General features: G+C 34.1%; 1 pseudogene; it reads right to left on the bottom strand.

Annotated features, from left to right (window-relative positions):
* Positions 1–26,646: 26,646 nt before the first annotated feature.
* On the bottom strand, positions 26,647–66,713 carry LOC149238058 (glutathione S-transferase U9-like; annotated as a pseudogene).
* Positions 66,714–72,089: the final 5,376 nt, after the last annotated feature.

Raw genomic sequence — 72,089 nt, 5'->3', positions numbered from 1 at the left:
TGTTAAATAAAATCCTAGTTACTTCTAGACCTAGTGTTGATGTACAAACTGAATGGTATATTTCATCTCTTCCTTCTAACATAGCAATTTTTGTAGATAGAGCTAATAAAAATACCTTGGTATAGAACATGAAAGAGTTTGTGTCTGTAGAGAAGGGGATAAAGCACTAGAAAAGAAAAAGGATCTGGAAAATATAAAATTAAGAAAAGTTACATCTAAGGATGTATCTAAAAAGAAAGCACTTAAATATCCCTTTGATCTTGAAGGCTTGCAACCATGGAAAAATTTAGGGGCTAATGTTCGCCCAATGGGCTAATTTTCCATGATTTTTCCACAAAAATGATTCGTCAATTTCCAATTTTTATAAAAGACGATTCACCCAAATTTTAGAATATAAAATTATTTTACCTTAAAAATTGCCAACACTATATAGAGATTATATATAAAATCATTATAAGTTTGAATAATTTGACAAACATATCAATAAACATTTTATTGTTTGCATATTATGCAATTAGTGAGATTCACCAATGCTTTTAAACTTCAAGAAAATTTTCAATCCTCAAAATTTTCCTTGCTTACAACAAGTCCTTAAAATTTTGTCTAATGAGATGGTAGAGATCAAAAAAATAGTTGAATATTCTTCCAAAAAACCTTTTAAAACGTTCAGAATAAACCAGCCACCTAATCCACAACCTCCAAACATGATCTCTAATGCATAAATTGATGATGAAGATGAGGAGGAAGCAACATTTTCTGCTAATGAATCCCAAGATGAACAAATAGTTGAGTTAAATGGAATGTGGGATTTTATTCTTCCTATTTCTGATAGTGAAAATGAATATGAAGAATTACCTATTATCACAAGAAGTAAAGGTCTAGTTGATCCTATACAATCAATTCAAAAATAGAAACCTTCAACTTCCACTGCTAAAGATAAAGTTGTTGTTAAAAAATCCACTTCCACTTCCCCCCAAGTAATTATGTCTTCATCCAATTCTCCATCTTCACCCAGAACCTTAGTAGTTTCAAATACTATTGAGTACAATATAGTTGAGAATATGAAGAAAATAAAAGCAAACATTTCCCTTCATGAACTCACTAAACTCAAACAACAACATAAATTTTTACTGAAAGAATTGAATGCAGTACCTGCTTCTCCTCTTCCCGCTATTGTGGTATCCAAAGCTTCTAGTAGAATGGGTAAACCTCCTGATCATTCATTATTCCATTCCTCTGATGCTAATCTGATAGGTCACAAGTCTAATTCACATAACCCTACTTTTCTTTTGACTTTTGAAATATTTAATAAAAATGTACATAACTGCTAGGTAGATTTAGGGGCTTCTTCGAATATCATGATGTATTCAGTTTGTTTGAAATTAAAAATGTCACCCAAGAAATTTGCAGTTCACATTGTTCAACTCAATAATAAAAAATTCAAAGTCATAGGAGAAATGAATTCAATTCTTATTAGAATATATTCGAATCCTAAAGTTTGTCAAATAATTGATATACTAGTTGTTGATATCCTGGATTTCTATGATTTAATTCCTAGCAAAGATTGGTCAGAAAAACTACATGGTTATTTTTCCATTGATTGGTCTCACTTATGGCTCCCATTTAATGGAAAGACAAATCAAATTAGAATCAACCAAGAAAAAAACATGAAACATTCGGTAACAAATTTCGAAGGTGAAAATGAGGTAGTAGCATTTAATAACAACATTCTTGGAAACTACTCTAATGAATCATTTTTTGAGAATTTTAAAGCAAAAACATCACCCTTTCTAAGTAATTTTGTAAATTCTCAAATTGAGATTTTTTCACTTCTCAAATTGAAATTTTTTCACAGACAGACTTTTCCAAATGTGTAAATATGCTAAAAAAACCATTAGTTAATTCTTTATTCTAGACATTGTATTTTGATGGGTCGAAATCAAGTGAAGGTGCAAGAGCAGGTTGCATATTGATTAATCCCGAAGGTGTTAAGACAATGCTAACTTGAATATATGAATTCAAATGCACAAATAATATTGCATAATATGAGGCATTGGTCCAAGCTATGTATAAATCAATTAGCCTTAACATTAAATACTTTCAAGTTTTTTGAGATTCAAAAATTGTAGTTAAACAGGTAAAAAACATGATGCATTATATCTCTACACACTTGAAGCATTATCCGTCTTTGGTTTAGTCTCTCACATCACATTCTTTAGCATTTAAAATTTGTCCTATTCCAAGGATTCAGAATGCCAACGTTGACCTTATTGCTAACGTTGCATCAAAACTGATCCCATCCGAAGATTACAATCCTGATAGATTTTCTCTAGATTTAATCATTAGACCATCCATTCCTGATAATATCACCAATTGGAAGGTATTAATGATGATGAATACATTTTAAGCTTCTTAACTTTTGAAAAATCATACGATGACCAAATAATTGATGAAGATGAACATGAAAATCAATTAAAATAGAAAATCGATGATAATCCCATACCCAAATCTGTAGTAAAACTTGAGGATCTCTATGATTTAAAAGACAGAGTTAAAAGAGTTACTAATTCAAATTTACTATAGAGTTTAACTTTTAGATTTGAATTAATAAACCTTGGGACATATCTTAAACTTCAGAACATCAATTTAGGAATTGGTCTCTCATTTGAAGAAATATTATCCTTCATTTGTTAAAAACTATAATGATATCTTTGCTTGGAGTTACGAAGATCTCAAAACATTTGACACTTCCATCATTCAACATACAATTCTGATGACATATAGTGATAAGCACGTCCAACAAAAATTAAGGAAAATTCACCTAAACTTAGAAAATCAAATCACAATAGAATTGAATAAAATCCTTAAGGCTAAAATAATTTTTCATGTTAGGCATTCAAGATGGGTTTCCAACTTGGTATCTATTAGGAAGAAAAAATGTGATATTCGCATTTGTATATATTTTAGGAATCTCAATAAGGCCAGTCAAAAGGATAATTTCTTGCTACCCACTATGGAACATAGTTTACGATCAGTTGTTGGTTTCGAACTTATGTCCTTCCTTGATGGTTTCTTAGGATATAATCAAATCATGGTCACCCAGATGATAGGCTAAAGAATAATTTCAGAACCAAATGGGGAATTTATACCTACCAAAAAATGCCATTCGGTTTAATAAATGCAGGGGCTACTTTCCAACGAGCCATGGGTATAACTTTCAAAGGCCCGTTAAACAAAACAATTGTTTTTTTATTTGGATGAAATTACTTTTTATTCAAAGAACATAAATAATCATTTGCAAGACTTAAGACCAAATTTTGAATGCTTCAGAAAATATGTATTTCATTAAATCTGAAAAAAATCTTTTTCCGCTCTTAGTGAAGGGAAACCTTTAGGATTCATTGTGTCAAAAAATGGAATTTACATTGACCCTTATAGAATAGAGGAAACTTCTCCAACATATAAAAAAAAAAGCATGCAATCATTTTTTGGACATATCAATTTTGTCAAAAGGTTTGTCCCTGATTTCTCACAACTTATTTTTCCATTACAACAAATGATTAAGAAAGACATAGATTTTAAATGGGGTCATCATGAAAATCAAGCATTCAATTTAATCAAACAAACAATTACCAATGCTCCTTCTTTAAATACTCTAAATTTCTCTCGTATTTCATCTTATATACCTTTGCTTCCTCAATGTCTTATGCCAATGCTTTGACACAGGTAACAATGAAGACATTTTTGAGGTAAGTGTAATTGATGCTGAGTCCCAATATGCTGATTTAACTTTTTATTTAAAAAATGGATATGCTCCTTCCGAACTCAATCATAAAAGAAAAAGAGCTTTATGATTAAAATAAATTCATTATGAGATTATTGATAACGTGTTATTTAGGAGAAACTATGATTCCATATTATTAAGATTCCATGAAAATTTTGAAGCACAAACAATTTTGCATGAACTTCATGATGGACTAGCAAGTGGACACTTTTAAGGAGATACTAATGCACACAAAATATTACATGCTAGATATTATTGGCCCACTCTCTTGAAAGATACTCACGCATATGTAAGGAAATGCAAAACATGCCAAACTACTTCTGGAAGACAACGAAAACTAGCCTTGCCTCTGCAGTCATTCAACATCGAACAACCTTTCGAACAATGGGGACTGGATATCATAGGTGAGATCGTTCCTCATTATTCTAAAAAGCATAGATATATTCTAACTCCTACAAATTACTTGACTAAGTGGGTGGATGCAATTCCGCTAAAGGTAGTCAATTTTGAATTTGTTATTGAATTTATTGATCAATTTATCATTATAAGATTTGGTTTGCCTTCTGCACTTATATTTGATAATGCATGTTATTTTTCGGGTACCAGTATGATTGAATTTTCAATTAGGAGAGGTTTTAAACTCAAATATTCTGCTAATTACTATCTGTAGGGAAACGGTTTGGCCGAATCCACTAATAAAAATCTCCTTAGAATAATCAAAAGAACTTTTGATCAAAATCAAAGAAACTAGCACAAAGCTTTAATATTTGTTTTATGGGCTGATAGGATAACTCAGAATGCCTCTATAGGAAATTCTCCTTTCGACATAGTATATGGGAAGGAATCCATCATTTCATCACATTTATCTCTTCTTTCATTAGCCCTAGTTCAATTTATTGAACAAACACCTTCTTCTTCCTTGGAATTAAGAAATTCACAAATCCTAAAATTAGAAGAAGAAAGGGAAAAGGCCAAACTCACACACACCAAACATCAACAAATGATGAAAGATTATTTTGATGCAAGTTCAGTCACAAAAAGGTCCTTCCAAGTTGGAGATCTAGTACTTAAATGGGATAAAGCACACAGAGAAAAATTGAAACATACCAAATTTAAAAAATTATGGCTTGGTCCACTTCAAATTGTTGAATAGATAAGCCCATCTACATTTATACTTCAAGATTTATTAGGAAATAGAGATTCTCTTCCTATAAATGGGCTCATTTTAAAGAAATTATTTTGTTATCTATATATATATATATATATATATATAGATAGATATATATAATCACTTCCATTGTACATCCCACTGCAATTTATTTTTCCTTTACAGATTTAGTTAATAAAATTTTAAATAGTACTCTATTGACTTTTCAAACATCTCTCGAAGTTATTTTTCATTTTTTCATTTTGAAGGTAGGAATTTTTAAGAGGTGGTTACCAAAATTGAAAAGCTAGATAAAAATTATATAACTCTGAAATTTTTCTTTTCCATTAAGTTGTAAAATATTAAAAAAAAACCTTAAAAAATTATATACTTTTATTCTAGTTTCAGTCAAAAAAGGTTATCAATTGCAATTTATAAAATCTCGCATCTGCAGGCCATCGCAAATTTCATTAGGCCAAGCACTTCGTCCCTTCCCGATTGTGATATGCGATATAATCAGACCCACTGTGTTTATAAAATGCATTTAAATTAATATCACATCTGCCAATCGAAAAGTTCCAAGAGTCATGCCTCATTTGAATTTTGATTGCGATATCCTCCCTCATGCCGATTGCGATATGATTTCATTAGTGACATCATCCTCCACATCATCTCCCACATCATCTGCCATGTCACCATTCCACATAGATCTTCCACGTCATAGCGTTGTCACCATCACGTCATCCCGTATATCACAAATCGCAAGTCTTTCGGCCACCTATTAAAGTTTTCCACTCCTTAACTCCAATTGTGATATTCCTAAGTATTGTGATCTGCGATTAAGCTCCGAACACCGATTGTGATATAAAAGCCTGACTTGCCTATTAGCATTATGGTACATATGTTGTCCTTGATGGAAACTCACATATATGATGTATGATGGAATTTCACAGTGCAACAGGTCAACAACAAAGGATTACAGATCAGACTCTAGAGATTGAGGAAAATGAATGTTTTCAAGTATGTTAAGTTGTATACATGGGTTCATTGTAGAAAAAGAGAATATACAAGGAGGTTCACTATACAAAAAGAGCGTATATGTATGAACGCAATTTCACAAGAGGAAAAGTGCGTATGGGATGGAAAATTAAGGAAATTAAGGTGAAAGAATACCAAGGGTCCATACCATGGTATTAGCCCACAATATTGAGTGGAGTAACAATTATTTGATCCCGTCCAAGAATACCACAGGTTCTAAGTGTTGTTTTGGTCTGATATATTGAGAAAGACTAAAACTATATAAGGAGGAGAAGATCAAAGGGCCATGTGTGCAAGTGAACTAGTTTTTCATGAATAGTTCTATCTGAAGTATATTTTATGTTGTAAGGGCTATGGTAATGATATGATCTGAAATATCATGTGCACCTTTGGATACAATGTTGGATCAGGATCATGAGACCTGAAATGACTTTTCATTGTATGATCTGACAATGGATGGTCTAGATCTGAATTCTAACATATGTTTTATTCTGTAAAGGTTATGATCTAGGTATGACTAAAGTCTGGAATAACTATGAAGTTTTAAGTTAGTATTTGCAGATCTATATACTGGTTCACCTTGGAGAACGCACGTAAACACGCTAGTTCGGCACTTCGAAGTAGCATATACATTATGAACTATGATGTTTGAAGTTGCAGTTGGTTCTGGTTGTTGATATAGAGTTCTGGGTTCTTCTATGTGTTCTGGTGACAATGATCTGATTGTTCAGATTGATTGATTGTGATTTGCTTCAGTGTTGATGGGTTTTCAGTGATTGGTTGTATTGTAGTGGTGATTTATTTTGACCTTCAATGTTACTGATGGGCCCAATATGAAAATTGGATGAAACATGGCCTTCATATTGTTTTTTTGTGTACCAAGAGTATCTAGTCTAAAAATTTATGAAACGTGGTCCCTTGAGGAAGAGAGAAGGTCGTAGCCTTCTATAGGTAGGAGCCTACGTACTAGTAAACATATTGGCCAGTACAAGATCTAGGGTTTTGGAGCTCCCTTCCAGTAGTAGCTGGAGAACGAGTGAATTTTGAAGCCTCCTGTAGGTAGGTGCCTACATACTAGTAAACATATCGGCTAGTACAAGAGCCAGGGGGTTGTACCTTCCTTCCAGTAGAAGTTGGAGAACGAGAGAAGGTTGTAGCTTTCTGCAGGTGGGTTCCTATGTATTGGTATGAGTCTTCACTAGTAAAGATTGTAAACAAGTTTTTCTTATATTAAAAGAAGACAAAGACAACAATAGTAGGTGGTATTTCTCCCGCATTAGGTTTCCAACTTAAATATTGGTGTTCGTGTGTGTTGCTTATGTGTGATTTCTTATTATGTTATTACTGCACATGGTTACTATTTAATTTTTAATTAAGTAATGATGGACTGATTAAAGATCAACATATTATGAATTAATTGAATCATAAGTTCACTGGATATACGATGGTTGTCTTAAGAAGAGTTGCGTGCACACGCAAGTTCCCTTCACTGAAGTAGTGTATATAAATATGCTTATGAAAAGAAAAAGTTATTAATTTAGTAATACTGATTCATCCCCCCCACCCTCAGTATTATTCCTAACATTGCTTTGATTTAATAAATGGCTTAGATCCACCTGGATCAACGAAAAAGAAGACTTCGGACCCCCCTGCGCTCATTTTAAGCTTCTCAAGGGGGGAGGAGGGTCCGAAAAGTCGTTTTTCATCCAAGCCATATATCCACGCGTCACTCCTTTCTTCTTTTGGGCTCTCCCTCTTCACAAACCACTTAACACTTCCAACCCCCTCCGAAAAAACCATTAGCCATCTACCTTTTCGTGATTGTGATTGCAATTTTATTTGATGTACTCCCAGCTTCCAAGCGATTGCAATTATTCTGAGTTCTACCCCTAGTCTAAAAGAGATATGTGATAGGACCATAATGTCTACCTCTCTTACCAATAGAACTCACTCCTCATTCCTCTCCATGATGGTTGTGTTCTTGATTTATTACGCTCTACATTTTTCCTAATTTCCTGCAAAACATGATTTGTTTCAAATAAAACTCACTTATCAGTTTCATTTAATTTTTTCTTATTGTTTCATTTTTTTTGTGTTCAGGTTCATGATAGAAGAAGAAAGTTGTGTATAGAGAGAAGTCTAGTTCAAAAAGACAAGCAAACATCTAGATAATCTGATGAGACAAACAAAGTCAATTAAGACAAGAAATCACATTAAAAAATTTATACCAAGAAATTGTTTTTCTTCAAGCGTTATTGAAGGGATCTGTTTAAATTCCCTCAACACTCTACACAATAAATTCAGTTGTTTTTCTGCTATTTAATCTTACTTTCTATATGAAATTAAGGTCTGGAATTTTATGAAGAAAGGTTTACGAAAGCTTGCACTAATGTACTTTCACACCTTTTCCAATAGGATGACTAGAACATTGTTTTAGGAATTTTCATAAAGAATTTTGAGAAGTTTCATTTATGTACTCCCAAAGTCATATTTTTGAGAAGGACTAAACAATTTCTATTTCTTTTATGAGCTGAGCAACATGCATCTGGTATTTCTATCATTGTACCTATTTTTTGTTCATAAGTAAATAGTGAATTTATCTTTTCACATTTCTTATTACATGGTATTTAAATAACAATGTTACATGTATTCATTTATCATGTTGCCATTGATATTTTTTTTACATGTTAAACAATTTGCTTTGATATTCTAAAAGAGATATGAGTTATACACATTATTTTGATTAAATATTTAATCAAACTAATCATCTTGAAATATTTTCATTTCTGTTGGTGTTTAAGCAATCTATATTGTCATTTACTAAGGAAAATCATTATAAATTGCATCCATATAAATTTTAAACAATCACGAGTTATAGAGTAGATCAATGCATATTTTTTCCATTTAATTCATTACTGAAAATCCATCTATTTCACTTCACTATAAGCATTACACATTCAATTAATAACCTTTCATTGGGAAACTGATCCCGTTATCTCCAGTCAGAGCCACTACCTAAATGGAAAAGGAGTTGTCTTAAGGTCCAAACCGGGTGGTTTTCCCCCGTGTTGACGCAATGATTTTTGAGGCCTCAACAATTTTTGCTGCTAGAAGGAGGGCCTACAGACTATGAATGGAAATTCAGTCTAACCCAAAAACAAAAGTCCATTCCAAGGTTCGTTCTCCTTCCAAATCTCCTACAACTTCCATATCCCCTCCAAAATCTCCTACTTTTAGATCAGGAGTTGTACAATCTCCTCCCAAGTCTCCTAGGATACTTCGTGAGGTAATCCCTATGGATTATACTATAGAATCACTAGAAATTACAGCTTTCATAAAGAAATTGGAAGACGACTCCATTTCACGAGAAAAGCCTAAATAATTTGAAGTTTTTGAAGGAAGTATTACTTCTATTTTTCACAGAACTAGTGTTTTGACTCAGTCTCAAAGTGCAAAACTTGGCATCTCAACATTTGAATTTCCACTTCCATCCAGCTGAACTAAAATTGCTACATCAGATTCCCAAATATCTACTAGTGAGATTACCTCATTCTCTCATTCACAAACATCTCCATATATTCATTTTTCATTTCCTTTTTCTCTACCGATCACTTCATCTATTTCCATTTCCTCTACACAAACAACTAGTGTTGCCTCAAGTAGTACTATCATAGCTTCTAGATATTCTTTCATCACATCCACCTCCCCAACTGTTACAATGGAAACTAGACCGTGGTCCAATCTAGTAGTTGTTCAAATGCCAACACCAATTCATCCTCTCACAAAACATCCTGAAATATGGCTTCCCAAATTCAATCCTGATGATAGGTTACGTGTTGAAGAGCACCATCATAATTATATGTTATCCATAAATCTTAATCAGGTAGATGAAGAAGACGTTGTTGTTGGATTATTCCTATATCCTCTTACAGGATCAACAGGGCCTTGGTACTTTTCATTACCAACTAATTCTATTACTAGTTGGGATATTTTTGAAGAACAATTTTTGACTAAATTTGGTGATGATTGCTCAACTTCCTCTCTTATCAATAGGAGAAATGAATTTAGTTCTTATTAAATTATCTTCGAATCCTGAAGTTTGTCAAATAATTGATATACTAGTTGCTGATATCCGAGATTTCTATGGTTTAATTATTAGTAGAAATTGGTCAGAAAATCTACAGGGTTATTTTTCCACCGATTGCTCTCACTTATGGCTCCCATTTAATGGAAAGTTGAATCAAATTATAATCAACCAAGAAAAACACATGAAACATTTAGTAACAGATTTCGAATGTGAAAATGAGGTAGTAAGATTTAATAACGACATTCTTGTAAACTACTCTATGAATCATTTTTTGAGAATTTTATAGCACAAATGTCACCCTTTCTGAGTATTTTTGTAACTTATCAAATTGAAACTTTTTCACAGACATAATTTTCCAAATGTGTAAATATGCTAGAAAAACCATTAGTTAATTCTTTATTCTGGACATTGTATTTTGATGGGTCGAATTCAAGTGATGGTGCAGGAGCATGTTGCGTATTGATTAATCCTGAAGGTGTGAAGACAATGCTGACTTGTAGATTGGAATTTTAATGCGCAAATAATATTGGAGAATATGAGGCATTGGTCCAAGGCATGTATAAAGCAATTAGCCTTGACGTTAAATACCTTCAAGTTTTTGGAGATTCAGAAATTGTAGTTAAACTAGTAAGAAACATGATGCATTGTATCTCTACACACTTGAAGCATTATCAGTCTTTGTTTAGTCTCTCACTTCACATTTTTTACCGTTAAATATCTCTGCTATTCCTAGGATGAAAAATTCCAGTGCTGACCTTCTTGCTAACGTTGCATCAAAACTGGTCCCATCTGATGATTACAATCTTGATAGATTTTTTGTATAGTTAATTTGTAGACCATCTATTCCTGATAATATTACTAGTTGGCAGGCATTTAATGGTGATGAAAAAAATTTAAGCTTCTTAACTTTTGAAAAATCATATGGTGACCAAATAATTGATGAAGATGAACACAACAATCAATTAAAACTGAAAATTGATGATAATCCCATACCAAAATCTGTAGTAAAACTTGAGGATCGCTATGATTTAAAAGAAAAATTTAAAAGAATTACTAATTCAAAACTACAGAGTTCAACTTTGAGATTTGAATTACCATACCTTGGGACAAATCTTAAAACTCGGAACATCAATTTAGGACTTGGTCTCTCATCTGAAGAATCCTTCATTGATTTGTTAAAGAAATATAAGGATATCTTTGCTTGGAGTTACGGAGATCTCAAAGCATTTGACACTTCCATCATTCAACATACAATTCTGATGACATTTAATGATAAACCTGTCCAACAAAAATTAAGGAAAATTCAACCGAACTGAGAAAATCACATCAAAATAGAATTGGATAAAATCCTTAAGGCTAAATAATTTTTCCTGTTACGCATTCAAGATGGGTTTCCAACTTGGTGCCTGTTAGGAAGAAAAATGGTGATATCTGCATTTGTATAAATTTTAGGAATATTAATAAGGCTAGTCAAAAGGATAATTTTCCACTACCCACTATGGAACAGATTTTACGACCAGTTGTTGGTTCTGAACTTATGTCTTTCCTTGATGGTTTCTTAGGATATAATAAAATCATGGTCCACCTAGATGATAACCTAAAGACTACTTTCAGAACCAAATGGGGAACTTATGCCTACCAAAAAATTCCATTCGGTTTAATAAACACAGGGGCCACTTTCCAACGAGCCATGAATATAATTTTCAAAGGTTTGTTAAACAAAATGGTTGTCTTTTATCTGGATGACATTACTGTTTATTCAAAGAACAGAAATAATCATTTGCAGGACTTAAGACAAATTTTTGAATGCTTTAGAAGATATGGTATTTCAAAAAAAAAAAATTCACTCTTCGTGAAGGGAAAATTTTAGGATTTATTGTGTCAAAAAATGAATTTACATTGACCCTGATAGAATAAAAGAAATTTCTCCACCATATAGAAAAAAAAGAATGCAATCATTTTTTGGACAGATCAATTTTGTCAAAGGTTTGTCCCTGATTTCTCATAAATTATTTTGTCGTTACAACAAATGATTAAGAAAGACGCAGATTTTAAATGGGGTCATCATGAAAAGAAAGCATTCAATTTAATCAAACAAACAATTACCAGTGCTCCTTCTTTAAATACTCTGAATTTCTATGATCATTTCATCTTATATACCTTTGCTTCTTCAACATCTTATGCCATTGTTTTGACACAAATTGATAATCAGAAAATTGAAGCACGCATCTCTTTTTTCAGTTCAAATTTTGAGGGTGCTAAATTGAATTATTTAGTAGTGGAAAAATAGGAATTTGTTGTATATAAATCTATAAATCATTTTAGACCTTTTCTTTGAAAAGAACACACGAAAGTAATAGTTTCATTCTCAACAGTGAGGAAATTACTAATGCAAAAAGAATTAAGAGAAAATTAAACCATCCAAAATTGTCAGAGGGAAAGGTTTCTGCAAGCTGTTTATAAGAGGATCCAACATACCAAATGAAGGGGAGATTGGTAACAATGAGCACATTCCTAAGGTAAGTGTAATTGATGCTCAGTCCCAATACGCTGATTTAATTTATTATTTAAAAAAATGATATGCTCCTCCCAAACTCAATCATAAAAGAAAAAGAGATTTAAGATTAAAATCAAGTCATTATGAGATTGTCGATAACGTGTTATTTAGGAGAAACTATGATTCCATATTATTAAAATGCCTTGAAAAGTTTGAAGCACAAACAATTTTGCAAGAACTTCACAATGGACTACGAGGTGGACACTTTGGAGGAGGTACTACTACACACCAAATATTACATGATGGATATTACTAGCCCACTCTCTTCAAAGATACCCACGCATATGTAAGAAAATGCAAAATATGTCAAACTGTTTCTGGAAGACAACAGAAACCAACCTTTCCTCTATAGCCAATCAACATTGAACAACCTTTCAAATAACTGGGACTAGATATCATAGGTGAGATCATTCCTCGTTCTTCTAAATAGCATAGATATATTCTAACTGCTATAGATTACTTCACTAAGTGGGTGGAAGAAATTTCACTAAAGGTACTCAATTATGAGTTTGTTAATGAATTTATTGATTAATTTATCATTACAAGATTTGGTTTTCCTTCTGCACTTATATTTGATAATGCATATTATTTTTCGGGTACCAGTATGATTGAATTTTCAATTAGAAGAAGTTTTAAATTCAAATATTCTGCTAATTACTATCCCCAGGGAAATGATTTGGCACAATCCACTAATAAAAACCTCCTTAGAATAATCAAAAGAATTGTTGATCAAAATCAAAGAAACTGGCACAATCTTTAATATTTTCTCTATGGGCTGATAGGATAACTCAGAAGGCCTCTATAGGAACTTCTCCATTCAACTTAGTATATGGGAAGGAAGACATCATTCCATCACATTTAGCTCTTCCTTCATTAGCCCTAGTTCAATTTATTGAATAAACACCTTCTTCTTCCTTTCAATTAAGAAATTCACAAATCCTAAAATTAGAAGAAGAAATGGAAAAGTCACACAAAGATCCTTTCACGTTGGAGATCTAGTTCTCAAGTGGGACAAAGCACACGAAGAAAAAGGGAAACATACCAAATTTAAAAAATTATGGCTTGGTCCATCTCAAATTGTTGAACAGATAATCCCATCTACATTTATACTTCAAGATTTATCAGGAAAGGGATATTCTCTTCCTATAAATGGGCTCATCTTAAAGAAATTCTTTTCTTAAAAAAAGAAAAAAAATCTGTAAAAAATCACTTCCAATGTACCTCCCGCTGCAATTTATTTTTCCTTTACAAATTTAGTTAATAAAATTTTAAATAGTACTCTATTGATTTTTCAAACATCTCTCAAAGTTATTTTTCATTTTTTCATTTTGAAGGTAGGAATTTTTAAGAAGTGGTTATCAAAATTGAAAAAATAGATAAAAAATTATATAACTCTCAAATTTTTCTTTTCCATTAAGTTGTAAAAATATTTATAAAAAAAAAAACTTAAAAAATTATATCCTTTTACTCTAGTTTCAGTCAAAAAAGGTTATCCTTAAAAAGTAAAGATCGTCCTACGTCTAAAACACTTTCAACTTGAATTTGTCATCTAAAACTCTTAAGGAGTCAATGATCCTCCCCATTCATTAAAAAGAGAATTTTTAGAGTGTAATTCTAAAATATAATAAATCTAAAACGATAAGTGGTCTCATGACTATCCTGCTTAGTGTGTTCATAGGGAACCAATTAAATTGACATTACCACACTGAACACCAAATCAGGGTAATGGCTTATTATTTTTAATTGTAAGAGAAGGGGTCTCGTCACCAGCCATCTTATTTAGTTTTAATTATTACCAATGAATGTAATTGTTGTTATCTGGTCACCAAATTAGGACAATGGCCTTTTAGCATCAGTTAAAAAAAAATAAAAAAATTCTTAACTCTAATTATTGCACTATTAAATGGATGGGAAACTCGATTGTTGTCGATTAATAGGTAACCCTGTCGAGGCTATGAATTCTTGTTGGCAGCAATGGCTTTACCTGTGAGATGAATGAGTACATTATAAGCTAAGTTGTAAAGGCCCCCCTACTTTATTTTTACAACTGATTAACGACTGATACAAGTAAATAAGACTTTTGTTTCATTCACGAAAGGTTTTTAAAATAAATTTCAATTTAATGAGTTTTATAGTCAGATTAATTTTATTTATCTAAATGTTTGGAAAAGTAATTTTCACTTCTTAAATTATTTTAACTGAATTTTTGGAAAATTTCATTTATCATAGATAACTGGTTCTTCTATTGAATCACCAATTGTTGTACTATTCAAAAACCCCCATTTTAATATATTATAAATTTTCTATGAAATTTATTATATTAAAATATGAGCCCTTTAGTTTTAAAAAGCCCATTGATTTTATTTTATTTTTAAACAAAAAATAAAAAATAAATAAAATAGAAAATCAACATAAAAATTGTTAATAAATTCTTATAACCAAAGTTTAATACTTAGGATTTTTAACCAAAACCCAAGTATTAAACCGTGATTATCCAAAAAAACCACAAGGCAAAGACCCCAGACCCAATGAAAAATCTAATGCATTTCTAGAAGACCCTGCATCCATTGCAATCGCATAATCTGCTATCATATAATTCCATTCCTCATTACCTTCACCGATTTCCAATATGCGATAAGGACTGGACCCAATGGGACAATAAACTATAATTTATAAAATCTCGCATCCGCAAACCATCACAAATTTCATTAGGCCAAGCACTCTGCCCCTTCCCAATTGTGATATGCGATATAACCAGACCCATTGTGATTATAAAACACATTTAAATTAATATCGGTTCCACAAGACCAAAAAGTTCCAAGAGTCATGGCTCATTTGAATTGTGATTGCGATATCCTCCCTCATGCCAATTGTGATATGACATCGTCAGTGACGTCATCTCCCACATCATCCACCATGTCACCATTCGACATAGATCTTCCACATCATAGTGACGTCACCATCACATCATCCCTTATATCATCCCACATATCCCAAATCGCAAGTCTTTCGGCCACCTATTAAAATTTTCCACTCGTTACTCCGATTGTGATATTCTCGAGTATTGCAATCTGCGATCAACATCCGAACACCGATTGTGATATAAAAGCCTGACCTGCCTTGATTTAATAAATTGATAGATTTTCTTGGATTAGCTGTAGAGAATACTTCGGAACCCCCTCCGCTCATTTTAAGTTTCTCAAGGGGGGGTCCGAAAATTGGTTTTCATCCAAGCCATATATCTATCGGTCACTCATTTGTTCTTTCAGACCCCCCATCTTCAGAAACCACTTACCAATTTTGACCCCCTCTGAAAAAACCCTTAGCCATCCACCTTTTCATGATTGTGATTGCGATTTTATTTGAAGTACTCTCAGCCTGCAAGCAATTGAAATTATTCTGAGTTCTACCCCTGGTCTAAAAGTGATATGCGATCGGACCATAAATTCTGACTCTCTTACCAACATACCTCACTCTGAATTCCTCTTGATCATGGTTGTGTTCAGGATTTATTATGCTCTACAATTTTCCTCATTTCTTACAAAACATGATTTGTTTCAAATAAAACTCGCTTATCCGTCTCATTTAATTTTTACTTATTGTTTCATGTTTTCTGTGTTCAGGTTCATGATAGAAGAATATAGTTGCACTGATAAATGGTAGTTCAGTTCAAATAAGCAGACAAACATATAGATAATTTGATGGAACAAACAAATTCAATGAAGACAACAAATCACATTCATAAATTTCTACCAAAAAATTGTTTTTCTTTAAGCATTATTGAAGGGATCTATTTAAATGCCCTCAATTCTCTACACAATACATTCAATTGTCTTTATGTTATTTAAGCTTGCTTGTTGTATGAAATTAAGGTCTAGAATTTTATGAAGAAAGGCTTACGAAAGCTTGCACTACTGTACTTTCATACTTTTCTCAATAAAACAACTAGAACATTGTTTTAGGAATTTTCATAAGCTGCATTTCTGTACTCCTATAGTCATATTTGTGAGAAGGGCTAAACTACTGTTATTCCTTCTATGAGCTTAGCAACATGGATCTGGTATTTCTATCATTTTACCTTTGTTTTTTTCATAAGTAAATAGTAAATTTATCTTTTCATATTTAGATTATTACATGGGATTTAAAGAACAGTGTTACATGTATTCATTTCTGATCATGCTACCATTGATATTTTTTTTACACGTTAAGCAATTTTCTTTGGTATTCTAAATGTGATATGAGTTACACACATTCTTTTGAATAAATATTTAATCAATGTAATCATCTTGAATTATTTTCATTTCCATCGGTGTTTGAGAAATCCATATTGTCATTTACTAAGGAAAATCATTATAGATCACATCCAAATAAATGTTAAACAATCCCGGGTTATAGAGTAGATTAATGCATATGTTTTCCATTTAATTCATTACTGCAAATCCATCTATTTCTCTTCACTATAATCATTACACATTCATTCAATAACCTTCCATCGGGAAACCGATGCCATTATCCCTAGTCGAAGCCATTACCTAAATGGAAAAGGAGTTGTCGTAAGGTCTGGACCCAGTAGTTTTCTTCCATGTTGACTCAACAATTTTCGAAGCCTCAACACAATTTCACATGGTGATTACCCTAGGGCCAAATCGTTGGTTTACTGTTCCTTCCCCAGCTCCTCGTGACTGACCTACTCCTCACCTACAGAATCGATTCCCTGGTCGGGTTCTGATTACCCTTCCCCTTCTCTAGCATCCCTACACTTCCTGGCTACTTGTTTGGATTTGAATACTCCCTCTTATCCATAGAGAAATGACTCTACTTTCCCTTCTGTTGGTTTCCCTCACTTATCTCTATCGAAGTCGGGCCACCCTTCCTTGGTTCCCCCTTTTGGACCTCTACTTTCTCATCTGGCTCCCCCTTCCCATCAAATCTCTTCTCCCCTTTCATCTGGTTGCTTCAGAGGCCCTCCTATTGAATAGTTGGATTGCGGCCGTAATCCTAAGGTTGATGATGTAGTAGATCGCCCCCCCCAAATCCTCCTTCGCTCCTCATGCAGACAAGCACTCCATGTCCATGAAGAAATCCAAGTGCGTAAAAGCTAGGAACAAGGGCATCTCCCTCTACTTTGGAGAAGGGCTACACATCGGGGATGTTATTGATACTACAGATAAGGTTTTGGTTGGGAGAGTCTGCGGTCGCACATACTCCACTGCGAGATTAAAACAATGGATAAATGAAATTTGACGACAGATAAATACTAACTTACCATCAGTCACTACCCTCTTGCATGGGTGGTTCGCTCTTTGGTTCCAGCGAGAAGATTATACTTCGTGGGTGCTCTCGAAATATTGGCACATTGAACTAGCTCCTATCTTGCTCAAGAGGTGGAGTCCCACGTTTGATCTAGAGTGGGAGAAATTGGGGGCTAAACCCATCTAGGTTTGATTACCAGGTTTGTCGCTACGGTTATGGTCTAAAGATATATTCACCCGAATTAAAAATGCTCATTTAACCTATATGGATTACAACAAATCTGATATTGTCTTAGGCAACATGTCACTGGTTCATATTCTGGTTCATTTGGACACTCGGGAGGGTTTGGAGGAGAAAATTACATTACTTCGGAAGCATTTTACTAGTATCCATATACTTGATTATGAAGGGGTTCCCTTCAGATGCAGACTATGTCACAAGGTGGGTCATTTGTACAAGGAATGTCCCTAGTTCTATTAACCCACTCCCCGAAGAATGCACTTGATAGTATTGGATTGGCAGACAATTCAAGTTCACAAGAAAAGTGGATGCCGAGAGCACCTAAAAATTATACTGAGGCAAAGGCTCAGGAGAAAAGGCAAGTGACTGTTCTGGCTCGCCCTCCCTCGCCTCCTCTTACCAGTTCTCAGGTGGCAGTTGTTGTAGTGCTCACATCTAGTAACGCTCCCTCCTATACTTTTTTTTCATATCTCTCTTTATGCATCTTTTCAATCATCCTCTATGTCTCAGTGTATCATGTCATCTACATGTGCATCGCCTCCACTAACCTACCCCTCAGTCGTTCCTCCTCCTATTTTCTCCAACACGCCTCCATCCTTCACTGATCCTCCCCTGTCTATCCCTTCATCTAAGGCATCATATGCTTCACACCCTTCTCACTCCTACAATATTCACTCCTTGGACAACTATTCTTCCCTAGATTTTTGTGGTATTGGTATCATCCCTCCTCCCAAGCTCTTCAAGACTTGTGGAAGACATTCCACTATCTCTAAGGCCATCCATCAAGCTTGCATTGATGTGGCTGAGGGAAGGCAACTATCTATCGACTGGGTTCTTAGAGCATAGAAAACCCTATCATTGCCCCCCCATGAATTGGTTATCCCTTAATTGTCATGGGATGGCTATCCCTGCCAAAAATCTAGCCTTTACAAGAATCCTGGAAACTAAATGGTTGGATGTCATATTCCTGCAAGAAACCCTAGGTCTTATCGACATGATTATCCCTGTGCTGGAATCTATTTTTCCTAGGTGGAAATTCCAAGCCCTAGATGTTCAAGGGCGATTTGGGGGAATTTCTTTTAGGTTTGACCCCATATTTGTAAGGATTTTAAATATCTAGGGTGGGGTCATCTTTATCGGTGCTGATATATTCTCATAGGAATTGGGAAAAAAACTAAGATTGATCTATATGTATGGCCACTATCACAACATGGCTACTTTTTGGGAGCACTTCCTCAATTTATGACTCTTACAAGCTGACAATATCATATTGGGTGGATATCTCAAATTTTCTACTGGACATGTTGAGTCCTAGGGGCACAATGCTCAGACTAGCCCCTTATTAGACACCCTGGAAACTCTATTGGATAATCATAGGCTTATATATATTCCCATGGCTTGACCTCAACTAACTTGGAGGAACAGAAGGACTGGAGAGGCCATGTTAGCTTGAAGACTGGACTGTTTTCTCATGAGAGAACCTCTTATTGGGGCTCTCTCTATCTACAGGAAATGGGTTGGATTGGGTGGTTTATCTGACCACTCCCCCATTTATGTTGATATTTCTAGTCTTATTCGTGAACCTAAAGCCCACTTTATGTTTAATGCCGCCTGGCTAAAATACTTGGATTACACCAAAATGGTCTCGAAATTTTGGAAGGTTCACCCCCCTGATATTGGTCAATCTATCTCTGAAGGATTTGCCAACAACCTTCTTAGAATTAAGATATCAACCATTGATTGAGCCAAAGACAAGAGGAAGGAGGATAATCTCAATCTTCTCTACATTGAACTTGAGCTCACTATTCTGGAAGATGTTGATGGGAGAGGATACTCATTTGTTGAAGCTAAATACCACATTAATGAGCTTGAGGTAGAAAGGAATAGGATTCTAAATGACAGAGAAGAAACATGGTGACTTAGGAGTCAAGCCATCTAGTTACAACTAGGGGATGATAATACAAAGTTCTATCATCAATTTTCAAATGGACGTTAGGCGATCAACACCGTCTAGAAGATGACTAATGAGGAAGGTCGGAGAGTTTATACCTTTAATCCACTTGCATTGCTCAGCTCATCACATTTCAGTCATCTTTTCAAGGCCACATAGGAAGCCTCTCATGTTGAGATTATTAGGGTGGCTGGTCTCTTTTCTCATTTCATTGATCATGACGGAGCCGAGGACCTCAACAAGCCTATTTCTATGGGGGAGCTAGAGCACACATTAAAATGGTTTAAAAGGGATAAGGGCCTTGGGCTAGATGGATGGCTAGTTGAATTGTACTTGGCTTTTTTCGAATTACTTGGGAATGATTTGCTTCAAGTTATTGAGGAATGTCAAATTAGTGGTCGAATGTATGATGCACTCAATTTTACCTTCATTATTCTTATTCCTAAAACTAGCTCCCCTGAGTCCTTCAACGAATTTCGACCCATGTTCCTCTGTAACTACATTTACAATATTATAGCCAAGAACACTGCTAATTGCCTCAAACCTATTCTATCTACTCATATCTCACCTGAACATTTTTCTTTTCTTAATCACCGTCAAATTCATGACGCTATTGGCATTGCACAGGTGGTTCTACACTCCGTCAATATTAAGAGACTTAGGGAATGATCCTCAAGATATACTTAGCTAAGACTTTTGATCGTACCAGTTGGTTATACCTGAGAATGTTCCTTACCCATCTGGGGCTCCCCCTGTACTTCATCAACTCGATTATGTGTTCTTATAAATGGATCAACCTCCCCTTCTTTCCATGCTGAGCGCAACCTCATACATGGTTTTCCCCTATCTCCCCTACTTTTTATGCTTGTCATGGAAGGCCTGAGTCAGCTCATTTATGAAGAACAAAGACTTGGTCGACTGCAAGGTATTACGATCACCAATAATTTCATTCTTACACATCTCCTTTTTTTCGACGATGTTTTAATTTTTCTTAATGGGGGTATTGGTGATTCATCAACATTTCTTACTATATTTCAATTATTCATCCAAGCCACTGGTATGGAGTGTAATTATGGAAATCCAATATTTCATCTATTGGATGCTCACCACATGAGATTCATTATGCACACTAGAGATTTCCCTTTACACTTCTACCCTTTGATGATGGACTCAAGTATCTTGGGTTCTGACTCAAACCTATTCATTATAAAATTGCTAATTTGACCTAGCTTGTTGCTAAGATTGAAAGGAGATTGAATGTATGGCATCATAGATATCTTTCCAAGGCAGGGCATCAAATCATTATTGGAATCCACTCTGGTGTATTGTATGTCCATGACTTGGATATCTAAGGGTATTTTGTTGAGAATCCAATAGGTGTGTTGCATATTTCTATGGAAAGGGAAACACGATGGCCGCATATATGCATGGGTTTGATGTGATTTGATTTCATTACCCATGAAATGGGGATGCTGGGGTCTGGAGAACCTCAAATCCTTCTCTAATGTGCCAGCTGCCAAGATGGGATGGCAAGTCCTCACTACTAAAATGTTATGGATTGAGGTGGTTTACCATAAATATATTTGGTCACTTCACATTCTTGATTGGGTCAGACTTCCTACTTGGAACCATTCAAGCATCTCATCCATTTGGTGTGTTGTTTTAAACTCCATATCTTACATCCGTGATGAACTAGCATGGAGAATAAGGTCAGGCTCTTCAATTCATGTTGGTATGGATCCATGGTCCAGTTTTGGTAATGCATATAGGCTTCCTCTTGATCTCAAACATTTCTTATCTAATGTTGGTATTATCATATCTAGCACGAATAGTAGATCCAGAGAACTCTAACATTTTGTCTCAAGCATGGAAATCTTCTTTACAATTAGGAATTCCTCACATCTAGCATGTATACTGACAAAACTACATTACTTCTCTTGCTAAATCACATGCTAGGATAACTGATGGGGAGGATGAACTCATATGGGTTCATGCCAAGCATGGAAATTATGCACCTAAGGATGGCTATACAATCATATATGATGCTCACAAGCCCCCTGTTATGGAATAGTGGTGGAGTGTATTGTGGAAACCAAAGGCCCACCATGAACTAGACTCTTTATGTGGACTATTCTCTGATATAAATATCTTACGAGAGAAAACTTAAATAAGCTCTCATACCATGGTCCTACTTGGTGTGTTCTATGCTGACAGGAATCTGAGACAATTGATCATCTCTTCCTTCACTGTCCCACCATTTTACCTTTATGGTCACAGGTTCTCAACTGACTCTCTATTACCTCTCAATGGCAAGGGGACTCCATCCTTGAGGCCTGGAAATTGTGGTCAACATCTACCCATCCTTCTAAAACTAGGAACCTCCCTCTTCTGGTTTGTTGGTCTATTTGGCTTCTTTGAAACAAATCTATTTTTAAGGGTACTAAACTCTTTGGACTTGGGCTTTTTCTCATATTATATCCCTATACTCCAACATCCCATATGATGATCGACCTGCACCTTAGAGAACTATCATCCCTGAAGTCAATGAAAGGAGCCTACCATGGGCCCATTTTGATGGATCTGCCCAGGAGAATGGTTGTCGAGGAGGTGTCCTCTTACATCTACCTAATAATCATTATTTCAAAATTCAGATGGGATTGGGCATTGTAACTAACAGTTTTGCAGAATTGATCACCCTCAGACATTTTTGTTATTTTTCATTAGAGAAGGAGTGTAGGCATATACAAATATTTGGTTACTCTAAGGTCATCATAAGTTGGTTCAAAAACATATCTATTTTTCATGTGCACAAACTCAGGAATATTTTGGATGATGCTTTAATTTTGACATCACATTTTGACTCCATCTATTGTCATCATATCTACATGGAATGCAATCAAATTTCCGACCAATTATCCAAGGAGGCCACAATCTAACCTAGGGGTCTATGGTTGATCCAGGAGCAAAGGGGGCCAGAATACTGTCAGTACTTCCACCGCCCATACATTGATCATAGGATACAGGGGGTTGACAGACCCTGGTTTCATGGGTTTTTTAAGCTACAGACAGACTTTTGTAGTCAATACAACTTTTTATGTATATATCTATTTTTGGCTTGTAGTTATGTAATTATTACCAGACTACCCTATGGGTCTTTTTGTACAAGAACATCTGAAGGTGGACCACCACACTTTATAGCATATACTGCTTCATGCATCTACAATATGTAATTTTCAACATAGTAATGAAAATTACGACTTTTCCTTGGGGAAAAAACTATAAGAAATATAAAGTTAAAAAATGATATTATATATTTATCAGAAAAAAACAATTTTCTTATTCCATAAAATTGATCAGAAGAAAAATTGGTTGAACTATTCAATTCTTAAGGTCAATTTTTTCTTCTACCTAATTCCTCACATAAAATTAGTTAGTGAAGGAAAATAAACAAAAGTCAAATCATAAGTAATCTTGGACTTTCTTTATTCTCATATTGAAGGTACCAGTACCACATATTTTAAGATTGCTTAATTGTTGTAGGTGTAGCCTTTATGATTTAAAATTCCATTTTTCTCAAATTCAACAAACTTATACAAATGCGATGGAGTGAGTCTCGAAATAAGTAGAATTATTGGGGGTCGTGCCCGCCATCTTAGAATTATAAGAAGATTAAATGTTTGGGGTGATGTAGCTACCCATTGCATGCATAAGCATGCAATTTAACTTCCTTCTCGTTGCGGTGGTTTGTGGTTTAGAGTTGATGGGGTGATAAACATTGATAATTTAACTTTGAGAGGAAATAATCTGTTTTTTTTCTTCAGGAGAGAAAACAAAGATGAAAATTGAAGCCAAGTCTACTGAATTAAATTTAGGTGTGGCACAAGAGTTATTTTTTTGATGGTTAATTTTTCCAAGGTCCAATTGGGTAACTGCTCTGTGGGCTGCATGGAGTTTTGATTTGGGGAAGTCACTATGGATAAGCACAAAAGGCATCGGTAGCGGGAAATTCATTGGATACCGTTGTATGTTTGACTCCATGGACTTTTATACAACTGCTTCAAACCTTCATGTGAAGCATCTCCAAGCAAGGATTGAGAGGGTACCTCCTTATCTCAGATAGGTTACTTTCATTTTTCAAGATGAAATTATCTTGGTATATCACTGCAAAGGCTGTTATTTGTCTCTAGTTTCATAGGGATACCCATAACAAATTGAATGACTCTCTAAGGTTTAGTTTTGATGTCGACCCTGAGGTGGTTGTCACAACCAATATTTCCTTTTGGGTTGCTGCTAATTTTGGTCAATCTCTTTGGTTTTGACGCCCTTTGTGTCCTTACTTTAGTCCGTTGGTTTTGGGTTTGATGTTAGATTTGGGTTTATGTCTAAATATCCTATCTAATTCTCATAAATTATTTTTGAGTGTTGTTGGGCATAACAGAGAAAAGTGGGTGTTGCTCCTCAGTTCTTTTCTATGCTTACATTGGTCTAGATGTGCTTTGATATGAAATTCTACTGTTTGTCTTGTGATTATTGTTATAGTTTGCCTCGGTCTTGGGATATCTTTTGATTGTGGTAAATTCCTCTTGATTTGAGATCCTAATTATTCACACCATGCTCAGTCACCTTTAGCCTCACAAACAATTTGGGGTTGGTTTTTGCTTTTGTATAGTTTCGACGCCTCTCATGCGCTAACTCTTCTAGTTGGTTGCTCTTGCTGGTTTCTGTCTATAAGGGGGTTACTTCTTCGGGTACTGTGGTATTTTTGGTCTTACTTATTGTTGTCTCGTCACGGTCTGTTTCTTACATGTTCTTTATGGAATCCATGTTATGGGCTTTGTGATATTTGTGATCATATTTTGTTGCCTTCCATGAAATGGTAGTGCATGCGAAGTAGGATTTAGAGGAGAGGGGGGAGGGTAGGATGAAGGCTGAGACACCTAGGGTTGCAACCACACTTATCAATAGGCTAGAAGCTCGTTCATAATTTTCATGTAGTTGTCCATCCCAAAACACAAAATGTTTAACTCAAAATTTAGAGTGTCGTGCAGTTTGTGATAAATAAGGCTTCATAGATTCTAATATTATAGATGGTATTGCTTCCTAGGATTTCTGATTCGAGGTATACACAAGGAAGAAGGAAGAATTGTTATAATGCCTTGGCTCTTTACTGGTAGATGGAGACCCTACTAGGAAATATCTTGATGGATAAGTAGGTTGAATGTTGCAACATATTTTCCAGTTTGGAAGATGTCAAACGGGCCCAATGTAACCATAGGTTCTTTTAAGATAGGATGGACAAAGGCTGGTTGATATTGAGCTCCACTTCAAGTGTGAACATGCTCCTTGTGACCCTCTAAGTTCAAATTCTAGATATTGAACTCCTATTACTTCATCAAACACTTGAGTCTTGATGTTTTCTTTTAGTTTTTCGTATTATAGTACAAACATAGATACTCTTGTTATGCTTGAATTTTTGGAACTCCATGAATTTTGTACAAACTACTCTATCAGTGGGTAGTCATAACATTTGGTTTCCCACTGGGAAGATTGAGACCACTTACATAATGAATTTTCTGGTGATGGTGTTGGTTGGATATATATATTTTTGGCATGAAATTTTGAGGCAATTCAATTTAAACTCACCAACATGTTACTTTGCAAAAATTGAATCTCAAAAAAGAGGATTCCATTTCAACCTACCAACCACCCCAATTGACTATATATATATATATATATATATATATATATATATATATATATATATATATATATATATATATATTTCAATTGTGGTTCACCGTCACTAAGTGGCTACCACATCCACGAGCAATAATGTGGGTAGATCGACCCAAAGGGATCTACCTGTTGGCCTAATATGTCAAGCCTAACCCTAAGGGCATCAAGGAGATTTGACCCCATGACCTCCCAATTGGCAAGGTACTTAGCAACGGGAACTCGACCAACTAAGTTATCCCTTGAGGCTCTCTCTCTCTCTCTCTCTCTCTCTCTCTCTCTCTCTATATATATATATATAAAATTTAAAATTTATCTATAACATTTTAGATAAAAATAATGTATAGTTTAAGATCATATATATCAAAATTTCAAAATAAATAGAGTTTTGCTTAGTTAAGCGTTTGTCTTCCTTTCATGTAGAAGGCGTATTAATAGTCCAAGAATCTAATACATTTGGAAAAAGTGGAAGCCAACCCCCTTATGGACCATCATCGAATCAATCTAGTTAGCTTAATTTTCCTTAAATAATGAGGATGAACAAACCTACATTCATAACAATTAGTAAAAATTATTGTCACTGCTAGGTTAACAACTAAATTAGTTTTGAATCATTCTAATTAGCTTAGCATTCCTTGAATAATAATCATAAGTAAACCTATATTAATAACGATTAGTAAATATTATTAGCACTCATAACTAAATTATGATAAGTTTTTTCTTGCTTAAAAATAACACAAACCATCGGTTAAATAACTTGACAGGGCATAATATTAAATATTGTAATTATGATGCTACTTTTTGAAACTTATCTCCCTTCAAATTTGAATAGCAGTGAAGATGATGAACACATGATCTATGGATATGTATGCAGTGGATACTCCCATTGGATTTTGTATCCACGGGAGAGAACTTCCTCAAACTACGAAAGGGATTTCTTTACACAGTTAATGTTGCTAAAACAGAGAAGCCAAAGTGGAGTAGAGTTGCGACATCAGGATCTATCACTTTCACTCCACTCATAACCTCCACGGCTTGGAACCACATGGTTTGAACTCCCAACACAATGTCCAAGTATCCTATGCACTCTCCTCCAAAGAATGGGTTTCCCTTTGATCCATCAAAGGTGTTGCCAAAAACTTCTTCCAACACAGATATGTTTTCCCGTGTTTCTTTTGTTGCCTTCTCCCTCAACTCTCCTTCAGGGCATCTACACATTCCTTGCAGAGAATGACCAAGCAGTGTCATAAAATGAATTGTTATTATCAATAAAGAATATATATATTCTATATATATATATATATTTATCGTAGTATACATTTTTAATTAGAAAGTATTTTATTTATATTTTAAAAGAGACACTTGTCAACTCCAAATTGAGCATAGATAAAATCACACTACTTCGTATGATGTTTGATTCAGTCTCTGCTCAACGTGGAACTGACACGTGTCTCCCTTAAAGTAAAAATAAAATATTCTATAAATAGAAAAGCAATATATGCTATAATAAAAAACAAAACAAAATAAAAAATATGTCAAGTATTTCTTAATAAGAATAATAACACAAAGATGTGTAATTCATTCAAGTCTTAATATAAAGTTAATATGTGACATTCAAAAACATTTATAAATTCAAGTGCTTAAACAATGTTGATCCATGCAATCTCCATCGTCCACCATTCTCGATGACGTTATGATGTTTTTTGTTTATTTTTCAATCTAGTATGAAGTTGTTGTGTGATTTCATTTGTGCTCAATTTAGAGTCCATTTTAAAATAAAAATAAAATACTTTCTAATTAAAAAACAATGTGTACATCATACAATAGAGTTTCCCCACAGATTGGATAACTAGTCTGGTAATACCTCTTTTCAAGAGTGGTGACATCAATAATCCATCTAATTATAAGACCATTTGTGAGAGTCAAGGGAGTGTAGTGATAATTTTTTAAATTGGTGATCATCTTTTCAAATTGTAACGCTGGAATGAGTGATTGTTGGTATCGCTATTGTGGTCTGTGTGAGTAGAGTTTGTTGGTGAGCTTTGGAATTCTAGTGATCTGCGGTGGGACATAAAATCTCCCTTTGTTTCACCAATGTGAGATAAGAATTTTGATTTGGCATGTGGATCAAATTTGTTCCTGTCTGTGGCCTATTTTTTGATTGGCAAATTGTTGTAGTCACTAGAGAAAATTTGCATTGATTCAGGCAGATCTTGGCAAAGTGTGGGTGAGAAAGAACGCTATGAGGAATTCATGTGTCAGCCTCGGCCACTACTTTTATTAATCCTTTTTTTTAGCATCCGTCCTTTTTCGAGGATCAGGGTAGCCAGTGCAAGCTTTATTTTTTGCATTGAAAGAGTTATGTTGTGAGCAGTTTGTCGATCACTGTAGATCGATTCCAATGTGAATGTTTTAGGAGCATGTGAGATCTGTGAGGCCCTGGTGAGATTAACATTTTGTTAACCTGTGATCTTTGTGCGAACGGAGACAAAATTTTGCAACAGGCCTCAGTTTTTTGTGCGTAAACAAGTGTTGCTCAATTGAAAGAAAAAATTCCAGTTCCTTTGTGTGAAGCATGTAACAGAATTATACGAGTCTGCCTACAAGTAAATTGATCGATCAGTGGGAGAAACTTTTTTCCGCGGAGCATTTTTTCGTGGAGAAAGAGAAGGAGTGACGAATGGAGGGTCTTCACCACTGCCAATGTTCTAGATTAGATCGGATCTGATGGACAAGCATGCAACTGTTGTTGTTCCAAGAAATTTTTGATTGCTGAAAAAATGAACCCATTGCCAAGACTTGAAGTTTTCATCTCAAGAAGATCTAGATTGGATGAGAGAACAGTAATAGAAAGTGGAGAGAAAGGATTTAGAGATAAGACTGTCAGAGATCATATCGATATGTGATCTTGGATAGGGACAATAATTGGGCCACATAATTCAGTGCATGTTGGCCGTATATACCAAATAAAATTATTCTGTGATAAGCCTTCTGTATGGAGTAGAGGAGCCATCAATTATTGGGATGGTGTTGGATATTAATTTCTCTAATTTGTTCGATATCATGATGGAGATGGTGTGGTTGCTGAAGTGAACCCCCACAATCGAGGAGAAGAAACCATGGCAATTCTAGCTTTGTAGTGAGTTGAGTTATATTTATTGCAAGGATCAATAAGGCAATGATGTGATCATGTTGGACAACCCATAGTTTTAGAAGTAACTTATGAGAGCTAAAGGACTAAAGAGGCAAACTCATTCTACATGGGTGAATATCGAGAAACCAACTTTTCTACAATGTTGCATACTAGTGTTCTTAACTTTTGAGTTTTGCAAGTGAAACATGTTGAACCTGATAAACTCAGCGTGTAAATGCAATTGGTTATAATTGATCACCCTAGCAATTGTTAATTGAAGTTACAAAGATTCAACATGAAGGCACTAAGTATAATTCTAGAAGAAGTTGGTTGATGTTGTAATAGATGCACAAACAAGGTAAAGGAGTGTATGTTGAAATAAACTAGACTCGATATTATTATGAGTCATGCATATTAATATAAGCAAGTCTAGGATGTTTTGTAGTGGCCTTTGTAAAGTATGTACCTGGTAACTCCAAGAATTTGAGTATGAAATGTAAGCTTGATGAGGCATGTTTATCCCCATAAATTTTGTGGAAATCTTAAAACCACTTTGTAATTGAAGGTTTGTGGTTAACCAGAAACCTTTTTGCAGTGTCGATTTATGGTAAGCCAGAAGTGGATAGGGATTCCCTTAGGCATGGTTTAGGGTCAGCCAAGAAAACCCTGGTCCTAGTTAAGTCGGGTCTCTCATGAGCCTTCATGGCTATGTTAGAGCCTTCATGGCTGAGTTGAGCCTTTGTGGCTGTGTTGAGCCTTCGTGGATGAACTGAGTGCCTTAGCGGCAGAGTTGAGCCTTGGTGGTTGAGAGCCCTTGGTGGCATGGTTGATGGTAATCTGATAAAACCCATGATGATGATGTTGGAGGGGGATTTATAGGTACAGGTACATGTATGCAGTTATAATGGTTGACATAACCATGTATGTAAAGGGCATCCTAGTAGAATGGTGGTTGCAGCAGTTGGCACCCACGCGTTTCGGTGGATGGTTGCTCCTTTTTATGGAAGTCGACATATTATTTTGTTTTGTTTGACCACAACTAGGCTTTGAAGATTAATATCGAGACAAGTAGTCATTAAGGGGGTGTGTTAGAAAATGTAATTCCTACTTGTCTCAGTTGTGACTTTCTATGTAAAGGAGTATATTCCTATTCTATAGGAGTGGTTATATCTATATGTCCCTAGTTTGGTGTGTGGTTGAGCTATTCTCTCAACCAACTTATTATGTTTCCAAGACAGTTTCCCTATCTTGAGACACCACTTCTTGTATATATGTAATATCATAAGTTGATTAATGGATATATAGATTTCCTTATGGAAATTTAACACCTCTTATGATGTTTGATTCCATCTCTACTCAATGTGGAACTGACACGTGTCTCCCTTAAAGTAAAAAAATAAGAATATTCTATAATATAAAAGCAATATATGCTATAATAAAAAACAAAAATAAAAAAATATCAAGTACTTCTTAATAATAATAATAACACAGAGATGTGTAATTCATTCAAGTCTTAATATCAAATTAATATGTGACATTTAAAAACATTTATAAATGCAAGCACTTAAACATCGTTGATCCATGCAATCTCCAATGTCCACCCTTCTCAATGTTGTTATGATGCTTTTTGTTTATTTTTGAATCGAGTATGAAATTGTTGTGTGATTCCATTTGTGTTCAATTTGGAGTCCTTTTTAAAATTAAAATAAGATACTTTCTAATTAAGAAACAACGTTTACATCATACTACAGAGGTTCCCAATAGATTAGACAACTAGTCTGGCAATACCTCTTTTCAAGAGTGGTGATGTCAATAATCCCTATAATTATATGACCATAATGATAAACCCATTGTTAGAAAATTTATTTAGAAGCATGCTAGAAAATAAAATCAGCAAGTGGGCGGAAGAAAGAGATAAACGTGCTACAGGGCAAGCAAAATTTAGGCCTAAACATTTCACAGTTAATCATGGTATAAATTTAAGACTACATTTTCTGGTGTTCATCTTCCTTTTACCCAAGGGACCACTGACAAGATTGCGAGGATCCTAAGGAAGCATAAGGTGGCTTCAACCTTTAGGCCTTTAAATGCCATCTGGAGCTCCCTTAGATCTGTAAAAGACCCAGTGGACCCCAAGAATATGAATGGTGTTTACGTTATCCCATGCTCTTGTGGGACTCCCTACATTTGTGAGACTGGTTGCTTGATTAATCAAAGGATTTGTTAGCATGCTGCTGACATCAAGCATCGCAGGACCCGCTCCTTTGCTTTGGCTAAACATGCAGATAAATCTAAGCATCACATCTGCATTGAGGAGGCCGAAGTCATTGCTAGGGTTAGTCATTTCCATCATCGTAAATTGAGGGAGGCCCTAGAAATTGAAAAAATACCCAATAATTTGGATAGAGATGATGGCTAGAATATTAGTAGAAGTTGGGTACCTATCCTGTCCTCCTAGTTTTTTAGGCTTCTTTTTGGGATTTATTTTGTTTGTGTGTTTATCTATGTAGGTATTGGCATCTTTTTTATAGTATTTGTTGTTGATTTATTCTTCATTAGAGTTTATTTTATTGATCCTTCGTTTTTTATGTATTTTATCATTCTATTTGTTCTTAACTCTTTTTAGTATATTGTTATTTGTTTAATGGGGCTGAGCCCCATATTTTATTGTTGACCCCATTTTATTTATTGATTACTTTTCTTTGGATATATATATATATATATATATATATATATATCTTTCTTTTGACTTGTGTGTATATTTGTTTTATTTATTTATTTTTCCATTAATTATTTTAATTTAGTTTATTTTATTTCCTTTAATTATTTTATTTATCAAATGATCTTGTCTCAATTAGGGTCTTGACTCGTTTTTATAATTTTTTACTTTCCTCCTTTACAGATTGACTTTGAACTTTTTTTTTAATAAATTAATTTAAATATTATTTCTCAAAAACTAGTTGTTTAATATAACAGTTACTTATCCCCCAATCAGGGTGATAAAGTGGGAAAGTACAAGAAGGTGCACAGCGCTTGGGAGAGGATGCCCAAGTGAGCCACCTATTGCCCTCACCGTAGACCAGAAGACAATGGTGGCATCCTGCATGCCTGTGGGAGTTTCGAGGCAGCATAGTGGAAGGAGTGTGGGGAGAGAGGAGGTAAGAAATGATGGCAGTAGTGGGATGGGATGTGGGCCAGGTGGGCTGAGGTACATGAGGGTGGTAAGGTTGGGAGAAAAGCTTAGTATGCAGTGAAGCGAGGAGGAGAATTGTGCGATGGAGGCGTTGGGATCTTCGACCGGTGAGCGTGAATATGGGTATGTCTCCTTTGGCTCTCCTCCTGCATTTCACTCTGACTGCGTAGTATGGTGGAAGAGAGGGTTCGACGGGAATTGCTGGGGAGGGGTGGCATATGAACGGTTTTGTTTTTTACCTTGCCATGCAAAATAAGGTGGAAGAGGGGGGTAAGCGGGGATCTACAGAAGAAAGGTTGAGGTTGAGCGGGGCAGCCCGAGAAAACTGAGAACCCTTCCCAAGTGACGGGCAGCATGACAGAGGGCTTACCCACCTTCCTTTTTCAGGGGGAGAGAGACCATTGACTCTTCAGAGCGACAGAGGTGGTCGGAGTGGGGCAGGAAGGCTTAATTTCAATGAAATTCTAACTGATGGGAACATTGTAGCTCCTTAAAAGATAACTCTTGCTATTGATAACTGTAAATAAGAAGCAATAAAGGAGAAAATGGCTTGCCTGGGTAGAGGCAGGGGTCATGGAGGTAGAGGGCGAAAGAGCCAGTCGAGAAAAAGTGATCCGTCAGCCTTGGTGCCAGCAAGCTAGAGGCAAGGAAGGAAATCCATGAGGACAGTAGTCCAGGAAGCCAATAGAGCCTATAGAGAAGGGATGGATGTGGACATTCGGCAGCTAATTCAAGAGATGGAAGATAGTTTAATGGAAGAGGAATCAGAACCAGAGATGGAGGAATGGGGAGATATCATCCATGACCCAGGGCACACCAGAGGCCGAATGACACTTTATAGGCAAGCTCTGCATGTGTACTGGGTGTTAAAGTAGTTACTAGCTAAGGGTCTAGAGCAGGTGGTAGGAGAAGTGGCAGCAATAACCCAAGGCATGCCGAATATTAAACAGGAAATGAAAAACTTGTAGATCATCATGATAATGCAAGATAGCAAGCTGGATGTGATCCAGCAACGACTGATGAAGCTGGCTCTAGCACCAAATGACTCGATGACAGCGCCTGTTAATGCAGATTTAGACACAGATGACGGGAAGGATTATTCCTTTACTGTTTCTTCTGATTATTCAGCAGATAGCTTTTCTTTTCAGATGTTTATATGTTAGTATGTAGCATGTTAAGTGTTTTTAGATGTGCAGTTCATGTAACATGGATGGAAAGACTGACTAAATTTTGTTATTGGATGACATATAACAAACTCCGGCGGCCAACAGACTTGGTTTCCCATATGGGCAAGATGAGGCCACCAAAACGTTGTATCTGGATCAACTTGTTTTTATAAATAGAAAAGGAAGGTACTACCCTAGCTTACAAAAAATATAATGATTACTTATTAATATTTGTTTTCAATAAATTAATAAACTAATATCATAATTTAAATATTCTTTTCAAAAACTAGTAATATTTTTTTTTAATTTAAATATTATTTTTCAAAATCTCGTTGTTTAATATAGTCGTTTCTTTTTAATATTTTTTAATAAATTAATAAAATAATATCATTATTTAAATATTGTTTTTCAAAAACTAGTGCTTTAATATAATCGTTAGTTCATAATAATTTTTTTCAATATACTAATAAATTAATATCATAATTTAAATATTATTGTTCAAATATAGTTGTTACTCGAAATTATGTCTCTACAATGTTATCTATTTAAGCCTTTTCCATGGTCTGCCTCTTCATCTGGCCGTGATGATGAACCAGGGTTGAAACACGTTGGCCAAATTTTTTCTTATGTGATTTCTACCAAAAGGCTTTGCTTAATTAATCATTGAAAACATTTGGCAAAAAAAAGAAGAAGCCTTTTGTTGTTTTGTTGATTTCAGAAAAGCCTTTGACACAGTTCATACATATAAGATTTTGCACAAAAGGGAGGAACTTGGGGTTCCTAGGCATTTGAGAGTAGCTTTGCATAGGTTGTATGAAGAGGTGAAAGTCAAAATTAGAACTTCAACAACTATTTTTAAAAGTTTAGAAGTGATATTGGAGTTAAGCAAGGTTTCCCATTGTCTCCTATCCTTTTTGTTTTATATATCGACAAGTTTGAAGAGTGGCTAAGTTCACGAGGGGATGACGTTATCCATTTGGGCGAGTTTGTTATAAGGCTTCTTTTGTATGCAGATGACCTTATTCTGATTGCTAAATCTTCTCTTGGTTTGCAAGAGTACATACTTTGCCATGAGTATTTTTGTAGAAGGGTGGGCATGCAAGTCAATATTTGCAAAACAAAAGTAGTGGTTTTTCTATAACAAAAGAAAACATAACCAATATAAGTTATACTTTGAACGCAACACTCTCGAATAAGTTTTTGATTACAAATACCTTAAAATTGACTTCAACAGAAATCTAAGTTGGGACGAGCATAGAAAGAAAAGAACTTTGGGGATTGAAAAACATTTTATGCTTTTCAAGATAGGTGTAGAGAGGCAGAATTATGGGATTGGAAAACCACTCAAACTCTTTTTGGGATTTTAGTGATCCCAATGATTCTCTATGGTTGTGTACTATGGGCCAACAATACATCTAACATGTAGTGGAAACAAATTGAGGAAATTCAGAAGTGCTTGATTACAAAAAAATTCAAATTTAAAAGTGCATTTCCTTATGCTATCTTGTTAAGTGAAATAGGGGTTGCTCTTATTGAAGCAATTGTTATAGTGTTAGTCATAAGGTATTTAAAAAAAATTGAGCAAATGAAATAGGGAAGATGGCCTAAGGTTGCCTTTAATGACATATCGTGCAAAAGAAAGAAGACAATATAGTTATCGATAAAACGAGAAAGTGAACTAGTACCTGTTTTTTTGAGGTAGCAAAAAATCACCCGATTTTGAAAAGTGGTGATGTCAGAAAAACCTTTTTTTTTAACATATTTTTGGCCCTTTAAATTTTCTTATGTATCAAGTCTGAACATTTTTTTTCTGATGTTAGTGATTTTCATGCTAATTTTGAGAAGTGTCGATGCAACATCAATCCCCTTTTTTTAGAGGGTTGATTTTTGATACTTTAAATAATTTTTATGTAGCAAGTATGAACACCTTTTTTAAATGTTAGTAATTTTCATCTCGATTTTGAAAAGGGTTGATGCAACATCAACCCTTTTTGTTCAGAAGGCTTATTTTTTACACTTTAACTTTTCTAGTGTATTAAGTGTGAATATTTTTTTTAAATGTTCGTGATTTTCATGTTCATAAAAAAACATACAAATAAAAATGAAAAACATGACAAAAAAACTCAAATAATAAAGAAATATATATAAAAAAAGAAACTAAAAAAACACCCATAAAAATGTAAAAATAAAACAAAATTAAGTTGTAAAAATAAAAAAATAAAATATAAAAAATAAAAAATAAATAAAATTATTAAAAAATAAATAAAAACATAAAATTTAAAGAAATTTTTTTAATATTAATAATAATAATAAATCCATAACAATCTTTTTATGTTAAAAAAAAAAATAAAAAAAAAAATACAACTATAAAAAAATAAAAAAATAAATAAAAATGAAAAAATATATATATATATATATATATATATATATATATATATATATATGAAAAAGCAATAAAAAATTAAAAGGTTAAATTAAAAAACTAAAAAATTTCATAAAAATTATAAAATTAGAATAAAAAAAATAAAAATTAAAAAGAAAAAAACAAAATTAAAAATATTTAAATTTAAAAACCAAAAAAACAAAACAAAACCAAACAATTAAAAAGAAAAAAAAAAAAAAAAATTAAAATTTAAAATTTAAAAATAAAAATTTAAAGCAAAAAATTAAAAAACGAAAGCAATTATGATGATGATGATGATGGTTAACGTCCGCTGAGACCAAATAATGGTCTATCGGACCTAAATAAACAAATTATCTATTTTGATTTAAGATTTTATTCCTATGCTCAAAAAGCTTGGAGAGAAGCCTCCCGAGCTCACTATAATTTTGACATTGTAAAAGGCTAGGAAGGTCAGTATTGTAACAAAGATTGTGAAACTAAGATCTAGTGTGGTTATACGCGGGGCACTCTAAGAGGAAGTGGTTTTCATCCTCGATGTTCCTATTCTCACATATATGGCAGATCCTTTCCGTCCATGGCGTTTTAGGAACTGCCCAACGACCTGTTTCACTATGGAGTTCATGAGAATTCGTTCTAATCTTTGCTATATTAATTTTCTTCTTTGAGCTAGTTAAAATAGAGAGATATTTTTGATCTTCTAGGGTGGGGTTGATGACCTTCTTATAATAACTTAATTTTCTTTTAACCGCTAAGTCTTTCTCACACCACATTTTTTCTTTGAACTTAGAAGTAACAATATCTTTAATGTTATTTATGTTTTGCAATGCATCATTTTCGTTGATCTCTCAATAGTTTAACCACGCCCTTGTGTCTTTATGCCACCCTCGATTGAGTCTTAGGTGGTTTTGGCTAGAATTTAAAGCTAGCTTAGGAAGTCTGTGATCGTCTATGTTACTGATTTTGTGCTTGTACAATAGAAACCTAAGCATAGCTAGGCTCTCAATAGGGGAAATACCTGCTTCTATAAGGAGAATAGGATAGGGTGTATTACTTTTAATTTTCAGGTTATAAGTTATAAAACGCTTCTGGATTTGCTCAATCTTTCTCCATGATTCTCTAGAGATGCTGCAACCCCAAACCTCACAGCCATATAAGATAACAGGAGTGACTAAAGTTTCAAAGAGGAACTTCTTTTTATCCCACATTACAAGGTTTGCTATTTTACAATTATTTTCAAGACCAAAGTAAGCTTTCCACCCCCCATTAATCCTTTTCTCAATGCTATGGTTCCAGTGGAGCTTGTGCTGAATATCAATTCCTAGGTACTTGTAAGAATACACTTCCTCCAAGTTATTATTGTCATACATAAATTAGCGTAAGTGTCCTTCTTGGATTTGATAATCATAACTTTTGTTTTGTCAGTGTTAACAGTCATACCCATGGTAGAGCAGAAATCCTTAAGAAGCCTGAGTTTCTTATTAAGATCAGATGGGCACCTTGCCAAAAGAACAATATCGTCAGCATAAAGAAGAAGGATGACGACTATCCCAGCTAAGATCGTGCCATCACATCCTGCTTCCTCTAAATAGCCTTCGAGCTTATCGATGTAAATGCCAAATAGGGTAGGGGAGAGGGGGCAACCTTGTTTAACTCCGATGTTACACTTAATATCTTTCGACCACCCTTCATTGCTCTTTAGCTTGGCAATTACATTCTCGTATAACCTTATAGCGGCAACTCTCAACTTGAGAGGAACCTTTAGCTCTTCTTATCTATTCCAAAGGTTGTATCTAGGAACCGTATCAAAAGCCTTTCTAAAGTCCACAAAGCAACAAAATAAATTGGATTTATCATTACAACATTCCTCCGCAATGATCCTAAGCGTAACAAGGTGGTCTATTGTTGAGTGATGCCTTCTGAAACCTACTTGGCCTTTAGCCCGCTTACCTTCACTTTCAAGCCATATGCTTAAGTTCTTTTCCAAAATACTACCATATAACTTGGCTAAGAGAGGGATGATCATATATATATATATATATATATATATATATATAATAAAAAAAAAATTGTGCACCACCAGGTGGGTTTGGTCGTGGGCGCGGGCGGGGATGCGGCTGCGTGCAACCCACCTCCCCGCACGTGCCCGTGACCAACCCTGCCCGAGGGGTGGCTGGATGATTCCTGGAATTGCCTTGCCACCCCCGGGGAGGGTTGGCTGTGAGCGCGAGTTGGGAGGTGACTGCACGCAGTTGGCCTCCCCGCTCGCACATGTCAGGTGGCAGGGTGATTCCTAGAATCGCCCTACCACCCCCGAGTGTGTTTGGCCATGGGCACAGGCGGAGAGGTGGCTTGCGTGCCCCTTTTTCCCACACCGACAGCCAACCCCATCCGGGTGTGCATGAAATTTTTATTTGTTTATTTTATTTTATTAAATTTATTATATATATATATATATATATATATATATATATATATATATATATATATATATATTACTTTTTTATTTTTAACTTTTTTAGTTATTTTTTTAATTTTAGTTTTTAATTTTTAAATGTTATTTTATTTTATTTTAATTGTCTTTTTTTATTCAATATAATTTTTTAATTATTTTATTTATTTATTTAAAAAAACTTTTTTATCTAAAAAAATGACTTTTTATTTAAAAGAAAAATTATTTTAAAAAATTGCTTTTACTTTTATTTTGTAAATTTAATTTTTTTGTTAAATTATGTTTAATTTTTTGTTTTTTTTTTCCTTATTTTATGATTTTTATTTTTTTGGGTCTAATTTTTTATAATTATAAGTTAATTTTCTGTTATTTTTTACATTTTTTTAGGTCTTTTGTCTTTTTTTTTGTTATTCTCGAATTTTTTGTCATGTTATTAAGTTTCTTTATGGTTTATTTTTTTATGTTTTTTTATTGTTTTTTATTTTTCTCTATATTTGAATTTTTGGTTTTTTTTTGTGTTATTTTTTATGTTTTTTTTACTATTTTTTATTTTTTATAATATTAAAAAAAAAAACTTTTGTATTATTTTTGTGTTTTTGTTTGTTTGTTTTTTTTCAATATTTGAATTTTTTTTTCTCTTTTATTATTTTTTGTGTTTTTTTATTCTTTTTATTTCTTTTCAATATTTAAAATTTGCTTTCTTCTTTCGTTTGTTTTTTCTTTCATTATTTTTTTTTAACAATATTAAAAAAAAATTGCGTATGTGTTAATTTTTTGTGTTATTTTTTTTTTTTTTTCAATATCTAAATTTTTGTTTTCTCTTGTATTTTTCATTTTTATTTATTTAAACATTTACGTTTTTTTTTTTTTTCGTTTTTTTTTTCATTTTTTTCTATAGGGTCTATCTCGATGCTCGTCTAACAACCTGATCCTATTATGAGCTATTTGAAAGTTGATTCTAAATTTTTTGTTATTATGAATTGTGTGCCCCCACAATGTATCAATTTCATGGTTGGTCTTTAAGTTTTCATTACAACGGGTCGAGTTCCCCTACACTGCATGTCAATTTGATGGTTGATTTATAATTTTTTGTTGCAATGTATCGAGTTGTCTTAGGCTAAGATTTTAAAATCGCTATATATTTTGCATTTAAAAAATAAATTACTCTTCAGTGTTCATTTTTAAAGTTTTTTGTCATAATTTTTTTTCATAATGTCATGCTTGAAATGTTTTGAAAACTTGAGATTTTTTTGTAGTCATAATCTTTTGTTTTAATTGCATGGTTGAAAAATTGTCAAGATTTTAATGTTTTTCTAAGTCACTATATTTTATCTTTAATGTTATGGTCGAAAACAATTACAATTTCAAGGTTTTTTAGATTCAAGATATTTTATATTTAACAACATGGATGGAAATAGTTTGAATTATCAGGATTCAAGACATGATATTTTATCTTTAACATCATGTCCGAGAATTGTTGGAATTTTGCAGTTTTTCAAAGTCCAAATATTTTCTCTTTAACTCCATTGCTAAAAAATGTCAATAGCCCGATTTTTTTTTGTTATTCCAGAATAAACAATTTTTTAAGGGTGTTTTTTTCATCTATTTTTCAAAAAAAACTTGTTTTTACTTCCATTTAAAAGAAAATGATGAAAATTTACCCTAAGAAAAACATCGTTCTAGAATAAACAATTTTCATTTTTGGGTTGTTTTTTCATTTTTTTTATTTTTTTTTGGGATCGAGTACCTATTTTGAGGTAATAGTTCTCGTTCCATCCGTAACTATGTTAGACTTGGATGCGGAAAAATAACAAATGGTTTAGTAAATGGGGTATTTACTTGAACATGTATCCCACAAATAGTAATGATATAAAATCTTTTGTTATGGATATGTTCCACAAGTGTGGTTGGGATAAGGAGCTAGGGAGAAAGAAAAAAGTACAATAGTGAAGAGTTTAATCCCACTCATATTCATTAACAAAAGGCGTACATAGGGGCCAATATTTCTTGGAGAGCCAAAATTCTTATTGCTTAGTTAGGGATTAATTATCACAAACTTCATTATGAAACAAGGCACTGGAAAAGGCCAAAAGAAGTTTGGGAAGAAAGAGTATGTATATTTTTCTCTTCCGGAAAAATGGAAATAGGAAAACATTTCATTTTAGAATGTGAGACTTTCAAAGACAACATTGAAAGTTATACGAAATATTATGGTGTCTAGTTTTTGGGATAATTTATTCAATGAGTGGTTTGTCGAGAAGATTAGAGTGTTTATTAGAAGGCTTCACATAGAAAGTGCTAAAATCAAGAATAAGATGGTGAAGTAATATGTCCCATAGACTATCTTTAGCCTCGTGGATACTAAAATAATTTCACTTCTTCTTTCTTATAAAACATCTCATTCTCACTTCTGTTGTTGATATTGCAACCTACTTTAAAAGAAATATGTAAATTAACATGACACATACCCCGGTAACCTCACATGTAAAAGCAGGGAGTTAGAATTTTTTTTATACAAATTACCCACAAGTAATTATCGAATTCACAACTCCACATTTCATCATTAACCATTAGTTATAGTGTTCATTAGTACATCAAGTAAATTGCCATAAAAGACAGTAAGTTCCATAACCATTAACCACCACTGTGGCAGTGTAGTAACATAACTGTCTCATGAATCCTTACATCCATTTCATGATTTCCTTCACCATATTAATTAATCACATACTATGACATTATTATTATCACATCAAATAAAGAAACATCATCATCAAGGATTCAACATCATCCAACTGACACAAAAGGCAATCTCACCATTGAACATCGATATACCCTGGAAACCCCATAGGGTGAAAACCAACAAACGTTTAATCTTATTATTAAACGCTCATGACGGTTTTCACCCGTCACTCAATGGCTTATAAGGGATTCCATCCCTTAACCATTGTTATAAAATTATTACAATGAATTATCATTAAGTTGTCATATAACTAGCTAAAAGCTAATACATTTTCCTTCAAACCTTTTTCTTACATACCGCCACATGCAACATTCCTTGTGGCATGGTTGTTCTAGCAATGGACCATCCTGCAACTTGAACTCATCTGCATGGACCATTAATCCTTTTCCTACCACAATGTTAAACATCACTTTTCTTTGGCACCAACCGCCATCGTTTCTTGTCATTTTTGTCATCCACAAGCTTTGGAAACAAGATTAGATACAACATTAATCAGTCAATAATCAACCTCTAAAAGAGATCTTTTAACATCTACTCATGTGCATGAGCAAGCATATCATAATAACTAACTAGTACACATATTCAAGTAAACATTTGTTCTACTTTCCACAATGATTTTCACACTAATGGTTATTTCTCTTAAAAGCATATAACACAATAGTTATGTTTTCATAAAACTAATAAACTATTGTTTCTGCGCCTTTGCACATGTGTTCCTTTCACATAGTTATTTTCCAAGAAATTAGCATAGTTTCTCTAACATACAAAGAACATACCTCCATAACACAATGACTATTCTTTGAGCATCCAATAGCTTATTTTAATAGCCCTTCTTTACTGTATGCATAACAGATTCCTTTCTCTAAAATTTCTATGTTACTATGTACTATGTATAAAAGTGACCACCAATATATCAACTAGTTCCCTCGCATGTCATCAACCTAAACCCTCGTCCAGGAAGAGTGCTCATGGTAGCAGAAATTTGTACAGCCCTCCCCACACCACGATGTCAGATGCTGGTAGTGCATAATTCTTTCACAGGTGAGGAGGACATTTGAGCTTAATAAGACTTATCAAAAACCCTTATGATAGACTAGAATATGATCCTCAAGCAGTCACATACACAGTATGGGCATATATGTACCAATAAAACCAAATCAAAATGCAAAATGTGGCAAACTCAGGACAGAACCAGTGCTCACGGTAGCACAATCTTGTCTCACCTTTCCACAATGTTAGATGCATTGGCAGCGCATGACTCTTTTAAAGGCAAGGAGGACATTTGAACTTAAACAAGATATCAAAATACTCTTTTGATTGACCAGAATATGACCTTCAAGCAATTACAAATACCGTATGGATCTATGCGTACCAATGAAACCAAATCAAATTGAAAAATGTCACAATAGCAGAACAGTACCATTGTCGGATACAGATCATGCTAAAGACAACTTGACAAATGTTACTGCTGTGAAATTTATGTACACAACAGCGTGCTCTTAACACATGAAATTTCATAGGATTATAGTTCCCAACTTTAAAGGCATTTCCAGTTTCAAATAATTACTGAAAAGGGATGAAATTTGTTACCTTTGGTTTTCTCAGATTACTGAACCAGTAGTACCAATTTAGCACTATCTCAAAAAAAAACTGCATCAAGTGAAGAATGATGTCGTACAAAAGCATTGGTTCCATACAACAGATTTTAAATCACCTTACGAGCAATTATACGCCATAGAATCTCAGTTCAGATTGCACCATTAGGTAACTTTCAAATGACAGACATAAGTGAGACAAATATTCCTAGACAGCTTGCATCACACAAACCAGAAAGATAGTTTATGTCCTTGAATTCATAAATAAATATGTTTCCTACAAAATAAATATATTTCCAAATATTAATAATGGTCACTCTCACAACCAAGACTAAATTGCTACTTAAAGCAAGTCAAATAATAGTAGCAACAACAAGAATCACTTGCCTGCCTCGGTACATGGTTGCATAAAATTGCAGCTCTCCTCAGACCAGTGGAAAATATTGAGGATGAGACACCTCTTCCTGCTGACCACAACGTATCTCCAGCAACAACATTAAAGAATTGAGATAATATTTTATCATCAGCTACAACTAATATAAATTCGTAATTGGAAACTCCCAGTACAAGGGAACTCAAATTCCCATAGGAAAACCCAACATTTTCCAAAGATTATTTTCAACACACAAGTTGTCAAGCCGTATGCTAGTTGTGTGAAATGACACACAGTGTCAAACATTAAAACTCTAAATGAGCTCTAATCTTGAATCTTTTGCAATAGTTTTCAGAAAATACCATCAGGCCATGGGGACTGTAGAGAGAAACCTTTAAAGGTTTCGCTATTACCGATATTAACCACTACCAATGGTGTAAGGAGTTCTTGTTATGAACTTGTTCCAAGACCATACTAGTAAGCTGGCCAGGTTCACCGATTCCATAAGCATAATGTGTGCAGAGAGTCGAGGTTATTTTCGGAGGACACCTGCAACCAGAACAAGACAACCAGATCCTCTCCATTTGATCTCATACCAACCAAATCTTGATGCCTCAACCTCCCACCTCAAGAAAGTGTCCAGGCATCTCGTAATTTCCCGCGTCTCAGTGCAAATCCCCCCTTTTCTTTCTTGATTTCAGTTTTCACAAATAACAAGAATTGGTTTTGTAACTAATTCGTATCTTAAAATTACTCTTACGTAGGGTTGATTAACTGATTCGTAACTATTAATTTACGCTGAGTTATTTACGAGATGGATATGACATACTCCCCCCCTAACAAGAACACCGTCCTTAGTGTTCATCTCTCATCAGAACATTATATTGTAGTCATGGTATAACCATCTAAACCATACAAAATGATATTTCCAATAGTCACAATAGCTACCCTTATGTGCATGCAACTTCTTTTTTTTCCTAACACAATTACTTTTACTTCAATGCACATAATGTTTTCAAGAAACAAGTATGCATTTTGGTTCCTTTATGAACACTATTCATATGTGTCTTCTAAGGGAATAGTCTCTATTCTTGTTTTCAAGAGATTTCCCATAAAGTCATTATTTTCATGCATGAAGAATGCATTCTTTTCGTAAAAATAAACTATGTTATGTGTATATAAAACATACGCTTTCTTCAATAAAGTTAGAAATGAATATCTATGTGGCTAGAAGCACATCATTAGCTTCTATCATGCATGTAATGCATAACTATTTCATTAGAAACTCAGAAACTAGCTAGAATCACTATGCAATTAGCATATATCCCTTTTTAAGAACCTTTATTAAATAAAAATACATAGTTTAGTTCAAGAAAAACTTGGCCATTTTTCACACTATGTCCTCAGGAAGTTTAAATGCCTCACCTTCTTTTCTCAAGAAGATATTTGGCTATATTTATCAAGGATTTTATTCCAAGAAAATGACAAGAGACAGGCATTTCTCACACAAGACTCGCATGCAAACTTTCTAAGAAGAACTACCTATTTTCTTTACCAAGAAAACATAATCAATCTTTAACTTCATGCATTAACATATTTTCTTTAAAGCATGCCGTAAATGCTTTCCTTTAAAGCATATCGTAACTTCAACTCAAAGCCAGCAAAGAAATCAAACGTTTTGACATCTACGGTATCTATCATAGCCGAGCTTATGCAAGAGTTATCCCTTTCCCTTAAAAAAAATTGTAGAATAATCTCAAAGGCTTTAGAGAATTGAGTTACAAACGTGCACCTCTTTTCACAGACTTACTGGTGAGCTTCTTAGCAAACCTATTCAGTAATGGCTTCTAGCTCCATCTTATGATGAGCTTCGTCCAGCTCCTTTCCAGCAACCGATCGGCCTTGCCTGAAGCAAAGCAGGGGTTTAGTGCTAGTCTTTCTTGGAGAAAACGGCAAGGACGCGGCTCCGACTATAATTTCTTTTGTTTTCGAAGAGTATTTCACCGCTTAATGAGAATGTGCAAATCTTTCCAGCACCATAGATCATTGGGTGAATATGGATGTTCCAAACAAAAGTTGTTGCCCCTTTAATCACACTACAACCAAGTATTTGTTGACATCAATCGTGAGTCATGCATGCGATTGGCAGATTCTTCAAAATTCTAGCATCTGTAATATTTGACAATAAGTTGCTTACGATCTTCAACCTGGAATCTGTCACTTATTTTACTCGACGATAGTCACTTTCACCATAATTTCTTTTCTCTTTAAAATCAAGGTTTCATTCCAAGGAATGACAATAAACAAAATAGTAATGTTATAACATAAGAAAAATATGTAGTCATAATCATTCATAACTGCAAAAATATTCAAGTTCTAATTGCCACCACTTGGCCCTTATTCAAATTCAAAAACCAAACTCTATATCAACTTACCATTACTTACCATCTACTCTTGAAAATCATGAGCACTTCCATGTAAGCATTTTAATAGTGGTTGTGCAACCCATCAACCCTCCATGGTAAGCAATCCTGTAATGTTTGACAAACAAATTCAATCACATTAGTCATAATATTGTGAGTCAAATGAAATACTTTTAACTATCAATCAGTTGTGCAATGTTAGATGATTTTTAAATCACAGTACTTTTACAAGTACTTAAGAGCTCATCACTACTCCACATGCACATTGAATTAACTCTCACTAAAGACATGCACAAAGTACTTCTAAAGGTACCAAAAGAGCACCTAGCTCTCTAATCATCAAAACAGTCAATCACTGCATCAAGTAAAAATTGTCTTAGCCCCTACTAAGACGTTCACAAGGAATTAAGATTTCCAATAACCCCTTAATTCCAATAGATGATTAGTTAATTACTTTAGCTACGAGAACCACAATAGGCTAAAGAATTCCCAACCCATGGGAACTGGTTTCCACAACCAAATCGAGTCATTTTCACATCCAGAAAGTTTCTTTGATAGAGACCTTACTAGGTCTAACATGGAATTCCACTGGCCAACCAGCTCAAGAATTCCAATGACCACACAAACTCTTTTCCCTTATTGACATAATTTATCTCTAGGGAGAAGAAATTCAGGTAGACAAGTACCATCAACCCAAGGCATTCTAGCCTTTCACAATCTGGGTAGACAACTACCATCAACCCCTCCGAGCAGGTAACTATCATCAACCCAAGGCATTTTATCCTTTCACAATCCGGGCAGACAAGTACCATCAACCCCTCCGGGCAGGTAACTGTCATCAACCCAAGGCATTCTAGCCTTTCACAAACCGGACAGATAAGAACCATCAACCCCTCCGGGCAGGTAATTGTCATCAACCCAAGGCATTCTAGCCTTTCACAACTATCTCCAACTATCTGGAATGTTAAATTTCTCTTTTATCACTATCCCCAAGGTAATTGATATAATGAACCATATAATCATTATCATTAACAAAACGAACATGCATGTATACAATGCATCTACACTTAAGCCTCAACATGGGTCCACAACATCTAGATTGATGGGAAACACAACTGACATACATGTTGTATGCATTCTGATTTCCAATAACACAATCATGCATATCATATAAGATTATTCTTTCTCATTTATGATTGCAATTCTCATTGCAACATTTTACGTGACGATTTTCTTGTTGCCATTAAGCTACGACTACCTAATCCCACTAGCAACGTTAGTTATACATATGCATCCTTTAACAAGTATTCACTTCCCTAATCTTTTTAGTTTGCGGCACAATACTATAATGCATAAAAGTATATGCAAATATTCATTACTGTGCAAATGCCTATGATAGTTGAGGTAACAATCATTTCCAATTTCCCACTATGTATTGCCATCAACAGACCAATACATGAAGTAACTACCATAATCACTTGTTTGCGAATTGTGATAAGGTTAAATCAAATTCAATTCACGCACATACATACTATTAGTTAGTCATACAAAACTAACCAATCACAACTACCAATCATCTTAATGAAACCATGGCAAAACATAATCAAAATTAGTTATGACAATCAAGTTTCGCTACTTGACTCATTGCATATCTTCAATATCTAAAGAGGTTCTTATAATGTCCTTTTAAAACAATTTGTCATCCTATTCAAGGATGTTCCCCATAATTTATATTCATGCATTGGCTCATTAAGTTTCATTCATTGTAACTTCAATCTTGTTTAATAAATGCATCATTGTTATTTCCATATTTGCAAATCAAAAGTTGGTAGTTCGTTGTCACTTTCCTCAACAAATGTTCAATATTGTTCATAAGTGTAATGAGTGTTCAATATTGTTCTTAAGTACGACAAAAGTTTTATTGTCTTTTATCCTCATCAGGAATCCAATGTCATGAACATAGTCATGCAACAACTTTATTACTTACTACTCAAAGTAGTTTAAACACAAATCACACTTATCATGCCGAAAGTAGTGTACTACATAAATCAATATGTGAATGGTTAAACTCATACCTGACTTAATTCCCACTGATGGCGTACCTCAATTTCATTTCCGCCTACCAATTCCCAAAGGTGCCAGTGCTGCAACCTTTAGCTCTCATACCACTTGTCACATACCCCAGTAACCTCACGTGTAAAAGCAAGGAGTTAGAAATTTTTTTATACAAATTACCCACAAGTAATTATCCAATTCACAACTCTACATTTCATCATTAACCATTAGTTACAGTGTTCATTAGTAGATCAAGTAAATTGCCATAAAAGACAGTAAGTTGCATAACCATTAACCACCACTGTGGCAGTGTAATAACATAACTGTCTCATGAATCCTTACATCCATCATGATTTCCTTCACCATATTAATCAATCACGTACTACAACATTAGGATTATCACATCAAATAAAGAAACATCATCATCAAGGATTCAACATCATCCAACTGACACAAAAGGCAATCTCACCATTGAACACCGATATACCCTGGAAACTCCGTAGGGTGAAAACCAGCAAACGTTTAATCTTATTATTAAATGCTCATGAGGGTTTTCACCCCTCACTCAAGGGCTTATAAGGGATTCCATCCCTTAACCATTGTTATAAAATTATTACAATAAATTATCATTAAGTTGTCATATAGCTAGCTAAAAGCTAATACATTTTCCATGAAACCTTTTTCTTACATACCGCCACATGCAACATTCCTTGTGGCGTGATTTTTCTAACAATGGACGATCCTGCAACTCAAACTAATATGCATGGACCATTAATCCATTTCCTGCCACAATGTTAAATGTTAATTTTCTTTGGCACCAACCGCCATCATTTCCTCTCATTGTTGTCATCCACAAGCTTTGGCAACAAGATTAGATACAATATTAATGAATCAATAATCAACCTCTAAAAGAGATCTTTTAACATCTACTCATGTGCATTAACAAGCATATCATAATAACTAACTAGTACACATATTCAAGTAAACACTTGTTCTACTTTCCACAATGATTTTCACACTAATGCTTATTTCTCTTAAAAACATATAACACAATAGTTATGTTTTCATACAAGTAATAAACTATTGTTTTTGTGCCTTTGCACATGTGTTCCTTTCACATAGTTATTTTCCAAGAAATTAGCATAGTTCCTCTAACATACAAAGAACATACCTCCATAACACAATGACTATTCTTTGAGCATCCAATAGCTTATTTTAATAGCCCTTCTTTATTGTATGCATAACAGATTCCCTTCTCTAGAATTTCTATGTTACTATGTACTATGTATAAAAGTGACCACCAATATATCAACTAGTTCCCTCACATGTCATCAGCCTAAACCTTCGTCCGGGAAGAGTGCTCATGGTAGCAAAAATTTGTACAACCCTCCCCACACCACGATGTCAGATGCTGGTAGTGCATAATTCTTTCACAGGTTAGGAGGACATTTGAGCTTAATAAGACTTATCAAAAACCATCATGATAGACTAGAATATGATCCTCAAGTAGTCACATACACAGTATGGGAATATATGTACCAATAAAACCAAGTCAAAATGAAAAATGTGGCAAACATAGGACAGAACCAGTCCTCACAGTAGCACAATCTTGTCTCACCTTTCCACAATGTCAGATGCATTGGCAGCGCATGACTCTTTTAAAGGCAAGGAGGACATTTGAACTTAAACAAAATATCAAAATGCTCTTTTGATTGACCAGAATATGACCTTCAAACAATTACAAATACCATATGGATCTATGCGTACCAATGAAGCCAAATCAAATTGAAAAATGTCGCAATAGCAGAATAGTACCATTTTGGGATACAGATCATGCTAAAGATAACTTGACAAATGTTACTGCTGTGAAATTTATGTACACAACAACATGCTCTTAACACATGAAATTTCATAGGATTATAGTTCCCAACTTTAAAGGCATTTCCAGTTTCAAATAATTACTGAAAAGGGATGAAATTTGTTACCTTTGGTTTTCTCAGATTACTGAACCAGTAGTACCAATTTAGCACTATCTCGAAAAAGACTGCATCAAGTGAAGAATGATGTTGCACAAAAGCATTGGTTCCATACGACAGATTTTAAATCACCTTATGAGCGATTATACGCCCTAGCATCTCGGTTCAAATCGCACCAATAGGTAACTTTCAAATGACAGACATAGGTGAGACAAATATTCCTAGACAGCTTGCATCACACAAACCAGAAAGATAGTTTATGTCCTTGAATTGATAAATAAATACGTTTTTCACAAAATAAATATATTTCCAAATATTCATAATGGTCACTCTCACAACCAAGACTGAATTGCTACTTAAAGCAAGTCAAATAACAGCAGCAACAACAAGAATCACTTGCCTGCCTCGGTACATGGTTGCATAAAATTGCAGCTCTCCTCTGACCAGTGGAAAATATTGAGGACGAGACACCTCTTCCTGCTGACCACAACGTATCTCCAACAAAAACATTAAAGAATTGAGATAATATTTTTATCATCAGCTACAACTAATATAAATTCATAATTGGAAACTCCCAGTATAAGGGAAGTCAAATTCCCATAGGAAAACCCAGCATTTTCCAAATATTATTTTCAACACACAAGTCATCAAGCCATATGCTAGCTGTGCAAAATGACATGCAGTGTCAAACATTAAAACTCTAAATGAGCTCTAATCTTGAATCTTTTGCAATAGTTTTCAGAAAATACCATCAGGCCATGGGGATTGTAGAGAGAAACCTTTAAAGGTTTCGCTATTACCGATATTAAACACTACCAATGGTGTAAGGAGTTCTTTTTATGAACTTGTTCCAAGACCATACTAGTAAACTGGCCTGGGTCACGGATTCCAGAAGCATAATGTGTGTAGAGAGTCGAGGTTATTTGTCGAGGACCCACGTATTAGGCCTGCAACCAGAACAAGACAATCAGATCCTCTCCATTTGATCTCATACCAACCAAATCTTGATGCCTCAACCTCCCACCCCGAGAAAGTGGCCAGGCATCTCGTAATTTCCCCCGTCTCAGCGCAAATCCCCCCTTTTCTTTCTTGATTTCAGTTTTCACAAATAACAAGAATTAGTTTTGTAACTAATTCGTATCTTACAATTACTTTTACGCAGGGTTGATTAACTGATTCGTAACTATTAATTTATGTTGAGTTATTTACGAGAGGGATATGACATAACATAGTTTTATATTAATTTTAAAAGGAAATAAAATTATTAAATAAAAAAAAATATTGTATTTTCGCTTTTGACTATGTAAGAAAGATGAATAATTTTTATATTTTTTTTAAATATTTCAATACAAAATTTAGATAAATTATTCAAAATATCTAGATTTTATTTTAATATAAACTTACACCTATAAACCATACTAAAATATTTTAATATGAGTTCTTAAAGTAAAAAGAGTTAAGTATTTCTTAATATAAATAATAAGAGACAAATGTACCATTAATTTTATTCTTAAAAGAAAAAATAATATGAAACATTTAAAAAAATATTATTAATAATAAAAAAATTTAATATCCCTCGTAAATAAAATATTTCTATTTAAACCATGTGATTTATAAATGAAATATCTCAATGTTCAGGGAAAATTTTAAGAACCCCCCCTAAATTTATAAATATAATAAATGGGCGAATCTCCATGGTATATAGGAAAAATGGAAGGCGATTTTATCAATAATATAATATGTATATATAATTGTTTGGCGAATCTCTCACCAGGCATGGCGAATATTTTACTCAATTACAAAATCTTGTAAGATCTTGGCAAGTCTTTCACTAAATAATAAAACTTTGTAAAGTCGTAGTGAATCTTAGCATAGGCTACATGTTGGTTTAATTCCCCCATTTAAATAGGCTACATTCCAGGTGAATACCATGTGTCAATACCATGTGCCCTTTTGGTGATTACCATGGGTCAATACCATGTGCCATTTTTATTTTTATTAATTCTAATATTAGCGTTAATAATGGTTTTTTGCATGGTATTAATAACAATCTAGTCCATGGTATTTTTCCCATAGTATTTTGGCCATAGGTTTCACCTAAATATAACCCCTTTTTTGAGTGTTCGTAAATATAAGGTGACTTATGGAGTAAATATAAAAAAAATGTTTTATTTGTTTACCATACCTCTCATTTATTTATATTTTTATTAATTTACCATACCTCTTTTACAAATATGGTATTTGGCCCATAGGATTCAATTAAATAAAACCTCTTCCTTGAACCTTCATAAATAGAACGAGGGTTATGGACTAAATATAAAAATAGGTTTTATTTATTTACGATATGTCTAGTTTATTTATATTTTTATTTATTTACCATACCTTTTGAGTAAGTATAAAAAGATGTTTTATTTATTTACCATACCTCCACTTTACTTATATTTTTATTTGTTTACACCCTTACATGTATATAAGGTGACTTATGGAGTAAATATAAAAAATGTTTTATTTATTTACCATACCTCTCATTTATTTATATTTTTATTAATTTACCATACCTCTTTTATAAATATGGTATTTGGCCCATAGGATTCACTTAAATAAAACCTATTCTTGAAAATGGGCGAATGGATTCACTTAAATAAAACCTATTCTTGAAAATGGGCGAATGGAAGGTTGTAAGTCCTAATTTCAAGGGCTAAATTTACCTTTTTTACCCTCTCCCTTAAAATAAGGTGGGCTATTTGAGGTGATTTGTAAAAATGTACTATGATACAAAATATTCGCCCACTAAAAATTTAAAACCCCTTAATTTCGCCAAAGGGCGAACATTCGCCCCTAAAATTATCCTTGTCAATGTTATATATATGTAAATTTAAAAACATAAATTTATAATTAAAGCATTTAAAGTAGTCATAATATTTTATATTTTGGTCATTTTCATATGTGTATATAATATAATTATAAATCTATTTTAATCACAGATTTAACAAATATGGAAAATATTTTTTTTTCAATTTTTCTCATCAAAAAATTATTGCTACTACAAAAAAAAAAAATCAACATTTTATATCTTACTAAATTCATAATTAAAATAATTTTTTATTAATTTTTATTTAAATATATTTTAACCAAAAACTCTAATTAAACAACACCGTACGGAATGTCGTTGTCATGGATCTTTAGGCAGAAAATTCACTCCACGCTCCCACGTCTCATCGATGTATTCTAGGATTATGAGCGATTCACATATACTCTCACCATTGTGAATGAGCACATATACTCTGCTATGTTTGTGTACGATATTGGTGACCGATGACTACTATGTTTGTGTGGAAATAGTATTTTCGGCATTTTGCCTCTCTTTGCCTTCATTATGGGGTTTAATTCCCAGGGCATATAGTTGAATTCCTAGTATTTAAAGTATTTTTTCTCGAGGATAGTTGAATACATGAAAGCCCAATGCTTTTAGGTGCCGAGATAGCTTCCTTTTTTCTTTAGAGACCACCAGGTATTCTATTTGAGAGGCCCCTGTGTTGGTTGTGGCCCTTTTAGCAACCATTTCAATCAACTGTTATTTTTCACTAAAAATTTAAATATGTAAAACTAAAAATGTTGTTGGAAACTGCTAAATATTATTGCTTTCTAAAGCCATACCTCCAAGATAACACTACATATGAACCCTAAAATGTAAAATTCTTAATGTTGTATTATTGTACCCAAGCATGGGTTTGAGAGTAGAGGGTGATATTGAAAAGTGGCTAAACAAAGAATCCATGAATGTTCATGATTGAGACAGGGCATTGGTAGTCCCAGCATTGTCCAATTTTACCATCTCAGCTATGAATTTCTTCAATCCCTTACTTTGCACAATTACAACACATTATCTATTTTGATAGATTTTTTCTCGAGGATAGTTGAATACATGAAGGCCCAATGCTTTTAGGTGCTGAGATAGCTTCCTTTTTTCTTCAGAAACCACCAGGTATTCTATTTGAGAGGCCCCTGTGTTGGTTGTGGCCCTTTTAGCAACCATTTCAATCAACTGTTATTTTTCACTAAAAATTTAAATATGTAAAACTGAAAATGTTGCTGGAAACTGCTAAATATTATTGCTTTCTAAAGCCATACCTCCAAGATAACACTACATATGAAACCTGAAATGTAAAATTCTTAATGTTGTATTATTGTACCCAAGCATGGGTTTGAGAGTGCAGGGAGATATTGAAAAGTGGCTAAACAAAGAATCCATGAATGTTCATGATTGAGACAGGGCATTGGCAATCCCAGCATTGTCCAATTTTACCATCTCAGCTATGAATTTCTTCAATCCCTTACTTTGCACAATTACAATACATTATCTATTTTGATAGTTTTCCCAAAAAAACATGGTCTGACAATAAGTAGTTCAGTTGTTTTCATTTATTTCATGCAATTGACCTTGAATTCAGAATTATTTAAGTCTTCAATGTTTTCATCATTGAATACGCTATTGTTGCCTAGTCACATGAATGAGATTGTTCCTTCTTTTAGTGATCACCCAAATCTGTAACTGCAGTAGTGCCATATTTTTGGAGAGGGTTCAGACACTTTAATATCAGACATGATAAATAAGCCAGTGGGATTGTTTATTCAAAGAGTAATAGAGTACAAGGGTTTCTCGGCTTCCCCAACTTGATAGTTTGTATTCTCATGCAATGTCACCTAAGGTTGCTTGACCTTTTTATCTCATTTATAAAAATATAGATTCTTTCCTAGAAGTACAGGTACTTTGCTTATCTTTTTGTTTCTGAGGAAAGGAATCAGCTTCCCTCTTAGTCCAAGGGCTAGAGTGAGCTTGCTGGTACCTATGGTACCAGGCAAGGCCATAGGTATACTCACTTAAGAGTTCACAAGGTTTGAAGCCAGTACAACAATATTCATAGGCACAAGTCCATTACAACAATATTTATCAAGGCATTATAGCTCATCATGTCACTAATGGGGAAGATAATAGCCATTTCGCCCAACCACCCTAGATAACACAATTGACAGCTACTTTGCCTACCTATTACCAATACAATTACTAATAACATATCACAAATTCACAACTTATTATCAATATTTGACCACTTAGAGTTTTTATGCCTACTATTCCCTCTGAAAGCTGCCATAGAAAGTCCTAATGTTCAAGTTGATAGATTGATTTTAACATTTTCGATGTCTTCCGTGCTTTTCTAGGCAAGGATGGAACGAGCCTTAGCAAGTGATCTGGCATTTTGTGAAGAAATAATTGTAACTAACATCAACGTATTGCTAAATCAACCTGAGATGCAGCGTTGCATATGCATTAAGATTTCAGCTAATACACATTTTTGTTTTATGTGGGTGTGATAGTAAACATTTCAAGCTTGCGTTTTGCAATTTTTGTCTGTAGTTTAAGACAAACTCACTATTTACTATTTTTTATTTTGCCAGACATTTCACTGTAGGCATGGGAAGGCATATCTCTTTAATACTGTGATGCTGAATCACACAATTGTGATTAATAAAGGTTGATGATCAAAATGTATATCGTGTTTGAACTTGACATTTTTATAAACTTAAATTATGTCCCCATCAATATGATAGTGCATGTCATTCTTGATCAATGACATCTATTTTTTATTTTATTTTTTCAAATATATAGTTATGTAATGAATGGGATCCATCCAACTTGTATCTTTTACCATTTTACTAATTCATCATCAGAATCAATTATATTAGTACAAACACTTGTGATATGAGTACGTATTCACTATATATTCACTATGAAGAGACCCTTTTTCACTCATATTTAATCCTACCTCTGAAGAATATGGTTTGTAACTACTCCGTTTACAAAGGAGGAACTTGATTTACAACCATAACTTGATAATGGAATTTCTACTGTTATTACTGAGCCGTAGCTGCTACTGCTGAGTTTATTGATGTCACTACTGTTTTCTTTGTTATTTTCTACTATTAGCACACTATCAGGTTCAGATTATATATATTTAAGTTTCAAAGTTTCAGTTTTCCTGCTGTGAGTTTCTTTTAGTTTTGAAAAAAAGTCAGACTTCAAGTTTAGGTTCATGACATTTTATGATGCTCTTGAGGCAAGGATTCAGTGTAGAAAAACGTGTTGATATTGCTAGAATACCCAATACCTCCCTCTCTGGGATTCTCAATACTAATGGTCTTGGACTAAGACATGATAAAGTTTAATATTCCTCAGTATCATGTTTGGCTTTCGAGCTTCTTTAGTTAACGTCACATTCATTTTTTTGTGCAGGAATCATCTTGTAGCCGGTCAGGAGGAGTTCTTCTTACCGCGCAGAGATCCCCAAGTGAATCTAGAAAGAACCAAAGTTGATCCTTTCTACACTTCCTATCAATATATGTCAAATAGATGAACAAATGTGTAACAGGTACCTTTTGCAGATAACCTTACGGTCTGTTAGAAGTCTCAGGAAGACTTTCGAGGGTAGTTTTCATCCCATGCATTTTACCCCTTAGCAAAAATGACGTTCTTCGTATCCTTCTCTGATCCACCATCTAACTTGTTGCATCCTGCAAAGTTGCTTTCTCTTCATAAACTGATCCCAAAAGCCCACTTTTTGAGCTCTTTCTCTCACTAACGCATGTTGCCAATCTACACAGAGCTTTATAAAGCTCTTTGATTGTGCACATGGAGCATTAGTGGCCAAGATAAAGCTCTGTTTACACATAGACAGAGCCTTCGTGAACCATTTCCATGTTTTTCAAGAGATTTTGTGGACCAAAAGGGGGGGGAACATGTCCCAATGGCTAAATTAGGATCTGCAACAGTATCATGCTAACAAATTTGGTGTCTTAAAATTTATTTTTTAAGAAAATGCTTTAGTTTTTCTCTCATAAAAGAAATTCTTGTTGAAAGAAAAGTTGATAAACTGTATATCTCCTTCTGTCAAAATAGGTGTAGGTTGATTTGTTTTGGTTCAATAGTTGTTAGGGAATATTGAGAAAATGAACTTTCAGATGTGTGTTAGTGACCCATTTCCATGTTTTTTAAGTGATTTTGTGGACCAAAAGGGGGGCGAACCTGTCCCAAGGGCTAAATTAGGATATGCAATATTATCATGCCAACAAATTTGGTGTCTTAAAAATTATTTTTTAAGAAAATGCTTTAGTTTTTCTCTCATAAAAGAATTTTTTGTTGGAAGAAAAGCTGATAAACTATATATCTCCTTCTGTCGAAATAGTTGTAGGCTGCTTTGTTTTGGTTCAATAGTTGTTAGGGAATATTGAGAAAAGGAACTTTCAGCTATGCAAAGTGTTGAATGACTTTATATGCACTCATGACTACATGGATATATGAAATAATACATGTGTAGAATAAGACTTGTCTGCATAAGAAATTGAATTTTTTTTACAGCATTGTTCTGCACGGTTTATTGAGTCGAGAGTCTCATCATATTCATATGTCAACAGCCCCTCCAAAGACAAATAAGAAAGTACACTAAAACTTACACTAAAATCAATCAGATACTCTTTTTTAGAGCAAACCAACATTAGATAGATTAGGACCTTGGGATAAGAGAGTGGGTCAACTACCCAAGGTTGCAAATCAAACTAGTGTCGTTAAAGAATGAAAAATCCTTCTGCAATCATATTACCAGGACCACTCCACTCACAACGGAGTGAAATACGAGACAAAATTGGATTGTAATTGAAGATAGCTCGCCTTCTTTTACAACTCCTTTGGGCATTCTGTGTAACGGGGGTCCCTTCGAGGATTTCAGAACTGAGTCGGGGACTCGGGTGTCCTGCCCACACAGCGTGCTGTCTACGACTATGTCCCCCCTGGTAATGTCTGTGATTTGAGGTATCTCTAGTGGCCAATACTTCTAGGTACTTACCTAAGGTGACTGGGATGGGCTGTCTTGGTACCTTAAACGGATGGACCTACTTTGTCTTCATTTTTTGGGAGGGTGCTCGTCTTCACAAGAGTACTTGGCCGCTCAATCTGAGGTTCGGGCGAAGCTCAAAAGTAACCGTAACCATACATTTGGCCTTCCTTCTCTGTTACTCATTGAGAGACTAGGTTTCATCTCCAGTAATTGGTGTTTATCGGACAAGGTAATTTCACTTTGTTTGTTGATTGTCATCCTTAGTGTATTTTTTCTTTTTAAGTACCTGAGTGCTATCGTTTTTGAGACTTAAAGAATATCACCTTAAAATTTATCTGATAAAATATACCAGTCATTCTGACTACATTTGGCCCTCACCGTCAATCCAGATGGTTGTAAGGACTTCCTCCACTCACTGTGGAGAATCTGGCAAGATCCACTGACTCAGATTCTTCATCTTCGAGGAATGAGTCTCCTAAATTGCACACGGTGTCTATGTGGACAACCGACAATTTTTTTATTTGATTCAGCAACGACTAATATGAAATCCCCTATTCTTCCTGCAGAAGAATTCCATTCCTAATTTCACTTGCAAGGCTACAAGAGATTTCTGCTTGAAATCTTCTCAGAATTGATGGAAGCAATAGATGTTACTATTGAAAAACAGATGAGTCCAAATTAATATCACATGGATCTTTTGATGCACTAGTACTTCTACCTAAGCTAACCTTAACTGAAAACACCTACAAGGTCATGTCATCTTTAATAGTGTTGTGAATGACAATTTACTCTCAAATCTTTTGTCCTTATTATTGTTTCACCATCGAAAGTTAGCCTTGCTAGATTAGTTCCCTCATTCACATCACATTATTCTTTACATGGCTTTTGTGCTGTGGTGATTTGACGAATTACAGGTACTACTATCACAGAAATAGAATCCCTCTATTAATATTATGGAGCCAGCATTGACTACAAATTCCATTCCTCTGCTGCTGAATGGTTCCATTGATATTCAACCACTGCTCTAGATAATCGATATTGGTTCTGTTACATCATTAAAAAAAACATCCTCACACTTTTGCATTACTCTATCTCATGGAACACATCAACACAAGACTTTGCCACCATCAACATATAGCCAACAAGTTGCATCTGAAGATATTCAAATTGGCTCAATAATTCTGCTTAAAAAAGCAGCTTGCACGGTGCTTCAAAACTCCTCATAAGGCCCAACATTTGAATTTACCCTTTTCTATTTTTTGTCTTCTATATGCTTCCTGCATTACACAAAAAAAAAACTTCATTAATTCATTTCTCCTTTGTTTAAATAAGGTCCATCCAAGTGGTTGAGCTTGAAGTTGTGATGCACTTAGCAGCATTGACGAAGGACTCATCAACACTGCTACATGCAAATGCAGGTACATCCCAAGTTAGATCTTCATCAACAGAAGATACCTTACCCTTTTTAGTTACTCCACCAATTACGACAACAACTATAACAATTCCATTCACGGCACTCAGTCCTGTTCGAAAATATTGGTCAATCTAAGGTAGAGCATCTGCAAAAACATCATTGAAGACTTACAACAATGTGCGAGGGTCAGGAAAAGTTTTTGGGTTTGACCTTATCAATCGTGATAAGGAAGAGATCCACCTTTCTGCATTTTCTGAATTGGCTGAATCTCTTTACACTCTAATTCAGGTTGGGCAACTATACATTGTTTCAAATGGCACAATTAAAGAAGCAAATCCAAACTACATCCACCTAGAGAACAAATGGGAGATTTACTTGTTTGTTGCTTCCACTATCAATCCATGTCCCATAGATGATCCAACATTTCCTTACCAGAGCTTTCACTTCAAGACTATTGCCGAAATAAAAAGTGCAAGTCCAAATACGAATGTGGATGTCATTGGTGTTGTTACTTCCACCTCACCTGCATCAACAATTCGACGAAAATACAGAAGTGAAACATTAAGGAGAACACTCATATTAAAAGACAAGTCGGGTTTTAGCATTGATGTAACATTATGGGGAGGCCATTGTGACTCTATAGGACAAAACCTTGTTGAATTCTACTCTTTCGACAACCCACCAATCCTTGCAATCAAAGGAGGTCATGTATCTGAATTTAATGGCACCACAATAGGGACAATATCAACAAGCACTCTCATCATAAATCCACAAGTTGAAGAAACTCATCAACTACATGCATGGTTCTGTGAAACAGGTTATAGCTCTTCTTCTCCATCTTTGAGTAGAAACTATGGTGTTGCTTCGAAACGTGCCCTACCACGAAAGACGTTTCATGAAATTGCTGGCATGCAAACCTCCGATAAAGAAATATGGGTTTCAGTTCGTGCAACAATAACTGCTCTTCACATGGACGACTTCTACTTTCTAGCATTTCCATTAGATTTCAATGGAAAACAATGCATGAAGAAGGTTGTAGAGCATTCTAACAATCTTTGGCATTGTACAAAATGTAACGGCGACTTCCCAGAATGTGACTATCGTTACAAACTTAAAATTGAGCTACATGACCACACCGGGCACCTGCAGAATGTCACAACTTTCAATGATGTAAGAAACGAGCTCATGGGCATCACGACAAAAGACTTGTTCCTTCTTTCTATCGAACCAACTGATCTGCAGGAAATTTGTGGCCAAATTTCGGGATGTCTCTTCCTGCTAACACTTTCCATTAAAGCAGATTACTTCAATGGTGTTCAATGATTGCAACCAATACTGATAAATTCAGAAGAAATTCAATATTCCTCTACATGCAAAGAAACCCTCAATGACATTCAAGCAATGTCCACTTCAAAATGACCTGTTGTTCGCCGCCTTTGAAATTTTTTTTGGGTCTCTTCAAACACTATTGTTTTTACATAAACAAACATTTTTGCACAACTCATTGTTTCATATTGTTTTAAACTACACCCATGTTATTTTGATGCACACTATTGCTGCAAATACTCTCTTCTAGTTATTCCAAAATACGTATGTTTACCACTTTTAATTTTACATAATATAGATATCAACATTTGTAAAGACTTACTACATAATTTTCCCGTTCGTTGTTTACATGTCTATACATTGATCTCTTGCTTGCTAATCTATTCATGCTATCGTTCAAACTTGTAAAAAAAAAAAAAAAAAGAAGGAAGCAAAATCTTGGTTATCTTGCTCCTCTCCTCTCAATAAGAGATGCCAGAATAACATATGATTTTATAGTACTCCTAATTGCATGTTTTTCCTTCTACCTAATCTACCTATATTCACTGATGTTCAAATAAAAAAAAATATTTCTAAAACTTGTAATACATTCTCCAAACATGCAATACTTGTTTATGGAAACTAACACTAATTGTTTGTACTTGTTTAGATATGGCAAAAAACAATCAAAATGTGGACAAACACGAGCGGTGACATCTTCTTTATGCACAGCAAAAGGATACAATAAATGCACGGTGGCAACTACTTTATAAAAACCGCAAAAACCCTACTACTCCCTCTACATCCCTTCCCACCTCAAATTCTCTCCCAACTATACAAACCAACCCATCTCACCTTCATCAAATCCAATATAACCCTCCCCTTAATGAAGAACACCGTCGCTTTCGAGAAAGGATTGATGAACTTTCTAGCATGCATGTTTGCACAATATGTAAAGAAGCATACCCAGGAATGAAAACAAAGCTTTTACATGGTAGGCTTTCTTGTTTTCGCTGTGCATCATCTAAATCCACCAATCGTTTTTCTGAACTAAACAACATGAACCCTGGTGAATAACCCTATGTCCTTCAACAGTTAACAAAAGTTGAAGAAATGCTCATTGCATGTGTAAACCCCATTCTACAAGTCACTCATGCTCGTGGTGGTCAATATAAATATAGTGGCCATACAATTAGTTTCCCTCAAGACATCACCACTATTGCCAAATACTTACCCCGAATGATTTCTGACTTAGACATCCTCATTGTGAAAAGGCAAAATCCATCTGAAAAGGCTTATGAATTCTTTGTTTGCAAATCATGTGTCCTTGCATCCCTTGAATACAAAACAAAAAATACCCTTACTATTTTGATGTTCAATTCAATTCATCTGCTATTTCTGCAGTACCAGATCACCCTACCGATATTTCTTCTCTTCTCCATAATGTAACCACCCCCTCTTTTGAACCCCATCAAACCAATATTGATTCTACTTATGATACTGATGTCATGCTACCTCCATTAGAAATCCAACCCTCTTCTTTCGTTCCAATACTCCCAAATTCAAGTACTGATCTTGAGCACATTTGTAATTATTTGCACTTGACCCATTCAAATTCAACAAGCTCTATTGATTGGCCTCCAATATCTTTAACAACTATGAATGAATACAACACCATAGGCCTCTTTTCCATGGCATTCCCCACACTCTTCCCTACAGGCATTGCCATGATCATGCAACCAAGACTTACAAAAGTTGAGATGCATGAATATGCTTTACACTTGCTGCACTACCATGATAACCGATTTGGCCAACACCCAAGATTCCACTACTATCTTTATAACATTCTAATGTGTGATCGTAGCCAAACTACTGCTAGCGTTTTTGTGAAAAAGTACATCGAGAACAACTTGCCAACAACGGTTTTAGACATACGACAGTGTCTTCGTGACTCTCCAGATTCAAGATTGCTAGAGCAAATAATGCGGTTCGGTTCAGCCCTACGGGGAACACGATCTTTCTAGAACAGATGACGATCTGAGCTGACTGACATGATCACGCAAATAGGAAGTCCGACATTCTTTTCCACTCTCAGTGCAGCTGATACTAAATGGCATGACTTGCACATGATCATGCCTGTCAATGTTCCTTCCAATTCAGTCAACCACTTCCAATGGAAAATCCAAAACATAATTAAGAACCCACATCTAACAGCCCAATATATGCATTGCAGATTTACAGTTTTTCTCGAAGAAATCCTGCAAAAAGGCCTCCATGTAGTAGACTATTGGTGCAGGTATTTTTTAATATCCATTTCCTTCTACATTAATTTTCTACATTGCATATATATGTTTTAACGAGATTTTACCTTCATATTATATTCAGATATGAATGGAAACATAGAGGATCCGCACACATTCATGGCTTCCTCTGGCTGCAAAATGCACCAAACATGGACACAATTGACTGGAACAATGCATTAGAAATTGCTAATGCATAGAAATATTTCGACCACTACGTAACTGCCTGGAATCCATGTCAAGCAGAACACTGAAATATTCCGCTTCACCAATCAACAATTCATAACCCATGTCTTCTTGACACAGCATCAATATTCACATCCAATCAATTTGGAGACTATACAGAGCTTGTCAATTGCATTCAACATCATACAAAGTGTCATGAGTCTTCTTGTCTTCGCAAGAAAGACAATGTACTTAGCTGCCGGTACGGAGTACCGTGGGAGTTGAAGTCCACATCTTCATTTTTCATTGATGATAAAGGTCATAAAACCTATGTCCCTGCATACAATGATGAAAGATTGAATATTCACAATGTCGATCTACACTCTATTTGGAGAGCAAATGTTGATTGCCAACCGGTCCTTTCTCACCATGCTGTGTTAAAGTATATTTCAAAAATGCAGCAAAATCAGAACCAAGATCTGAGAGCTACTGTCAAATGCTATCATGGCTATCACAAAGTGCCATTCTAGAAGCACCTACTGTTGCTATTATCAGAAAATGCCTTACAGAAACCATTGCAGATAGAGACATTGGAGCACAAGAAATATGCCATATGTTACAAAAGCTGCCTCTTTCTCTCAGCAGCCGTACATTTCGGTCTTTGAATGTCAACAAGACTGTTTTTAGACGCGTTTCACAAGATACTGAGAACCCTGGTTTGACACCAAACTTTATCCTTGCATACATGAACAAGCCCGTCTCATTGGAATCACTGCCCCTCCTTGAAGCTTCACACTCATGGTCATATTCTTCCCAACGAAAAAGAAACCAATGGAAACACATATTCCCACCAATGATTGTACATGTATTGCCCCGTTACAATGTCATTCCTTCCCATGATGATCCTTCTTATGCCACTTTTTGCTGGAGTGAATTACTATTGTATTTCCCCTTCCGAACATTCCCCAATGATATTAGTTCAACTGATGCAGAAATTATTTCACATTGGGAACAGAAAAAGGGTACATATCCACCATGGCATGTCCATCGAGAAATTGAAAACCCACAAACCCCACATACTGAAGATCAAACTACCCCCGACATCCCTCCTGATTCCATGCAGATGAATGAATGGCAATTCCTCTCTCAGCTGCACCCAGGTTACAATATTGCAATTGAGGACCTTGACATGATTGGCTACCGCGACTTCGATGCCAACCACAATTGGTCACATAATACTATCCCTCCCCACTTGCAAGAAACTACCATAAATTTCGTTGAATTCAACCACTCAACGATTCAAAACCAACATAATTATTTTTCCAACCTCCCCCAAGATCACGCATTATCTCCTGCCCAAAACATAGCCTTCACGACTATTTTTTCACACTTTAAAACCCCTTCGACAAAACCCCCATGCAAAATCATCATACAAGGAATAGTTGGGCCAGGAAAATCCAATTTGATTAAATGTCTGCACCATGCATTTGTGGAAAACTCACCAGCAAACAAAAACCCTTTGTTGTTACTTGCACCAACAGGAGTTGCAGCTTTCAACGTAAATGCCCTCACAATTCATTCCGCCCTTCGTATCCCTATCCAAACAATGCATCCTCTTGAAGGCCAACCACTCCTACAACTACAAGAGCAACTCCGTCATGTAGAGTACATTCTCATTGATGAAATGAGCTTCATTGCTCCAAAAATGCTTACTCGCATTGACGATCGTCTAAGAGAGGCATTCCCTCTTCACCGAAATGCACCATTTGGTAATTGCTCAATTATCCTTGTCGGAGATTTAGGCCAGCTACCACCTGTAAAAGACATTCCTTTATACACTGGGACATCGTGTGGCACTGCAGTTTGGCACAACTTCGACATATTCATAACACTTTCAACCGTTTTTTGTCAATAAGGAGCTAGCTCGTCCCAGGTTGCTTTCCAAAAAATACTCACAAATCTCATAAATGGAATATCTACACTTGAAGATTGGCAACACCTAATGTCAAGAACAAGTTCGTCTCTTACACATGAAGAGCAACACACATTTGAAGAATCCATGCACCTATATGCAATAAACAACTCAGTTGTTTTGCATAATAACAAAATGCTTAAAAAGTTGAACATCCCAGTAGCGCTTTGCTATGCAGAACAACAAAGGTAGAAAACTCCTACTACAACAGGAGATGAGCATTTTCCTGCAAAAGTGCTCTTATGAAATGAACAAAAATTTATGCTCACCAGCAACTTATGGGTACATGTAAGCCTTGTCAATGGCGCACTTGGGAAGGTCATCTCAATCTTTTATTCTACTGGTTCAAAGCCCCCAGAATTACCATCCTTCATGGTTGTCGACTTTATACAATACAAAGGAACACCATGGGACATTTCACACCCAACATATGTACCCATTTCTCCCATCACAAGGGGTGCACGCCGTCAGATACCACTTCAATTGGCATGGGCTTTAATGATACACAAGTCACAAGGAATGACATTAGACAAAGCAACAATAGACATCGGCACCAAAGAACGACAAGGGCTAATGTTCACTGCAATTTCAAGAGTGCGGTCATTGGAAGACATTCAAATCAATCCAGCATTCCCATTCTCATGCATTGCACAAATGCATGAGAATCCATATCTTAAGCGTAGACAACAAGAGGAATCATTGCTTTATCTAGGCAGGAGAATATACTATAGCCAATCATACAACCTGTTTTCCAAAATTACCCACATGGTAAACACCACTTGCTGCAATAACCAAGTTTCACATACATTTGCTTTCTATTAAATTTAACCTCATACGATTTTATATTAGTTTGAAATCATTTATTTTATTTCAAATATTCAAACAAAATATTTCCCGCCAAGAACAGCAAGGTCTAGCATTCACTGCAATTTAGAATTTTTTTTAAAAATTTATTTATTTTACTTCAGCGCTTTAAAAAACATGCTTTCGTCAAACACATCCATTGTCACTCACAATGTTTTCTTTTTGGATGGAAACAGGTATGAATACAGGTTATTTATGATTGTTGTATGAGTATTGCTAAGAAATTTAGCATCTTGCCCCAACAAACATTGCCTCTTTACCGTTTGTGTCCAACCATTGAATTGTTAAAGAAGGTAAAAGAAATACTCATGATAATAATTCACATCCATGAAAGTGACACACACAAGTAAATGCAGCGTCAATTGCAGGAACAACTCTGTTGCCCATGCCATGCCCCATCATGCATATATGATTAGCTGCTCATTGTCAATTACATCTATATGTAATAGAATGCTCTTATTGTACATATGTTTAGAAGCCAAAGAATACATTCATTGTATATATGTTTAGTTATTACCTACCAAACATGTCTCTATGTGTAGACCATATGTAAAATTTCAAAAAATACATTGCAAAGCATGTAACTATCTCCTGTATAATTGCTTGTGATAAACACACAATACCAAGTAAAATATTTAGAAGTATTCAATTGTAATAAGTATAGTATGTTCCACCAGGCATGATGCATAGTTATGGAGTGCCATAAGTGTTTCTGTACCTACAATTTTAATAAAAACTCAGTTTACATAGATTTGGCCTTTTGATTGTGGTTTCTATTATTCATGGAATGCCAGATGTTATGCTACTCACGTTAAGTTATCTTTGTTTTTGTTTTCAAATATGTTATATAGGAATATGTATACCTTACATGGGCTTCTGCGATGACATTTACAGAGTGGTTAGTTGTTTGTTTTTAAATTAGAATACATTTACATGAAATTTTCAAATTCTCTTCTTTTTTGCTTCAGTCATGTTAGCATTTTTAAATACATGTGAATGAATAGAAAGTCTTGTGGTTTTCTTTAAGTATTTCTGCTTTGACATGCTGCTTTGTTCTCTTTTTCACTTCCAGTATAAAGAACTTACATTCCTAGTCTGTTCTGTCTCCTATATATTTTACTCTATTTCAGATTTAATAAACTGTACAATATCAATAACAGTTGAGAAGGTGGCCCGACCTTTTATAAAAATTCAACAATTCCAACTTCATAAATCTATCGGCCTCTCTTTGTACCTTTTGGGACAATTGCTAGTTTAACCAAAAACTCTAATTAAACAACACTATACGGAATGTCGTTGTCATGGATCTTTAGGCAGCAAATTCACTCCACGCTCCCACGTCTCATCGATGTATTCCAGGATTATGAGCGATCACATATACTCTCACCGTTGTGAATGAGCATTGGGATTTCTTGTGAACGGGGTTGGGGTGCAGAAGAAGTTGGGATTTGTTGTCAAAATCTTTTTCAACTTACTGGTGGGGTAAGTTTTTTGGATTCAGAGTTATAGAATATTTTTAATAGTAGCGATCTTAAAAGGTTTAGATATATATCAAAAGTAATTATAATTTTTTTTAGATTTAATTTAAAAAGTGTTTTAAAATTGAATTTAAATAAAATATTTAGATAGTGAAATGAATTACGGTTTTTGGATATGTGTTATTGATAAACCATGATATTAGTCCCATGGTATTATAGCAAAGTCTTTTTCAAGTCAATAATATCTCTAGTAAAGTGAGGTGAATCCATGGTTAAGAATCTTATTATATTGTAAGTTTATTGTAAGTATTGAATTTTTATGTGCATATTAATTAAATTCAAATATAGTTATAATATCATTATTAGTCTCTTCAAATGTTGGACTTTAACATTCTATTTTCCCATTGACCATTATTAGTCTGTTGACCAATGCAACTTATAATGTTTAAATTTGAAAAATAAATATCATTTTTTCAATATCATTAAAAACTATTTTTTAAACATTTGATTTGGACTTAATTTGAAGGTTTTATTGTAACCTTTGGATAATATAATGCCATGTGAATAACTGCATCACATATTTTATGCCATAATTTAGGGATATTCATGTATTATTTTTAGATATTTGTGGAGTGATTTTTTAATCTAAAATAAAAATTTTGAAGTCATACAAATAACATACTTACCATAAATTAGTTCCCACCATAATTTAAGTCTTTGCATAAAAAAAATAGATAAAAAGAATATATAAATAAATTTACTTAATGCTATGATTCATAAAAACAAATATTTCATTGATCATATTCATATTATTAATTAACATGCTTTAAAATTGTTTTCAATTTTTTTTTACTGAAAATATTACCCATTATTATTTACTTTTTATTTAACTTTAGAATACCTCTTGGCACACTACATTATATTTCTCACTAATATTTTATATTTTAAAATTGTGATAATGAGAAAATTCAATTATATGATGATGATGATGATGGTTGTTAACGTCCACTGAGACCAAATAATGATCTATCGGACCTAAAAATACAAATTATTTATTTTGATTTAAGATTTTATTCCGATGCTCAAAAAGCTTGGAGAGAAGCCTCCCGAGTTCACTATAATTTTGGCATTGTAAAAGGCTAGAAAGGTCAATATTGTAACAAAGGTTGTGAAATTGAGATCTAATGTGGTTGTATGCAGGGCACTCTAAGAGGAAGTGGTTTTCATCCTCGATGCTCTTATTCTCACAAATATGGCAGATCCTTTCCATCCATGGCGTTTTAGGAACTACCCAGCGGCCAGTCTCACTATGGAGCTCATGAGAATTCCTTCTAATCTTTGCTATATTAATTTTCTTTTTTGAGCTAGTTAGAATAGAGAGATACTTTTGATCTTCAAGGGTGGGGTTGATCTTTAAGTTATATATATATATATATATATATATATATATATATATATATATATATATATATATAGAGAGAGAGAGAGAGAGAGAGAGAGAGAGAGAGAGAGAGAGAGAGAGATTGTTATGATTCATACATCCAATAGTAAAATGTGAAATACAGACAAATTTAAAATAGTATTATTTGATGAATTAATTACATATTCTTTACCTTATATATCATTTATTTTAAGTGTGGATTAAGTGTTTTATATTAAGTATGGGTTAAGTGTTTTATTTAAATTATTTGATTGTAGTTTAATTTTATTTTTATTTTTTTATGATTTTTTTATTATTATTATTTTTTCTTTTTTCTTTTCTCTGGTATATTTTTTGGTCAATTTTGCTCGAAATTGATAGGGATTTGTTAAAATCTTAAGTTTGAGATGTGTAGTCCTACCAATATTAGTATTGTAATGATTTTTTATGCTAAATTCATTTATGCATTAAAAAATGCATTATAACTAACAAATTATCACAATCTCACCCAAAATTGTATCACGACATGACAAAAAAAGAAAAACATAGAAAAGGTAGACAGTGCCATTTATTTTGGTTTTTGTCATAGATTTAGGTATTCAAAGGCAATAAATTGTATTATTAGAAACTATGAGTATTCCATTTTCACTACATTTGAATTTGTTGAAGGATTTAAATAGTTAGCTTTAGATGAGCCAAACCTTTCATCGAATATCCAACTTTAAAAGTTAGTAAGTCCAAAATTCCTGTAGTTCTCTTTATATTTATGGTTTTAGGTTTATTAGAATGGCTCCAGGAAAAAAAGTGTTTATGTGTCCATTGTTATTATCATTACTTCTAAATATTTGCTTTTAAAGGAAATCTAAGTGGAATTTTTCTATACATGCATTAACATAGAATTTTAAAGAGTTTAAATAAAGTTAGTGAGGGTTTTCAAGCTTTGTCTCTTCATACTTGTTGTCAGTGAAACAAAAATTTTGTTCCAAATACTTTTAAGAGCATGATTCATTACTTGAATTTTACTGAGCTAATACTTAAAAACTTCATATGTATGGATAATTTCTAAGTTATTTTATATGTAACCCTAGAAGCTATTAGAAGTGTTTAGATTATTGGTATACAGAGTGTTTATCTATGAGATCAATGTCATTGAAAGGATTAATAATTAGGCTCAATAGAAGAAAATGGATTTTTTAAAACAATATTTTCATTACCCTAACTTAGTTCCAATTTTTTTTCTAGTGGAGGTATCTTTCCTAAAACAAGTCCCTAGGAAAGTGGTTTCAATGTTTCCCTCAATTTTGGGGTATGAAAATGACCCATAAATGAATGAAGCTATTCTAGCCGTGATGAGTGATATTTTACCTACTCTTATTTCTCGTTCAATTAATTTTATTTTTTCTTGATTCTTATCTAAAGCTATACATTTTCAATTAATAACCTTCAAGGGAGTAAAAAAGTTCCACTATCAATCTTACTAAGGACATTTGATTCTATATTTTCAAGTTGATTTCTATGAGCATAATACTTAATCTGCAAGGGGAAGAATGAGAAATGAGAATTTGTGTCTATGATATAATGAATTCCAATCCTATATCCTAGTAAATAAGATATTTTAAATATGTTAATTTTTTCATGTTCAATCTTTATACCTTGTTAATGAATCAAGACATGCCTAGAACTCCTAAATAATTATGTCAAATCCTTTGGTTGAGCCCAACTAATCAAACTATTGATTGGTTTATTTTTAAAGAGAATATTATCATTATAATTTATCGATATGAAGTTGAGATTTACCTTTTATCCATATATACAACATCTTGTCTTTTAACATTGGAATATAATAGACAACTATTAGCTTATGATCAAGTGAATTTCTCTTTAAGTGTAGAAAGGTATCTTATATCTTAATGACTAAAAAATTTTCAATAATCATCCTCTTATATCTACCTGGTCAAATCACCTTGTGATTCAAGCCTTTAAAATGCATAAATTTGGTAAGAGTATAAGATCCTCATGTATAAGAAACCGTAAAACTAGCTTTTTAGTTACTAGATTTTAGGCTTTAGTTAGATTATTAGTTTCTATAACTAAGGAGAGTAATCTCTTGAGAAATTTTAGAGGTTTCCTTCCTAAAGAGAATTCTAGATCCCCCCTTCTCCAAGAGAAGTATAGATCCTTCCTTCTCCAGTAACAAATATGGACGCAAGTAATTTGCTCGATATGTGTAAGAGGGTAGAGAAACACCCAATATAGTTGTGGCGAGGATTGTTTATGGAATTATGTTTATAGATATTGGTTATATAAAATATTATGTGCATTGTGTTGATTGGAATAAGATAGAGATGACAGGGTTTGAAGTGAAATTCCCCACCATCAAATCGTCTAAGAGTAAGAGAATCCTATCTGCCATTAAAGGTTCATTTGTGTATGTGTTTCCATTGATTGATCTACCAATATGCATGTGAGGGATGATCATATTACAAAATTTAGTTAGGCTTCCCATGGATATCTCATATATGATTGAAGCTACGACATGGAAACATAGTGTCTATGTCGTGTTGGTTGAAATTATTGGGTGTAAAGGTTTGAATAAGTAACTAGAGAAGAGACAACGTGCATAAATTCGGCGGAGCAGAGAAAACATTGGATTGGTTATCAAATAATGTGAGAAAAGTTGAAGGACTGTGCATAGAAGCTTTTTGAACAAACAATGTTGCATGGAGATCTCTGTGTGTGTGTATTTGTTGACAGAGATTTGACTTTGAACCAAACGCTTATTTTTCGTGTTCAATGATCGAAGAGTGTTTGAAGTGTAAACTTGAGGGACGCGAGGTTTTTTTAGTCGCAACGTTAGCATTAGAAGTAGTCATTTCATTGAGCACTACGTCAAGAATTGAATTGTGTCGAGGCGTTGAACATTTTTTTCAAGTTCATAATTACTGAATGTGACCTAACCAAAAGGGATAGGTTAAAAAAACTCAACATGTGGAGAAAAATCAATGTTTGTCGCTACAGAGTAGAGATTTTATGTTTGAATCAATTTCAATGTGATAAAAGTAGTAATAGAAAAGAAACATAAAATACATTGTAATAGAGCCCTTACAGACTAGTAAAGTGATGATATTGAAGATACCAACAAAATTTCTTAGAAGAATAAGTATGACGTCTAGAAGCCTATAGCATAGGAAACTCAAAAGGTTCTAGCGAAGAGAACCTAGAGAATACTAAGAGACCATGATTGGTGAGGTATTTTGTAACAGGAGAGAAGACTTTTTACCGTAGAGGCTACATGAAACTCGATGTGGGCATGAAGGAGCTCACAGGAAGAGAAGTGAAGGTGGATATGGATAATCATGTAAAGAATGTAGAAGAAGGAAGCCACAGTAAGATGAGAGATTAAGAAGTGAACAAAGAGATTGTTGAGTTAAAGGAACGACATAGAGTGATATAGAAGTTTCTATAGAAGAAAATTGTAGAAGATTTGAGATAAGGAATTAGAATAAGGAAGAAGGAGAGGTGGCCTATTTTACAATTCTATACAAGAAAGTTGTTACACAAAATGAATGGTTTTATCGAGAGAAAGAGAAATCTCAAAAGAACCATTAAAAAAGAGGAAGTAATTCACTTTTGTGAACTAGAACAAGGACCAATGATTGGAGAAGTTGATGATGAGGATATGACACCAAAAACATCAGATGAGAGAAAATAGACTCTTGATTTTAAAATTGTTAAATTGTGTGTGATAGTTATGAAGATAAAAAAAAACACTATATTTTGTTATAATGGAAGAGGAATATGAAGGATTTTCTTGTGATGATATAAATAAAGGACAACATCAAAATAAATAATGACATATTTTGAAGAAGAATTAAATTTCCTAGAGGAATGGTTGGAAAAACCTAAATTTCAAGAAGACTACATAGAAATTACATAAACAAATAAACCAAAATATAGGATGGAAGCAAGGGGAAATTGTTTTTAA

Source organism: Pinus tabuliformis, chromosome 8 (genome assembly GCF_031772625.1).
Source record: "Pinus tabuliformis cultivar Carrire ecotype Pingquan chromosome 8, CPIR1, whole genome shotgun sequence".
NCBI lineage: Eukaryota > Viridiplantae > Streptophyta > Pinopsida > Pinales > Pinaceae > Pinus > Pinus tabuliformis.
Note: the sequence above shows the minus strand (reverse complement) of the source record. Positions and strands in the feature narration are given on the sequence as shown.